Source organism: Lutra lutra, chromosome 1 (genome assembly GCF_902655055.1).
Source record: "Lutra lutra chromosome 1, mLutLut1.2, whole genome shotgun sequence".
NCBI lineage: Eukaryota > Metazoa > Chordata > Mammalia > Carnivora > Mustelidae > Lutra > Lutra lutra.
This window is the reverse complement of record NC_062278.1, coordinates 54576319-54648407: the sequence shown is the minus strand read 5'-3', so window position 1 is coordinate 54648407 and position 72089 is coordinate 54576319.

Sequence of the window (72089 nt, the reverse complement as noted above, 5' to 3'; positions counted from 1 at the left end):
TCTCTCCTCTTTCATTCATGATTTTATTGATTTGGGTCCTCTCTCTTTTCTTTTTGATAAGTCTGGCCAGGGGTTTATCAATCTTATTAATTCTTTCAAAGAACCAGCTCCTAGTTTCGTTGATTTGTTCTATTGTTTTTTTGGTTTCTATTTCATTGATTTCTGCTCTGATCTTTATGATTTCTCTTCTCCTGCTGGGTTTCGACTTTCATTCTTGTTCTTTCTCCACCTCCTTCAGGTGTAGGGTTAGGTTGTGTACCTGAGACATTTCTTGTTGCTTGAGAAAGGCTTGTACCGCTATATATTTTCTCTCAGGACTGCCTTTGTTGTGTCCCACAGATTTTGAACCATTGTGTTTTCATTATCATTTGTTTCCATGAATTTTTTCAATTCTCCTTTAATTTCCTGGTTGACCCATTCATTCTTTAGAAGGATGCTGTTTAGTCTCCATGTATTTGGGTTCTTTCCAAATTTCCTCTTGTGATTGAGTTCTAGCTTCAGAGCATTGTGGTCTGAAAATATGCAGGGAATAATCCCAATCTTTTGATACTGGTTTAGACCTGATTTAAAACCGAGGATGTGATCTGTTCTGGAGAATGTTCCATGTGCACTAGAGAAGAATGTGTATTCTGTTGCTTTGGGATGAAATGTTCTGAATATATCTGTGATGTCCATCTGGTCCAGTGTGTCATTTAAGGCCTTGATTTCCTTGTTGATCCTTTGCTTGGATGATCTGTCCATTTCAGTGAGGGGAGTGTTAAAGTCCCCTACTATTATTGTATTATTGTTGATGTGTTTCTTTGATTTTGTTATTAGTTGGCTGCTCCCATGTTAGGGGCATAGATATTTAAAATTGTTAGATCTTCTTGTTGGACAGTTCCTTTGAGTATGATATAGTGTCCTTCCTCATCTCTTATTATAGTCTTTGGCTTAAAATCTAATTGATCTTATATAAGGATTGCCACTCCTGCTTTCTTCTGATGTCCATTAGCATCTTTTGGTAAATTCTTTTCCAACCCCCTCACGTTAAATCTGGAGGTGTCTTTGGGTTTAAAATGAGTTTCTTGTAGGCAACATATAGATAGGTTTTGTTTTTTTATTCATTCTGATACCCTGTGTCTTTTGATTGGGGCATTTAGCCCATTAACATTCAGGGTAAGTATTGAGAGATATGAATTTAGTGCCATTGTATTGCCTGTAAGGTGACTGTTATTGTATATTGTCTCTGTTCCTTTCTGATCTACTACTTTTAGGGTCTCTCTTTGCTTAGAGGACCCTTTTCAATATTTCCTGTAGAGCTGGTTTGGTGTTTGCAAATTCTTTCAGTTTTTGTTTGTCCTGGAAGCTTTTAATCTCTCCTTCTATTTTCTATCTATTTTCAATGATAGCCAAGCTGGATATAGTATTCTTGGCTGCATGTTTTTCTCATTTAGTGCTCTGAATATATCATGCCAGCTCTTACTGGCCTGCCAAGTCTCTGTGGATAAGTCTGCTGCCAATCTAATATTTTTACCATTGTATGTTACAGACATCTTTTCCCAGGCTGCTTTCAGGATTTTCTCTTTGTCACTAAGACTTGTAAATTTTACTATTAGGTGACGGGGTGTGGACCTATTCTTATTGATTTTGAGGGGGGTTCTCTGAACCTCCTGGATTTTGATGCTTGTTCCCTTTGCCATATTGGGGAAATTCTCTCCAATAATTCTCTCCAATATACCTTCTGCTCCCCTCTCCCTTTCTACTTCTTCTGGAATCCCAATTATTCTAATGTGGTTTCGTCTTATGGTGTCACTTATCTCTCGAATTCTCCCCTCGTGGTTCAGTAGCTGTTTGTCCCTCTTTTGCTCAGCTTCTTTATTCTCTGTCATTTGGTCTTCTATATCGCTAATTCTCTCTTCTGCCTCATTTATCCTAGCAGTGAGAGCCTCCATTTTTGATTGCACCTCATTAATAGCTTTTTTGATTTCAACTTGGTTAGATTTTAGTTCTTTTAATTCTCCAGAAAGGGCTTTTATATCTCCCAAGATGGTTTCTCTAATATCTTCCATGCCTTTTTCGAGCCCGTCCAGAACCTTGAGAATCGTCATTCTGAACTCTAGATCTGACATATTACCAATGTCTGTATTGATTAGGTCCCTAGCCTTTGGTACTACCACTTGTTCTTTTTTTTGTGGTGAATTTTTCCGCCTTGTCATTTTGTCCAGATAAGAGTATATGAAGGAGCAAGTAAAATACTAAAAGGTTGGCAACAACCCCAGGAAAATATGCTTTAGCCAAATCAGAAGAGATCCCAAGTCATGAGGGGGGAGAAAGGGGATAAAAAGTTTCAGAAAGAAAAAAAAAAAAAAGAAAGAAACAATTAAAAAAAGAAAACCAATAAAGAAAAAATATAAAAAGGAAAATATATATATATATATTAGATAAACTAGTTAAAAAACGTTAAAAAAGAAAAGGGTAAAACTTAAAAAAATTTAGAAGAAGAGAAAAAAAATTGAAAAAAAAAAAAATTAAATTAACTGCAAGGCTAAAGAATCATGGGGAGAAAGCCATGAGTTCCGTGCTTTGCTTTCTCCTCCTCTGGAATTCTGCTGCTCTCCTTGGTATTGAAACTGCACTCCTTGGTAGTTGAACTTGGTCCTGGCTGGGTTTCTTGTTGATCTTCTGGGGGAGGGGCCTGTTGTAGTGATTCTCAAGTGTCTTTGCCCCAGGCGGAGTTGCACCGCCCTTACCCGGGGCCGGGCTGAGTAATCCACTCGGGTTTGCTTTCGGGAGCTTTTGTTCCCTGAGCGCTTTCCGTAGAGTTCCGGAGGACAGGAATGAAGATGGCGGCCTCCCAGTCTCCAGCCCGGAGGAGCCAAGAGCCCGGGGCCCCACTCCGCAGTGCGCCCTCAGAGAACAGTGCCCAATTACTCCCGTCACCCTGCCTCCGGCCGCGCTCCGAGCTTACCGAGCCTGCAACCAGTTCAAGGTAACCCCGAGCTGTGAGCTCACTCCTCGGCTCTGTCTCTGTAGCTGGCTTCCCCATTCTAATACCTGTAATCTCTGCTCACTCAGACATCCCCGATCCTTCTGTGACCCTGCGGGACCTGATGCCTCGCTGACCCCACATGGGCTTCACCCCGGTTAAGCCTATGGAGCGATGTCCCTCAGCAGAACAGACTTTTAAAAGTCCTGATTTTGTGCTCCGTTGCTCTGCCACTTGCCGGGAGCCGGCCCCTCCCCCTGCGGCCTATCTTCCCGTCGCTTTGGATTCACTTCTCCGCCAGTCCTACCTTTCAGAAAGTTGTTGATATTCTGTTTCTAGAATTGCTATTCTTCTTCTCTTTGATCTCCCGTTGGATTTGTAGGTGTTTGCAATCTTTAGATAAGCTATCTAGCTGATATCCCCCTACCTGAAGTAGTCTCAGCCTGCTACTTCTCCGCCATCTTGACTCCTCCCCCGAGGATAGTTCTATTTTTAACTTTTTGAGGAACCTCTATACTGTTTTCCACAGTGGCTGCCCCAGTTTGCATACCCACCAACAGTGCAAGAAGGTTCATTTTTCTCCACATTCTCACCAACACCTGTTGCTTCTTGTGTTGTTGATTTCAGCCATTCTGAGAAGTGAGAGGTGATCTCTCATTGTAGTTTTGATTTGCATTTTCCTAATGGTTAGTGATGGTGAACATCTTTCATGTGTCTTGGTCATCTGTTTGTCTTCTTTAGAGAAATGACTATTTATGTCTTCTGCCCATTTTCAATTGTATTGTTAGTTTTTTTAGAGTGTTGAGTTATATAAGTTCTTTATATAGTTTTGATACTAGTACTTTATCTGTAATGTCACTTGCAAATATCTTCTCTCATTCTAATGGTTGTCTTATAGTTTTATTGATTTTTTCCTTTGCTGTGTAGAAGCTTTTTATTTTGATATAGTCCCAATAGTTTATTTTTGCTTTTGTTTCCCTTCCCTCAGGGGAGCTATCTAGAAAAAAATTGCTATGACCAATGTCAGACAATATTGCCTGTGGTCTCTTCTAGGATTTTTATGGCTTCAGATCTCACATTTGGGTCTTTAATCCATTTTGAATTTATTTTTGTGTATGGTGTAAGAAAGACATCCAGTTTCATTCTTTTGCATGTTGCTATCTAGTTTTCCCAACATCATTTGTTGAACAGACTTTTTCCCATTAGATGTTCTTTTCTGCTTTGTCAAAGCTTAATTGACCATATACTTGTGGGTTTTTTCTGGATTTTTCTATTCTGCTCTATTTGTCTAAGTATCTATTTTTGTACTAGTACTTACTGTTTTGATTATAATAGCTTTGCAATATAACTTGAAATCTGGAATTGTGATGCCTCCAGCTTTGCTTTTCTTTTTCAAGGTTACTTTGGCTACTCTGGGTCTTTGTGTTTCCATACAAATTTTGGGATTGTCTTTTCTAGCTCTGTGAAAAATGTTGTTGGCATTTTGATAAGAATTTTATTACATGTGTTGATTGTTTTGGGTAGTATAGACATTTTGACAATATTTGTTATTCCAATCCATGAACATAGAATTTCTTTCCATTTCTTTATGTCATCTTCAGTTTCTTTTATCAGTGTTTTATAGTTTTCAGAATACAGGTCTTTTACCTCTTTGGTCAGGTTTATTCCTAAGTATCTTTTTTGGGGGGGGGCATAATTGTAAATGGGATCATTTTCTTAATTTCTTTCTGCTGTTTCATTATTAGTGTATAGAAATGCAACAGGTTTCTGTATATTGATTTCATATCCTGTGACTTTACTAGATTAGTTTCTCAGTTCTTGCAAATTTTGGTAGAATCATTTAGGTTTTCTATATAGAGTATCATGTCATCTGCAAATAGTAAATAGTTTTATTTATTTCTTAGTGATATGGATTCCTTTTATTTCTTTTTGTCATCTGATTGCTGTGATTAGGTCTCCCAGTACTATGCTGAATTAAAGTGGTAAGAATGAACATCCTTATCTTGTTCCTGATCTGAGCGGAAAGGCTCTCAATTCCTCCCCATTTAGGATGATGTTAGCTGTGGGTTTTTCATACATCATCTTTATTAAGTTGAGTTATGTTTGATTCTGGATATATTTTGATGATCAGGCAAATAAGATATTTTGACATTTTTTTATGTGGAGTGTGAGAGAGAATTCAAATATAGCTCAGGTTTCTTATTTGATTAACTGAAAAAAAAGTCTACTTATTGGAGAAATGAGGTGCTATTACTGAGACTGAGAAAACTGAAGATAGCTGTTTTAGGAGTGAGGATGGGGACCATCCCAAATTTGGTTTTGAATATGTTAAACCTAGAATGCCAATTGGTCAGCAAGTGGAGACATACACTTCTGGGGTTCAGATATAAAATCTAAGTTGAACACAAAATGTTGCTGTGAAGTATAGATGGTATTTAAAGCCAAAGGAATAGGTGTAGATAAAGAAAAGAGGAGGTCAGAGGATTGAGTGCAGGAGCATCCAAAGTTAAGAGGTCAGGGTCATACAGGATACAGGGAAAGAGGGTGAGAAGTAATGGCTGGTGAGGGAGAAGTAAATCTAAGAGAATACGGTATCACAGAAGCCCAGACAGGAAAGTTTCTTGGAGAGTGAGAGAGTGATGTACCATGTGTAGATCTACCAAGGTTGTAGTTAGATCACACAGGCTAAGACCATAAAACAGATCATGGGATACAGCCCCATGCAGATCATCAGCAAGTTTGAGGAGTGCAACTTAGGTGCAGTGATGGAGGCCACTGTTACTAGGATATGTTTAGGAGGAAGTGGGGACATTCTACAGTATAACTGTCCTGCAGTCTTCAAAAATGGCAAGATCATGAAAGACTGAGATTAATGTAGATTAAAGGAATATGATAAGTATATGCAGAAGTTAATGCTGGACCAGAATTTTTTAGTTTCTTTTGCTATAAAGGACAACTGGTGAAATTTGAACAAAATCTCTAGATTAGATCATAATAACTTTATCAATATCATCTTCATGATTTTAATAATTGTATTGTGGTCTGAAAAGAAGATCTTCTTTTGTAATAAGTACATGTTGAAGTAATTATGATTAAAATGGTATTATATCAGAAACTTACTCTTAAGTGGTTCAGAGAGAGGGAGAAGGAAATTTAAAGTAATAAAATATTAATATTTGATTAATATGAGTAATGGGTATGAGGCACCATTTGTCTTATTTTTGAAACTTTTCTATAGGCCTATAATTAATTCAAAATAAATAGTTAAAATTTTGACAAGTAAAAGAAAGAAAGTGATAGGAGGAGGAGGAGGCAGAAAACCAGCAGACTGACATGGGTATATCTCTTTTTCATTTTCATAACTTTCAAACAAGACTATGGTGTAATACATTAAGCATTTTCTTAGTTCTAAAAGAAAGTTGAGAAGAGAACACAGGAGAGAAAAATCATCACAGGAAGAAATCAAGAATATTTCCCAGAACTAATGACATGTGTTCTGACTGACAGTACACAGTAATTTCCAATGCAATGAAAATATTAAGCATATCGTTTAAAAATTTCAGAATACTGGTGTCAGAAAGAAGATTTAAATAGCTTTTCTAGTGGGGATGAAAATAGAATTTGTATAAATTTTAAGAATGTGAACAAAGTTGGGGAACTTGGGTAGCTCAGTCTCTTAAGCTCTACCTTTGGCTCACATGATCCCAGGGTCCTGGGATCGAGCCCTGCATTGGGCTCCTTGCTCAGTGGGGAGCCTGCTTCTCCATCTCCCTCTGCTGCTCCCCCTCCTTGTGCTTTCTCTTGCTCTCTCTCCAGCTCTCTGTCAAATAAATAAATCTTAAAAAAAAAAAAAAAGAATGTGAACAAAGTTAACTTTGTAACAATAATGCTAGAAGCAAGGACACATTGTTATGATTCTTTGGAAAATTTTGAGGGGAAATTAATTCAATTTAGAATTCTAATCCCAGATAAATCATCAATTAAGTATAAAGATAAAATATTTTTGGGTATATAAGCTTGTTTTAAAAAACACTTTCTATTTTGTCTTTAGGAAGTTATTAGAAGATGTGCTATATCAAAACTGAAACATAGACCAAAAACAAAACAAAAAAAGGAAGACATCCAAATCAAGAAATGAGGTGAACAGATCCACAGAAGATGGCGTCCAGCAAGGTCACACAGTCTGAATTAAAACAGGTCAGACGGTCCTGCAGATATTTCTTCAAGTGGAGAAAATTGATCGAGTACCTAATGTAGATGTTTATTTTGAGAGAATATTTAAGCCTTGGGGCAAGTATGAGGCTAAGTTAGTGACTATTCCATTAAAATCTAAAAAGAAAAAACATGACAATTATAAAAAGAAACATAGGATGTTTCATGGCTCAAATACAAATAGTATTTTATAAGTACTAAATACTGACTTAATCGCAAATTATCACACAACTATATTTAAAGGATAAGAGTATTAAAGGTATGTATTTCTGTTGCTGTGTATGAATTACACAAACTTATTATTTCTGCATAATTTACCCAATTTCTCTATAAAACATTACCACAACCCTCATTTATCACATAGTTCCCATTGGTCAGAAATCAGGGCACAAGTGAGCTAGGTCCTCTGCATGCTGGATTCTCATCTGGAGGCTTGACTGTGAAAGGATCCCCATCTAAGCTCCTTCAGATTGTTGCCAAAATTCATTTTCCTACAGTTGCAGAATTCATGGTAGATTGGTGCATAACAGAGAGAGAGAGCAGGATTGAGAGAGATCGAGAGAGAGGGATGCTTCTAGTCACATACCTCTAGACCTTCTTTTAAGATTTTCCTGATTAGGTAAGGCCCACACAGGATAAATCTCCCTTTCAAATAACTGAAAGACAACTGAATAGAAAGTTTAAGTACAAAAAAAGGAAAAAATCCCTGCACTTTTGCCATATAATGTAACATAAAAGCAGGAGTGATATTCTATAATTTTTGCCATATTCAATTAATTAAAAGCAAATTGCACATCCCTTCTAAACACAAACTCAAAAGAAAGTGGGTCACACAAAAATGTGGACATTAGGAGGAAAGAGTCATGGATGCCAAGTTAGAATTTCTCTTTCACAGTAGTAATTTCCAAAACTAAAAAATCAGGAAATAGTAATATGTGTGCATGTGTGTTTTTCAATATGGAGGCAAAATCTAAAGAAAGAGCTAACATATATCAAAACAGTTATCACTTTAGAGTAGTACATGGGGCAGAGGTAATTTATTTTTAATTATCTAGCTCTTTAAATTGTGTGTATGCACATATTATTATATTTTAATTAGATTTTATTTTTATCAAATAATTGTAATATGGCTCTTGTATAGAAGATGCTTAAAACTTTTCTTCTGTAATAAAAAGAATGGAAGCAGAAAATTTGTGCTGGAAAGCAATTCCTGAGAAAAGATCTGGGAGTTTTTGTTGACTGTAGCTAAAAATAAGTCAATAATGAGATATTGTTGCTATAAAAAAATCAAAAGCAATCTCAGGCTTCCATTCATAGAAATATGATGAATAAACAGGAAACATAATTGTCCTACATTATGCTGCATTGAAAGTTCCATATTTGAAGTTGTGTTCATTTCTGGGCTCTTAATTTAATTCTATTTTTCTACTGTTATAACATCATGGTTTATTTTTATTGTAGAATCAATACACGGTCTCTATGGAAAACTTTAGAAAAAGTAAAAATCTGTAATACCAATACTTGAAAATATATCATAAACATTTTGGGGCTGATCTTTTTAGCTTTTTTCTCTGCTTGTATACATATCAAGTACATGTCATACTATGTACGTACTTTGGATACTGCTCTTTAACTTAATAGATTATTAGAATACTTCTGTTTTTGGCCAAAATAAGGAAGCAAAGACTAAATATATTTTCATTTCTAAAACACCTAAAATCCAGATAATATACATACATAATTTACCCAATTTCTCTATAAAACATTACCACAACCCTCATTTATCACATAGTTTCATGGTTTTGACATCAGAGAAGAAGGGACAGTGACCCATGAGAGAAAGAAAATAAACAAGGCAAGCCCTCTGATTGCTTATCTTACGGGCTCGAGAACGTTCAAAGCCACAGGGCAGGAAAGAGAAACCAAGGCAGAATGTGGCAGCTGTCTGAGTTAAAGTGGTGGTGCTGGGCAGCCAGTACAGCTGGAGTTTGCAGGGCAGCATTCTAGAGAAGAGTTCTAGGAAAAAAGAGAGCTGCACAGAGGAGAACTCCAGTGATCTTCAGAGGGCCTCCTTCTAGAATGTTCAGCTGACTACTGATCAGGGCTTGTGTGTAAGAAAGCTATTTGAGGTCAGGGAAAGAAAAACTTATGCCAACAAGTTCTGCACATTAAATGAAATGGACAAATTCCTTGAAAGACAGTAAGAATTGAAGCTCATTATATAAGGAATAGATAGATGTCTTAGGAAATAGTTCTTAGATGTGTTAAATTTTTGGTTAAAAACCTTTTGGGCCACATTAAGCTCTAGGTTTGTAGATGGCCATGTTCTCCTTTGATCTCTTCATATCGCCTTCTCTTTGTGCATCTCTTTGTGTTCAGAATTTCCCTTCTTATAAGGACATAAGTCATATTGGATTAACCACTCCCATTACCTGACTTTAACTTGATTATCTCTGCAAAGACCTTATTTCCAAAAAGTCACATTCTGAGATACTGGCCGTTAGGACTGAAACATATGAATTGTGGGGGAGCACAATTTAATATTTTATATTTAAAATATATTTAAAATATATTTATAAATATATTTTATATATTTATAAATATATTTTATAATATAAATATATAAAATATTAAAATTATATAAAATATAAATATTTTATATTTAATATTTTATTTTCTTTATTTTTTAAAATATTTTATTTATTTATTGACAGAGATCACAAGTAGGAAGAGAGGCAGGCAGAGAGAGAGAGAGAGAAAGAGAGAGGAGGAAGCAGGCTCCCTGCTGAGCAGAGAGCCCTATGTGGGGCTTGATCCCAGGACTCTGGGATCATGACCTGAGCCGAAGGCAGAGGCTTTAACCCACTGAGCCACCCAGGTGCCCCTAACATTTAATATTTTAAAAACCATTCAATTTTACACTTCAAATGGGTGAACTGTATGGCATGTGAATTATATCTCAATAAATGCCATAAAAAAGAGAAAAAGAAAAAGAAAAAATGTAGAACAAACCTTTAAAAAAAACCCAAAAAGATAACCAATTTTAAAAAAAAAATTTTAACAGATATCTCACCAAAGAAGACTTAATAACTACAGGTAAGCCCATGAAAAATTCTCAACATCATTAATCCTTAGGGAAACCCAAATCAAATTCATTGATACCATTGTATGCCAAGTAAAATTGCTAAATTTAAAAATTGACTATACCAAGTAATAGCAAAGATAAGAGCAACTGGGAATCTTATAGACCACTTACCAGAGATCAAAATTTCACAGCAACTTTGGAAAAAAGTTTGTCAATTTCTTATGAAGTAGAACATATAATAGTATTCCTAAATATTATCCAATGTTTTATAATAGAGGGTCTGGCTGGCCTTTGCCCCCAGGCTTTTGGAAAAGAGTCTCTAAATCTTTAGCATTTAATAGGAGTGACTGTGTTATTCATGATGGGCCTCTAGGACCACACGCTTTGAGATTGTGCTAATGAGGTGACTCATTCTGGGTCCCTAGATGATTTCTGGATGGAGGCTAATCATGCTAGAAAGATCAACTAAGTGATTAGAGCATTAGAGTTTTAGATCCATATGATATCAGTCCAAACTGGTAACCTCCAGGGAGTGGAGGGAGGCCAAAGATTGAATTCAATCCTGGAGCCAATGATTTAATCAGTCATGCTTAAGTAATGAACCCCCACTGAAACTCTAGATGCTTGAAGCTCAGATGTGTTCTCTAGATTAGCAAAACACATCAATGTCCTGGACTGGTGATGCATCCTGAGGGCATGGAAGCTTCACATTTGGGACCCTTCTGTACCTGGCCCCAGGTGTCTCTTCTGTCTCTTGGTTTTGACTTGTGTCCTTTTTCAATGATAATTGTATTATAAATATAGGAATTTCCCGAGTTCTGTGAGTCATTCTAAAAAATTACCATGAGAGGTTAATGGGAACCCTGAATTTGTAGTCAGTTGGTTAAAAATGGGGGTGGTCTGGGAACCCTGGGAACCTGTGAAGTTTGATCTGAGTTTGGGTAGTGTCAAAATTGCATTTTATTTAAGAAAATTGAAAACACATCCATGTAAGACGATAGGAATGTTTATAGCAGCCATATATAAAATGGCCCCAAACTGGAAGTAACTCAAATATCCATCTAAAATTGGAAAGCATAAATAGGTAGTGGTATATCTATTCAATACAATATTACTGATAAGAAGAAAGGGATTAATTATTGATAATAGGAAACAAATTAATAAATCTCAAAGGCATTATACTAAATAAAATAAACCAGATGCCTAAGATTAATATTGTTTGACTCCATTTATATGAACTCCTGACAGAAAGTAGATCATTAGTAGCCAGGAGATAAGAATGGAGGGAAGGTATTTGTCTATAAAGAGGAGAGGAAACTTTTTGGAGTGATGGAAATATTTTACATCATGATTGTAGTGGTAGCTATATGATTTTATACAGTATTTTGGTCCCAGTGTCACATGGTATGCAATAATCAACTCTAGTCAAATTGTAGATACAAATCTGTCTCAACCTACAATGGAGTTATATCCCGATAAACCCACTGTAAGTTGGAAATTTAGTAAGTCAAAAATGCATTTAATATACTTAACCTGCTAAACATCATAGCTTTGCCTAGCCCTCTTTAAATGTTCGCAGAACAATTATGTTAGCCTATAATTGGACAAAATTTTCTAACACAAAGTCTTTTTTATAATAAAGTGTTGAATATCTCATATGATTCACTTAATATTGTTGCGAAAGTGAAAAATAGAATAGTTGTATGAATTCAGAATGGTTATGTCAGTTGTTTACCCTTGTGATGATGGGGTTAACTGGGAGCTGCCACTGCCCAGCATCACGAGAGAACATCATACCACACATCACTAGCCCAGGAAAAATCAAAATTAAAGATTAGAAGTATGTTTTCTATTGAATGTGTAATCACATTCATTTGATTGTAAAATCAAAAAGTGTGAAGTGGAGAATGCCTGTATAACTCCAAATGGTAGTATTCAATTTTCTTCTTTCTTTGGAGGTTATGTCTATATGTTCATTATATGAAAATTAAACTATATTAAACTGTACCCTTATAATTTGTCTAATTTGTGGTATATATATTTTTTACTTCAATAAAGTATTTTATGTTTTAAAAATGTTGTTTGTAACTTAATAGGGTTTTAAAGTTTTCTTTTTATAGTTCTTATATATTTCTTCTTGTTTATTTCTAATCATTTACTTTATTTGCTGATTTTTTAAAATTTTATTTGACAGACAGAGATCAAAAATAGGCAGAGAGGGGGCACCTGGGTGGCTCAGTGGGTTAAAGCCTCTGCCTTCAGCTCAGGTCATGATCTCAGGGTCCTGGGATCGAGCCCTGCATCGGGTTCTCTGCTCAGCAGGGAGCCTGCTTCCCTCTCTCTCTCTCTCTGCCTGCCTCTCTGCCTACTTGTGATCTCTGTCTGTCAAATAAATAAATAAAAAATCTTTAAAAAAAAATAGGCAGAGAGGCAGGCAGAGAGAGAGGGGGGAGCAGGCTCCCTGCTGAGGAGAGAGCCCCGATGTGGGGCTCGATCCAGGACCTTAGGATCATGACCCAAGCCAAAGGCAGAGGCTTTAACCTACTGAGCCACCCAGGTGCCCCTATTTGCTGATATTTTTAATAGGATGTTCTTTTTTTGAAGATTTATTTATTTATTTGAGAAAGAGAAATTGTGAACAGGGGCAGAAGGAGAAGAAAAGAATCTCAAGCAGACCCGGTGCTGTGCATGGAGCCCAAGGTGGGGCTCAGTCTCAGGATCCTGAGATCATGACCTGAGCCAAAATAGAGAGTTTGACACTTAACTGACTGAACCACCCAGGTGCCTCTAGAATGTTCTTCATTATAATTTTCTAATCTATATTTGACATTTATGAAAACTATTGGATTTAAACAGAGTAATTTTATAAACTATTTTCCTGAATTGTCTATTTCTAATCTTATCTAATAGACTTTTTTGGTATGTTGCCACATAGGCTGTCAAATTGATGGTAAATAACGATAATTTTGTTGGCTTTTCCCTAACGTTTATGATTCTTCTTTTACTATCTCAAAGTTTTAGGAATATGATAAATGATAGTGGTGATTTCATATATTGTATTCCTTATTTGAATGAGAATTTTTTTCAATATTCAACTCTGAAATATGATTCTGGCTAGTTTCAAATGTATATTTTTCAAGTTAAAGAATGTTCTTTTTGGGGTGCCTGAGAGGCTCAGTGGGTTAAAGCCTCTGCCTTCGGCTCAGGTCATGATCCCAGCCTGGGATTGAGCCCCGCATCGGGCTCTTTGCTCAGTGGGGAGCCTGCTTCCTCCTCTCTCTCTCTGCCTGCCTCTCTACTTGTGATCTCTGTCTGTCAAATAAATAAATAAAATCTTTAAAAAAAAAAAGAATGCTCTTTTTTCCCCCTATCTTGCTATGATTATAAAATCAGAAATATATACTGAAATTTTATCCAATGCTTTATGGCATTTATTGTAAAATCTTTTTTTTTTCTTCTTTTGGTCAAGTATGTGTTATATTACTTTAGTTGATTTCTTAGTTATCTTTCTCTATGTTCCTGAATAAATCCCATTTTCTATTAATTTATCAATATTCTATAAGATTGAATTTGGCAATTTATTGTTTAGTATGTAAACATCTTTATTTTGTAGTCTGCTTTTTTTGTGATTTCTTAATCAGGTTCAGGATACAAGACAATTCATTAGTCATAAAAAGCAGTAAGACTTTTATTTATTCTCAGTGTTCTGGTAACATAGATAATATTTAATGTTTAAGGATTTGGAAGTTTTTCCATGAAAGCTCTAGAACTCAAACTCAACTGATAAGATGAGAGGTTTAGAAATTATGTTTCCTTGGGGAACCAGTTCCATCATCGCTGATTCTGGGAGACCAGAACCCAGTGGATTAAATTAACCAGGTGTTCTACTTCACTGGTTAAGTTAAGAGAGGTTGAATGATAGAACTAGTAATCTCCTTTTTCATTTATCTCATTCAAAAATCTTCTTTACTAACAGCTTTACTATTCATGGGGCTACAAAGAACCCCTTTTTCTCAGGACTTCATCCTCCAGGGCCACCACAGGACCTGGGTCATTGTTACCACATGGGTAGTTCACAGACATAGTCCCCAAAGAGAAACCAAAATGCTCAAGGTAGCAAATGTTCTACTAGCAAGGAGGATATAAACCTTGAACCATAGAATTAAGTCATAGGTCCTTGGAGCCAAGGAAAGAACTCATCTGTGTGCTAAGGTTGAAGATACACTAGTACAGATGGGAAATGGGAAAAACAGAACTTCAACATAGATTCAAAAGAGAAAAAATAAAACAAGAGATCAACAAAATCCCATTCAGATCATATCTTACAAATGTAAAGTGCTTTATTTTTTTATTTTTTTATTTTTTTTTTTCAGTGTTCTAAGATTCATTGTTTATGCACCACACCCAGTGCTCCATGCAGTATGTGCCCTCCATAATACCCATCACCGGGTTCGTCCATGCCTCCACCTCTTCCCCTCCAAAACCCTAAGTTTGTTTCTCATAGTCCAGTCTCTCATGCTTCATCTCCCTCTCCAATTTACCCCACTTCACTTTTCTTTTCCTCCTCTTAACATCCTCCATGTTATTCCTTATGCTCCACAAGCAAGTGAAACCATATGATAATTGACTTTCTCTGCTTGACTTATTTCACTCAGCATAATCTCCTCTAGTCCCATCCATATTGATACAGAAGTTGGGTATTTATCTTTTCTGATGGCTGCGTAATATTCCATTGTATATATGGACCATATCTTCTTTATTCATTCATCTGTTGGAGGGCATCTTGGCTTTTTCCACACTTTGGTGATTGTGGCCATTGCTGCTATGAACATTAGGGTCCAGATAGCCTTTCTTTTCACTACATCTGTATCTTTGGGACAAATACCCAGTAGTACAATTTCAGGGTCATAGGGTAGCTCTACTTTTCATTTTTTGAGGAATCTCCACACTGTTTTCCCAAGTGGCTGCACCAACTTGCATTCCCACCAACAGTGTAAGAGGGTTCCCCTTTCTCCACATCCTTTCCAGCATTGGTCAACTAATCTTTGACAAAGCAGGAAAAATATCCAGTGTAAACTCTTCTAAATTGAATTTATAGTACATTTGATTCCCAATAGATCGCATTTTTGGCCATAACAGCCATGTAAAATAGTAACTACACCATTCAAATCCTGGAAAGTATTCAGGAATGGTGACAGCAAACCATGAACACACAGAATCTAGAGGCTGATAGGACATGCTTCTTTATTTTCCATTTGCATTAACAGAAGTCCATTCAGCATTGTCTTAGATGAGACACTGGGAAGTTCTTTCTTACCTGGTTTCCCTTTCTCCTCCTTTTTCCACCTACTTTGCTTGCAACTTCTAGGCCTCCTTCCATTTCAGCCCCTAATATCACACACCATGGAGTCTCCCAAACCTTTTGCTTGAGCCCTGTGACGGTCAAATCCTCACTCTATTCTCAAGGGCTCCATTTTCAGTGCTGGGTGCATATAAAATAAATTTTTATTTTTCTAAATCTAATTGCCTTTCGTGGCATAACTTAGTTTGTGTTATTATGCAAAAGGATCTTCTCTTCACCAGGGATGAGGATAGACAAATAGGAAGGCTGCCTCTTCCTGCAACAATTACATTCTAATTCCTTGCCCTACTTTAAACTCTTTGAACTTCCTTTTCTGAAGGCTTGCTACTTTGAATTCTTTCACATGCAGTGCCTATGAGGCAAATACATTAAATAGAATGACAAAGACAGATGAAAAGAAAAAGAAGACATCGGCACTCATATATCTGGGCAGAGTAGGCAGAGCTCACCTTAAAGTTAACTTGTCATCCACAACTTCAATAGCAATGAAAAAAGGACTATCACCATTTTTACCCATCCCCATGACAGTTGTTAAATAGAAGCCTAAAATGAAAGAGAAGGAATATAAGCCATAGCAGTGACATATTTTCTTGGCTGGGCAAGAAAAAAAAACAGAAACTAAATATTTTGTATGTATAAATAGTTTGAGAGTAATACCACATATTACTAAGAAACTCTCTATTGGGATCATAACTTAAGTAGTGGAAGAAAAATTAAAACAACCTATTGCTTGGGGCACCTGGGTGGTTCAGTGGGTTAAAGCCTCTGCCTTCGGCTCAGGTCATGGGATCGAGCCCCGCATCAGGCTCTCTGCTCAGCAGGGAGCCTGCTTCCTCCTCTCTCTCTCTGCCTGCCTCTCTGCCTACTTGTAATCTCTGCCTGCCAAATAAATAAATAAATAATCTTAAAAAAAAAAAAACCTATTGCTAATAATTTGTCTTTGAGTTTCCAGCATTACATGCTTCTCATGCAGAGACACTTCACAATCTATCTAATGCTTATGATCATTGATAAGAAGATAAAAAACACCAAAAAAAAAAAAACCCCACAAGTACAATTTATTTGTTTTCTTTTTCTTTTTTTTTTAACAAGTAAAATTTAATGTAAAAAACTGGTCAAGAAATTTGATGACCTTTCACTTTGTAAATCCTTTTCCTCTGAGTGCCTCAGGCTTAATACTAGGTATTAACATGAAGGTAGAATAGAATAAAATCCGAGTCCATTTCATGGCCAGACTACCAGTACAATAAAATTTAATGGCTATTTTTAAAGGTTTTGGTATGAGTCATTTTTGAAAAATATATTTCAATTTATTTTTCAAGCTTATGTCTAAAAGACAGAAAGAAAACTCACTCCTTCCTCAAAAGTCAAAGAAAGTAGTTTATTAGGCAGCATACTTGTCATTTGACAAAAAAAAATAAAAGAAAAAAAAAAAACCTTCAGATTTCTACCAGAGTCAAGATAGAAAAGATCAATTCAGGCTTTTAAAGAAGCAATGACTCAGAAAACCAATCACATCAGGACAGGGCCTGCTGTTTAAACTGGTTAGATTTTACAAGGTGCTATTAGGTATACTTAAGGTTGATTGGCCTATAAATTGAAAAAAAAATACTTTTTGGTATCTCAACAAAGGGAGAGATTTCTGTGAGTTCTAGAAGGCTCTCTAGGACAAGGTAATGAGGGAATTGTACTTCAGTTCTATTTCTTCATCTCCTTTTCTACTCCCAGGTTTAATTCTTTGCTAAGTCTCCTTTTTCACCTCAGGAAAGATAATTGGATTTATCACCACTAATTCTAGTTTTTAAAAGACTTATAAAGCAATAATAAGCAGTTTTATTTTGCTGAAGAGTATATGAAATGTTTCTTTCACTCAGTTAAATGTTCTCCCTTCCAGAATATATGTGGGAATATAAAACTGAAATCAGGCATTAACTCTGAGTGCTTGTAGTATAAATATAGTGAAAATGTATATGTTAGCCTAAACAAGGACTCAGAGCAAAGGGGTCTTTAGTCAAAGAAACAGTAAGATGTATGAGGAGCAGGGGGAGGTCAAAGCTCAAACTTTGAAATCAGAAAGGCCTATGTTCAGATTTTCATTCTACGACTAGTAGCCTGTTTCTTCATCTGAGAAATACAGATAATAATGCAAACATTATAAGATTGGTCAGAAAAACTGATGAACTAACAAATGTGAAATGCTTAGCCAACTGCTTGGCACATAGGAGTTTCAGTAAATGCTATTAGGAGGAAAGCAAGTTGCGTAAGACTATGGTTTCTTTCACATGGATGGGGCAGGTGTCAACTACTGATGGCAGGTTCTTTCAAGGTCCATCCCACATTGTTTTCAGCATTGAACAACCCAAGGGACAAACTCCCTTTTTCGCTGGACCTCAGACTCCTCTCAGATCTCAACCTGCACGGAGCCCATCCCCCACAGAGATGGCAGGCTAAGCTTCCACCAGCCTCAGGAACCAGGCACCAGACTCCAGACTCTGCTATCCTCAAGCCTTGGACCCCTCCTCGGACACTCACAGCAAAGGCTTTTTTCAGCAGTCATATTAGAAAACCAACTTTATATTTTCTTCATGTCAGGTCAACACCCAGACACGTTTTTGTCTGATTTAGATCTCTGTGCCTGCATACATCTTTTCATCTCAGTATTCTCACACACAGCCCTTCATGCCTTTCATTCTAGTACTCCCTTCCGACTACTTCCATTGCATGAACCGAAGGCACATACATTCCTGTTTCCCTTTTCACTACCATTTATGGATTCCTGAACTCTCTTCCATATTTATTGAAAAATATGAATCTTGGCTTAGGATGGCCTCCATATATTATCATGAGATGTGAGTGTCAAGAAAAACAAGTAAGCTGGCTTCTAAGGATTGCACCATCCTGAATACTTCCAATTTCCATGTCAGTGACCAATCTGATGACCTAGAGTTACTATTTCTTGAACTCTTCCATTCCGTTCAACCTTATCCATGCCTGCATACTAACTGGAATCCAGATTTTCTCATTACCCTTTCCTACCACTCTTCTTATTATACAAAGTTGCCCATCCTCAAAAGTATGATTGATTAACTAAATGAGAGGATGTATGTTAAGCAACTAGTTCTGTGTTTTGGTATGTTAAACAGCAACTAATAAGAGGTAACTATCTATCCTCCAGTCTCAATGTTAATAGGCAAATTTATACAATATTGCTCTTTTCATTCCACCACACAACTTTAAAAAATATATGGTGAAATGACACTACTCAGAGTGTCATAAAATGTGTAGGAAATTGTAAATTTGCCATTAGAGATAGCATATATGCACAAAGCAAAACAATTGTTAACTATTTACATACATAGAGCATGTGTCTATGTTGCTTTTTCTTTGTGAAAGAAGCTTCCTTATTTTTCAAAATAATCTGGTTATGCAATGGTTTCAAGGAAGACATGTATTATTACCTTCAACAACTATTTATTATTGTTTCTGTTTATTATTTTATTTTATTTATTATTATAGGTATTTATTATTATTGTTATTGTTTATAGCAAGAGTCATACATGGAGATTGACCAAAGTATTTGGATTGTAATTTATATTTGTTTGTGAAGAAAAATTTATTTAGGGATGCCTGGGTGGCTCAGTTGGTTAAGCATTTGCCTTCAGCTCAGGTCATGATCCTAGGGTCTTGGAATCAAGTCCCACATCAGGCTCTCTGCTCAGTGGGGAGTCTGCTCCCTCTGCCTGCTGCTCTCCCTGCTTGTACTCTCTCTCTCTGACAAATAAATAAAATCTTAAAAAAAAAAAAACCACACCTTATTTATAGATTTTATTTCAAAATATCTATATGGGTCATCTAGAACAGCTCTGTGCTACAAAGTAGAGACAAGATGGTCTTTAAAATTGAAGGTCTATATCAATAGCAGGAATCCATTTCCCCTCAAAATGTTTCTGTAAAAGACTACAAAAAATACTAGTAGAAAGGAAAATACCTAATTTCTTCTCTCTGATGTAATATAAAAAGCATGAAGATGACTCTTAATATCACCACAGGAGAGTTCCCATCATGTCTCTTGTGGGAAGATGAATGTCAGTTCTACTCACCCTTGAATTATATTATTTTTGGCTCCCTTCATTAATCAACACTGAAATACTTATTGATGTGGTATTATAAAAGAAAATGGTTAAACTAGGGAAAATATTAGCAAAGTGGAAATTCCCAACACGTTACAATATGTTTAAATGCCTCGCTGGAGACGTTATCTGAAGTTCGTGTTATTATGATTTGCTTTTATGTGCTTGTTTTCTCTTCATCCCCTATGGACCAATTGACATTTTGCAGTCATTGAAAGGCCTTGCTCCTGCTCATACTTAAAGCATAAGAAGAAAACAAAGAGCAATTCACAACTCTTCTTGCCTTTTCTACCTAACAGAGGTATTTTCTTCTTTCCAGAGAACTGGTTTCCACTTGCTAACTTTTTACCTAAATGACATGCTGTCTTTGATCTCTGGATAGCAAGGTTCATATTCAGTAGGATGAGGAACTAAATCCTCACAACTGACTCCTAAGGAATGAACTGAGGAATATCGTTGATGTTGTCAGATATGCCATATTCCCAATTTCTTTATTCCTTTGTACAAATTTTCTACTCTCTTCAATGACCTCTAAAACTTGTTCAAATGTAGAACATTCTTTATATGTATATTCTGAAACGTTTGGTTTGCTTTATGGCTATTGTAATACTGCACATTGACAAATCCAATAAAAGTCAAATATGTGATATCTCTTATCATTTAACAATAGTGAAACAAGTAATGACCACTAAATTTTAATTATTGTTATAAACAATAAATTATTGTTCTATATTCTACCTAGGTAGTTTAACACTTGTTGGGAAATATTAAAGTTTCTATCATAATATTCTTAACTTTTCATGCATATGAACAGTAATAAAATATTCAGTGGACACACATGCAAATAAAGATCTTGGCTTTTTTTTTTTTTTTCACTGTTCCCATCTTCCTGTAGTACCTAAGAAAGTGAGGTAACCTATCTGAATTTAGTTTCTCATAGGTAATGCATGAAGAAAAATTCTGTGTCTGTCTCAAAAGGATTAAATGAAGATTGGAGAATATATATAAAGTTTTCTCCAATACCTAGAAGTCATTGAGTAAAATTTTCTTACTTTTCTTCTCCTTTAGCTCAGATTTTTTGAAAAAGAACAATTTGATCAAACTAAGAATTAACATAGGAATTATGTAAATACGTAGTGAAAAACAATTAGATGAAAGATTATTTTTTACAATGTTAGCTACTTTTTATTCATCATGCTTCTAATATGTACGTACATCTTTGCACTGACACTCCCACCAGATGGCAATGTTAAGACTTACGTTGCTATTTGATTAATTATAGATATGCATATATATTGGAGAAATGATCAGTGAACCAACTAAGTTATTTGTTAATAACATTTATTTCAACTCCCTTTTTCCTTGTTGAATTCATACATGTGTATGTCATTTTTTAAATTAAGTTTTGCATTACTTTCAAAGAATGTGATGGTTGTTATACTAAGAAAATCACTTCTTATTATTGTTACTGGTGTTAGGAAAGCTTCTTTTGAACTAACTCTTTTTTTTTTCTTTTTTTTTTTTAAAGATTTTATTTATTTATTTGACAGAGAGAAATCACAAGTAGGCAGAGAGGCAGGCAGAGAGAGAGGAGGAAGCAGGCTCCCTGCTGAGCAGAAAGCCCGATGCGGGGCTCGAACCCAGGACCTGGGATCATGACCTGAGCCGAAGGCAGCGGCTTAACCCACTGAGCCACCCATGCGCCCCTGAACTAACTCTTAAAAGCATTATGAAGTGGGCACCTGGGTGGCTCAGTGGGTTGGGCCTCTGCCTTTGGCTCAGGTCATGATTTCTCTTTGCTCGATGGGGAGCCTGTTTCCCCCTCTCACTGCCTGCCTCTCTGCCTACTTGTGACCTCGCTCTCTGTCAAATAAATAAATAAAATCTTTTTTTAAAAAAAAAGCATTATGAAGTAGTATAAAATAAGACTTACCTACTGTCTTCTAATACTTAATAAAATCAAAACACAGAAGCCAGTTAGACATTGCTCATTAAGAGTACCCGAAGCGGGGCACCTGGGTGGCTCAGTGGGTTAAGCCACTGCCTTCGGCTCAGGTCATGATCTCAGGGTCTTGGGATCGAGTCCCGCATCGGGCTCTCTGCTCGGCAGGGAGCCTGCTTCCCTCTCTCTCTCTGTCTGTCTACTTGTGATCTCTCTCTCTGTCAAATAAATAAAATCTTTAAAAAAAAAAAAAAAAAGAGTACCCGAAGCAGGAAAAATATGAAAAAAATTCTCCATGAGCCTTCTACTTAAAGGCTTGACTATTATTGGGAAAGTGGAATAAAAGGGGGAAGGAGGATTACTTATATTACACAAAACAAAAGCCAAGAAAGTTTTTCAAAAAAAGGAAAGCAGAGAGAATTAGATGTTTAAGTAGTTGCACTCTCTTGCTACCCAGTCTACTTTGGTCAGAAGAAATATTACTCAAATAAAAATTACGTAGATTTTGTTTCTTTCTTTGTTGTTTTGGGATTTTTGCTGTTGTTATTGCTTGTATTTAGTAAACGACTGTTCTCTAGATAAGATTAAGATTCACACCATTCTTTCTCCAAATGTGTGTTTGCAGACTGAGGTTGTCAGACAAACTATGTTATTAATGACAAGGTAAATTAGAAATTTAGAGTAAGCATTCTTGGCAATTTGGCAAGGTAGTTTTGTCTATTATATCTGAGAGTGAAAAAAAATGAAGTTTATGTTTTCTTTTCTCTTTTCTCATTTCATTTTTCTAGCAATTCGTTTTTAATGTGTTTTATGAAAATATGACTCCAGAATGAATTGGGAGATGGTGGTGGCCTTTCCCTACAGGTAGTTTATACCTTACACAGCTATCTTTAAATGATTCCAGATCTTTCTTCTTTACACAGCTATGAACATGAGGCACAAATTCTTTCTCTTGGATTCCACAATCTTTCTTTCCACACCAATTCCAATGATATTGGAAAGAAAAGCAGTGGGATTCTATTTTATACTGACATCATACAGCTTACAGTGAGGTTTTATATTAGCCTATGCCTTTTTCATTTCCTACTCACTGAAAATCAGGCTTCCTTGATCTTAAAAGAAGACCAAAGTCACATTGAATTATAATGTAATAAACTTGAGATGTAACCATCTAGAAGCCTTTATTGAGCCTCTACTCAATATTCCACAATGCTCAGTATGCAAAAGACTTGAAAACTCTGGAACAAAGATAAATCCACTGGAAATAATTATTAAACAATATAGTTGCCAAAGTGCTAACTTTTATGCTGTTCATTCTGAGTAGTGTAGGAATTCAAAAGAGGAAATCAGTTTCTTCACCTGAATAATGAGGTAATAACCTCTACTTCACATGAGCATGAGTTAATGTATATGACATCCAGTCCAATGACTTGCGCACAGTTTCTTTTTTTGTTGTTGTTTTGTTGTTGTTGTTGTTTTTAAAGATTTTATTTATTTGTTTGAAAGAGAGAGAGACACAGAAGGAACAGAAGCAGGGGGAATGGGAGAGGGAGAAGGAGGCTTCCGGCAGAGCAGGGAGCCCGAGGCAGGTCTCAATCCCAGGACCCTGGGATCATGACCTGAGTCCAAGGCAGATGCTTAACAACTTAGCCATCCAGGTGCCCCTCTTTATTTTATTTTTAAAAAAGCACTCTTTGAAAGGACGAATAGAATTCATACAGAAAAGAAAGGAAAATTTTGTATAAGAGATTTTGCATTGGTAACATGCAAGATACCTCATATTGATTGATACTGTGATAATTCCTGCAGAAAGAACAGAGAGGAACAAAAGCAGCTTTGGAGAGAGTTCCAGAAACAGTATTTTGTTTACTGTGATCTGTAAGCTCTGGTCTCCACTACTAAATTCACATCCACTTCTATGATCAATGCAGGTTTCAATATGCCCCTACTTTTGTAATAAAGCTTTTAGTTTGTGACATAGAATAAGACCAGGCAATGATTCTGATCCTGGCTCTCCTTGAATAAGAAAGGGTAATGATGTTTTTTTTCAAAAATAAAACTACTGATGTAAGTGATGACACAAGTAACCTAATCACTTGTTTCCTTCCAGTTAGTTTAACCAAAGTGGAAACTATGAAATAGGGCACAAATAGCAATTATTTCCTGTCTTTCAGCCTCCCCCCGGCCTTCTGCCTGTAAGTCAGCAAAGTTCTAAGACGTTCTAAACTTTCATCTTTTTCCTCGCTTTGTAACTTGAGCTTGATTGCTCCCTCTCTGCTGTGGGAGAAAACCATATTCTATAATCTTAAAAACAGAAGTTCTAAAAGTTCCATTTTATTTTACAGTGATTTGAATAATGAAAAGGTCTCATTTATTTCCATTTCTTCTTCCTTTCCATTTTTTCTCTGGTAGAGAGCTCACCTTTGTACCAGAGCTTATTTCCCACGGGTACATCAGTCAGGTCTTGGCTCCATGGGAGAGCACTTCCTTTTTTTTTTTTCAAATTATTTTGAGATTTTATTTCACTCTCCATCTTTAAATTATTCTGTTAGTATCAGAATATATAAATAACTTATATGAGTCAAAAGCTAAAACCAAATAATCAATCCCATCAAAATTTGATCAAAAGATATAAACAGACGTGTCCCAAAGAAGCTATCCAGATGGTCAACAGACACATGAAAAGATGGTCACCACCACTCATCATCAGGAAAATACAAACCACATCCACACTGAGATACCATCTCACACTCCTCAAAATAAATAAAATAGAGCAGGAAACAACAGATGTTGGTGAGGATGCAGAGAAGAGGGAACACCCTTCACTCTTGGTGGGATTGCAAACTGTGGCAGCCACTATGGAAAACAATATGGAGGCTCCTCAAAAATTACTAATAGTACTACCGCACAACCCAGTAATTGCATTATTATGCATTTACCCAAAAATACAGAAATAGTAAATCAAAGTGTTATATACGTGCCTATGTCAATAGGAGCATCATCTTTTGGTGGAGATTTTTTTTTTTTTCTAACTGCAATAGCCAAGAGAGCATTTCCTTTTAAAAGCTGTCAGGAGTTTCCCCTACAGACAGATGCTTGTAATTGGATCTCTTTACTTCAACAATAGTGATTCCAAATGGTTGTTTCCAGAGGAAGCAAACATTTCTGGTTCCAAAATGGTGTGGTAACAGAACCCTCCCTTCAACTGCTCTTAAGTGAGAGGACTACATGGTTTGAACTTCCTGACTGATCAGGTATTACGAGAAGACTTTCGGTGTTAGGCAGTTTCTGTTGTGGGAGTGTGCAGTAGTCCCCTCCTTATCTGCTGGGGATGTATTCTAAGAGCCCTAATGGATCCCTGAAACAGCCCATAGTATTGTGTCCTACATATACAGTTCTTTCCTATACAAGCATACCTATGATTAAAGCTTAGTTTAGTTTATAAATTAGAAACAGTAAGAGATTGATAACAATAACTAATAATAAAATAGAACAATAATAATATAGTGCAATTAAAGTAGTGGGATGTGGTATCTCTTTCTCTCTTAAAATATCATATTATACTCACCCTTCTTTTTCTTGTGTGAAGTGAGATGATAAAATGCCTACTTGTTGAGATGAAGGGAGGTGCTTGACACATAGGCCCTATGACCTAGTGTTAGGCTACAATTGTCCTTCTGACCCAGGACAGAAGGAGGATCATGGGCTTCCAGACTGAGGTTGATTTTGGGTAACTGCACAACCATGGGTAAGGGGAGACTACTGTAGTTGGTGCTCTTGCTCTGTAGAGATCTGTGTGAGAAAACTACGAACTGTGCTTTTCTCTCAGCACTACATTGACGGTTAACTGTCAGTCTTGTGCATCCATAGCTAAATAAATCAATTCATAAAATTCAAATCCTATAGTTTACCACATGGAACTCTGAGGAACATTAGATAAAGTTATCAAATACACACAGTAAAGCAAAGGCAGTATGGAGGCAGAGAGCAAAGCTCTAGCATACTTTGATATCAACTCTTGTTGTCTCCTAAAAGACTTCATAGAAAACACTCTTCCCAAAAGAGTCTCATTTAATGCTTGCAAGAAGCCTGTGAAGTTGGAAAAGCAGGTATTGTACCCTTATTTTACAGCTGAACACACAGGCTCTAAGAGGTTGGGTGACTGACTAGTCATGGAGCCAGGACATGAAGAACATCTGCAAATATCCATTCTGAACCTCTTTCCTAGACACCAGGCTACCTCACCACAAAAGAACCACAAGAGGAATGAGCAGTGAAAAAAGGCATGACAAAAACAACAACAATAATGAAGCCACATATAGTTTTTTTTTTTGCATTAAATTTGGTGGTCTAAAACTTCAGATTCTCTTCTAAAATCCGTATTCCAGAAATCCACCATGTTTTATTGTTTATGACCATACTAATTTGATGCTTACAAAACCAGACCCCAAGACAAGGTTTTGTGTGCAAGTGGTTTATTTGAGAGGGAAGTTTGGTGAGAAAGTACAGAAGTGAGACAGAGAAGAGAAGAGGCCCAATAAAGAGTACATGAATGAGGTTATCTATTATCTACATGAGGACCCCATGGGGAAGCCCTTGAGGAGAGTATAAAGAACAAAACAGAAGTGTCTCACTAAAGAAAAGGAAGCTGGGTTGTTTCACACCAACTCTTGTCTCGTTGACTGAGAGTTTCTCTCAGATGCCCTGCCATTGCTGGGCTTACTCCACTTTGTATGGACCAAGAAGGCTCAGGGAAGAGAGAAACTCCTCATACAGAGAGAGACAGAGAAAGTTATGGTGAATGGGGCAGCTCCAGAGAGATGAGGGGATATCAGACAGGGTACCAACCGTATCTGCTAAAATCACCTGGAAAGGAGTTGACACTACAGGGTGTTTTTATAACTGTGCACACCACAGACAGAGTCCAACAGTGAGGCAGAGAAGTTGAGTTTTTTTCCCTTGCTTAAATATTAGTCACTGGAATACACGCTTAGTATGTGTGTGTGTGTGTGTTTGTGTGTGTGTGTGTATTTCTGAGTATATAAATGTGTGTTTATGTGTTTGGATATGTCTATCATTCCTTCAGTCAGATTTCATCCTACCACATTGTTTCAGTGCAGAATTTCTTCATTTACAGGCCAAAGTTTACCTACTAAGTGGTCAAATTTTATTCTCTGATTTAAAACTAAAAAATTCTAAATAATTATTGATGACTCCAGTAAAAATATTGGACAAATTGCTTGAAAAATTATCACAAAATGAAATATAAATAGCTAACAGGCATGAAAAAAAGATTAACTTCACCAATAATCAAAAACATAAATTTACCAAAAACTGACACCCAATTAAAATATGGAGTGATTAAAAATATAGTCTTTAAGGTTTTTTTTTAAGATTTTATTTACTTATTTATTTGACAGACAGAGATCACAAGTAGGCAGAGAGGCAGGTAGAGAGAGAGGGAGAAGCAGGCTCCTCACTGAGCAGAGAGCCCTATGTGGGCTTGATCCCAGGACCCTGAAATCACGACCTGAGTCAAATGCAGAGGCTTAATCCACTGAGCCACCCAGGGGCCTCAAGGTTTGTTGTTTTGTTTTGTTTTGTTTTTAATGACAGAGAATTTCTTACTTTTCTAACTTTTAAGTTCTAATGTTGAATTTTTAAACAGGTTCAAAATTGTAGATGAAATTTCATATATATACATGGGCTTGGAAGTGGTTACACTTTGGAGTACTGTTTCTAATTTTCCTCTCTTCTCTGTTCATTTCCCATATTTCCACATTTTTTTTCTTTTTTTAAATTTAATTTAATTTTATTTTTTTCAATGTTCCGAAATTCATTTTTTATGCACCACACCCAGTGCTCCATGCAATACATGCCCTCCATAATACCCACCACCAGCTTCACCCAACCCACCGCCTCCCTCCCCTCCAAATCCCTCAGTTTGTTTCTCAGAGTCCCTCTCTGATTTTCCCCAATTCACTTCTCTTCTCCATTTCCCAATATCCTCTGTGTTTCCACATTTCTTATAATGATGATGTATTATTTTTATACTTAGAAGAAAGTCAATAAAAATTAATAATACTTTATATGTGTCAAACTTTCTTGCACCATCTTTAGCCATTTTACTTTACAAATGGTAAAGTAGTTGGGATTTGGGAAATAATTCCATATTCATTATGTTTGCCCTACCACATTCTTATAAACTTGATCTTTTCTTTTTTTTTTTTCCAGGCCAAAAAAGGAAAAAAAAAAAAGTGTTCTGTTCAGTATTTCTCCTGAAGAAGTTTGTTTTCTCTGTTCTTGGACTTTTTCTAAAGCTATTAAGATGTTTTGCAGGTTTTTAATCACATATAAATATAGAGTTAAAAGAATGCACTCACTATAGCTTTATAAAATAATTGTTTTTTGTTTTTATGTTCATTTGTCTACATTTTTCTTCTCTATATAAGAATGAACTAACCATAATGTAATCTATTATTATCTTTCCATAAACCACAAAACATCTTAACTTAGTAATTCGATACTTAAATAAAATGGTCTAAAGCAGTGTACTATGATGTTAAGTGTAATGAACTTGACATTCAGGAACTCGGTTTCCAGTGAAAGCTGCATTAACTCAAATGAATGGGATCAGTAGATATCTAATAGCTTACCTCTGACTGTAATGCTATACAATGCACTCAACACAAGTGTTTTCCTAAGTGCTTCTAACTTCAAGGACATCGAGGAGACAAAGCAGAAGTTTCCATAAATTATGTAGGTCACAAATTGTGGTAATGCCAACTTGTAAAATGCTTAGAACTCATGAAATACATAAATGCTACTATATTAGACAAGCAGTGATCATGAGAGCTCACCATACCCTCAGACTCATTTCTGGTAAAAGCAACTGCAGACCATTCTTTTATACCTGGGTCTCCATGTTTTATAGCACGTGACACAATCACCACGGTCTCAACTAGGAGCTGAGACCAGTGTCTGAATGATAGGTGGCCATTTTTAGATGCTGATGCAAGTCCTCCTAAGGGGATGATTAATTAATCAAAACATTTTTTCTTTTATAGTTTTTGGAAGACACACATGAACAAATCTGGAGGCCTATGGAAGGCAAAGAAACTGAAAAACACACAAGAAAACGAGAGTACACAGAGGCTACGAGGCAGTAAAAGCCACGATCAAGCAGAAGCTGTAGATGCAAGGAAGATCCACACCAAGAGAGACAAGCAGAGATGAGAAAAACTAAGTGTTCAGAACAGCAGGCTCTTGGGCCACTAGAGCTGCTGCCATGGACAGAATCAGATACAGCTTTTCTCTGAGACCCGAGGACTTAGATGCTGAGATAAACATTCTTGAGTAATTGATAAACCAACCCTTGTCCCCACAAGTAACCTGAAAAAGCAGCTGTTTCTTGCAATGAAGGAGTACTTAACTAATTTCAGCACAGAGGTATAGAACTATCAGAGATGATAAAGGGACAAGACATAAGCCACAGCAATTTCATCAGATCTATGAAGAAACGCACAAATATATCTGATTTTATTTTATCTAACATAAATACATACTCATGCTAAAATTCAAGAGAAGTCCATTTTAATACTGCTGTTTAAACATGAACACTGCACTTATTTATAGACTTGAAGCTGGAAATTTGGAGATTTAAGGGGGTGGAGGGGGTGGCATCTGATTACATTCTATTTGGACATCAGAACAAACAAGTGCAAAAGAAAATATGCCTCTATTAATAGAACCACAACTTAAAAATATGAATTATATTCTAAAAGTTTATAAGATCAAGTTGTCTGCAGTTAGATACAAAGGTCTGTTTCTAAACTTTCGTTTGTTTTGTTTTTAATATATGTTATTTTTCTCACTATATAGGTGCAGTTTCTGTGTGACTTTTGGTGTGTGTGATCTGGTTTCCGTAGGCACATCTCTTAAGTTTTATTTCTTCTATACTCACAGTTCTTTCATTTCCATTATAGCCAAATTGAGTTCTAACTATGTATCTCAATCTCTAGTTTAACTTCTTCTTTCATTTTTTCTTTATCTTTATCTGTGTCTCTTAGATGGCCTTTTTTTTTTTTTTTACAAATAAAGCACAAGGAATCAGAGAGAGAGACTAAACAGAATGTTATGTTTTACATTTCATTCTTAACTTTGATATCCACATAGCAAAAAGTCATAATATTGATATTGACTTATATTAAGGGAGAGGTTTAGAGCTCACTTTCATGTGTGTACAATGGTGCACATATATAAAGTCAGCTTGAGGTTTTAAAATAAAGACTAATAGAAAAATGTCATATTAACAATGATTGCTTTGCTTCTGAAATATGATAAGAAGCAAAGATGAGGTATTAGTTTTAAACTTTAGGATGCATTTAATGCTATAGAAATAATTTTAGTTTTTCCTTTTCTTTCTCACAAATGCTATGAAATACAGGATATCACTGGCTTAAAATTAGGAAATGAGCTCTGTGAGGTCACTGAGGAAAACAACGGGATGAGCTAGGAATAAAATCACATACTGCCTCATATCTTCTTCCTTCCTCCCCTCCTTCCTTTATGACTACTAATATAATATTTTTTCTTTATCTCTAGGAGAAGTACTGTTTTTGCTATTAAAAAAATAATGAATCCAGACTGAGAGAAGGCTGTTTTAACTGTAGCTCTTTATTATGATGTAATAAAAAATAGCAGTTTTTCTGTGTGACAAGAATTAATTGATTACAGTGGTAACATTACTTTGTGTATATGAATTTGGAAAATGTCTTTTGGTTGACTTCTACGAAGTGTTGCTTTTAATTTTGACTCATAATCATACAGGAAGGAACCTCTGATCTAACCCACATTCTAATGCAATCATCTCTCAGAGGCCAATACTAAGAAAAAAAGAAACAAATATTTTTGAAGTCCTAAAATATACCAAATATTTCCTCAAATTATTTCTTATTTATCTCATTCATGCTATGATAAAACTATTTTTTATCTAATTCTCAAAAAAACCGTGTTAGAGATTAAGTTACTCTCACCAGTCTGTGGGATTTGTAATGGCCTCTGTTCACAGGAGTTTCTACTAGAATATGATACATTCTTACAAATCACAGAACAGAGTCTACGAATGAATTTTTTTTTTAAATTTATTTGACAGAGAGAGATCACAGTAGACAGAGAGGCAGGCAGAGAGAGAGAGGGAAGCAGGCTCCCCGCTGAGCAGAGAGCCCAATGCGGGACTCGATCCCAGGACCCTGAGATCATGACCTGAGCCGAAGGCAGCGGCTTAACCCACTGAGCCACCCAGGCGCCCCTACGAATGAATTTTAATTGGTAAGTGTTTCCAGGCCTACTCTGCCAACTTAAAATCATACAGAGACAATTTAAAACTGAGGCTTGAACAATTGCTTTGTTTGGGACACACAAGAGACATGATTTGAAATGTTTTCTATGTTTGTCAAAACCATCTGAAGAATATTTCAAAGTCATCTCTAAAAGAAAAGAGAGGTTTTGTTTGTTTGAATTTTTTTTTGTAAATTAAAGCAATTTATATATATCTTTTTCTTTTTTTTTTCCACTTTGACTATAATCTATAAAGCGTTTTAAATCCCTGGCTAGATATTTTAAACCTATGAGCATCGTTGCATGAGATTACTACATTTAAGTCAATACAATTGACATGGCCTCCCTTACTGTTCACTCAAGTCAGAGGTCATGAATTGATAATACTTGTAGCATTTGATAGCAAATGTAAGAAAAAATGGACTGGTCATAAACTTTATTTTAAAACAAAGTAAGTACTCTTGTTTATGTCCTCAAACTGAAATAAATCTCACGTGCTTTTAATCTTTTTCTTTCACCATGTTAGTTTGCATAACTTAGCATTATACTTCCAAAGATTTATTTTTTATTGTTATGCTTTATTTGCTTATTATTTTCCACAACTGTTTATAGAACAATGAGGAATAATCAAATCAAAGTCAGAGATGAAGCTTCAGATGCTTTTAATTCTCTTCTTCCCAACTGAAACATGATGTTTTGAGGAAGCAGCCCAGAAATGCACAAGTTCCTTTGAGTAGCTGACTTAGAAACTGATCCTAAGGACAGACACAATGTATACAAGAGTGAAGAAAGAAGGGCACATATGCTCTTGGGAGATAGATCTTCATCCCCCATCTTCTCTAGACCTTTTTAAAAAGATAAGCAATGTAAGGTTGTCAAAGGTTGAACCTTTCAACAAGATTCAAATCATAATTGAGCAACTTCTATGTGCTAAGTACCATCAAGAAGACACTGGGGATACAATGATGTTTTAGTCTGTTCAGGCTGCTATAAGAAAATACTACAGACTGGTTGGCTTATAAGCAATAGAATTTATTTCTTATAGTACTGAGGCTGGAAAGTCCACAACTGTGCTGGCAGATTTGTGTCCTTTAGTGGAAGGGGTGAGCAAGCTCTCTAGATCCTCTTTTATTAGGGCATTAATTTCTTTCCTGAGAGCTCCACCCTCATGACCTAACCACATCTCAAAGGTTCCACCTCTTAATACTATCACACTGGACATTAGGATCTCAACATATAAAATTTGGGGCATACAAGCATTCAGACCACAGCAAATGATGAGTAAAAAACAGAGAATATTTTTCTTTCACAGACTTTACAACCTAAAAGGAATGGCAAATAATAATACAAATAAATTTAAAAATTCAAATGAATAAATGAAACAAAGTAAGGGTGTGTGGTATCATGAATGGACTTATTTAGGAAGGTCAAGGAAGTCTTCCATGAAGAAAATGGTATTACATTGAAATTGAAGAAAAGTTAAATAGTTAAAAAAAAAAAAAAGAAAGATTCTTGCCACATTGTAGAAAAAATATATATCCATGGTGAGAGAAAGCAAAATAAAGGAAAGGTATGTGAAGAAGATCTGCATGCCTAGAGAACAGAACAGAGGAAGTGTGTGATGTGAAGTAAGACTAGAAAAGTAGATGGGGCCATCACCATGCAGGACCTTACAAGCTGTGAGGACAAGTTTTGTCTTTATCCTAAAAGCAATGGAAATCTTTGTTTATGTGATATGATTAAATATACTTTTTAAAAAAAGAGATCACTTACTAAAATCTCAAAACTAAATTAAAGATGATCTACGATAGTAAAAGGTATGCTAGGTGAGAGGTGATTGTAATTGAGGGAGGAATTCATTATGGTAGCTTTAACTGTAGGAGGTAATGGTAGAGACAGAGAGAATACATTAAGAAGGTAATATCTGATGTAACTTTGTGGTGGTTGGATAAGAAATCTGAGGAAGAGGGACCTGTTAGGATGGTCAGACTGACTCCTGGCCGGGCTTGTGCGATAGGTTGCATGGTAAAGCCAGTCACTGAGGTGAGAGTTGCGGGAAGAGGAACTGGGGGTAAGTTTGAAGTGACTTACAGAGATATTCAAGAGAAGATTTTAATAGGCTTTAGCATGGGGCACCTGGGTGGTGCACTTGGTTAAGCGAAACCAAGACTTTCAGCTCAGGTCCTGATCTCAGGTCCTGATCTCAGGGTGGTGAGATCAAGCCCCAAGTCAGGCTCTGTGCTCAGCATGGAGTCTGCTTGAGACTCTCTCCCCTTCTATTTCTGCCCCTCATACTTATACTCTCAGTCTCTCACAAATGAAAAATCTCTTAAAAAAAAAAAAAAAAGATAGGCTTTAGCTTTGTGAATCTGGAGTTTGGAAGAGGAGACTTTGATAGAAATATAAATGTGTCAGTTATCTGAATAGAGATGTTCATTAAGTCTATATGTGTGAGAGAAAGTACTCAGGGAGTAAGGAGAGAGAAGAGGAGCAAACATAGTCTTAGAAGGTAAACATACATTCAAACTTAGAGAAGAACTTGAGAGTGAGAACTCAAGCAAGTCACTTCATTCTTTCTTTCCTTTGTAGTTCTATCCTTTTTGAACTTTATTTACCTGATTTGAAAATGGGTATCGGAATATCTTCCAAGGGTGGTTGTCAGATCAAATTAACATGTGAAGTAGCTTCCCTGGGCCTTGCAAGTAAATACCAAAATAGTTGAAGTTTAATAAACAATAGAAATGTTGATGCAGATGATAATGATTGGTGGTGGTAGTAGTGATTTTATTTCCACCGATCAGATAGTTATCCAGTAAAGCAAAAAAACTTTGCTTAAAATGTTAGTCCTTTGAACTAAAATCTTTATAGACATTTCATCAATTTTTTTCTTCAACAATGGAAACTGAAAATAATGTAACCTTTCATCGATGACTCAGGATCATAATTTGAACATCGGTTATTTTTAATGAGCTCTCATCTTTTCAAAGGTCATTTAGGAGTATAAACCTTAACATCAATTAGGGCCAAATTCCAACACTGATTGATGTGTTGTATTTGATGTTTATAGAGCTCTGCCATGATCACCCCTAAGATTTTGTTTTTAGTCTTCTTGAAATCAGATAACTCAGTTAGTTAGAATTGTGACTAAAATAGATATAGATAAAGTACAACTTAATGGACTCTAAATAAAAGGTACAGGTTTTGTGACATTTATTGGGATGGATGAGAAATCATAATTGCCTCCTTTCTGATGGCTATCTTTCAAATGGTTGAGATTGTTAGATGGTATACATGTTGTAGGCTTGTGTATTAATTCGTATGTGTGTGTGTGTGTGTGTGTGTGTATAATATTCAATCTTAACCAAATTCTCTTTACATAGAATTATATAGAGATACATATTTACATATAGTTGTATATTTATTTCATTTATACTTTGGTTAATTTTTCATATCCTAGGAGAAATACAATTCAACTCTCTGTGTATATTATCTCAGTTATACAGTCAAGAACACATGAAACGTTTTATAGAGAAACACGAAATATGTCTATGCATACTTTTCTCAATGAAGTAAAATAAAAATATAGACAGAGATGGAAAATATGGAGTGTGGAGCGGTATCCATTCCAATATTAAAAACAATTTGCTGATATAATGCTGTTTAGATATATTAAGATTATGTGTGGGGAGAAAATGAGTATGTGTGTTTTAAGTGGGCAGAAAGAGAAGCAAAAAATTACACACACACACACACACACACAGATATATATATTCATCAAAATGACAATAGCAGTTACCCAAGGGTGACAGGATTTCAGGCACAATATTTTTATATTTATTCAAATTATTTAAGATGGAGTGTACTGTTTATGTCCTCAGAAAAATTGAATTATTAAGCAAAACAAAATTTTAGAAGTGGAGAATCCTCAAGGCCTTAGTGAGCCAGTTTATATTTAGAAATTAATAATAAAATACTCATTATTTTGTTTATTAAATACTGCTGCTCATATTTTGTGTACTTATTTTTTATTATAATATTTTTCAGAATAAAACATACAGAAGGTTTTGAATTAAATAGTTTGGAAAAAAATGAAAATCAATGTTCCATTGCTTTACTCTGTCATGGCAAGATGCAACTACTTTCAACTCTTTTAGTTGTTTCTACTATTATTTACCTCTAGATCTCTAAATAATATGTTTCTACTTTATTACTTTATTTACCATATTGACTTCTTCTCAAGATAGATGGGAATTTAATTCACTCAAAGTATCCCATGTTTTCTCTTTCATGTAGTCAATATAGTTAAAATAAAAGCTTTTTTCCCTATTTGTTCCTTTTATGAATTTAAGTAATATATTTACATCTGTATTCCTTGTTGTATAAACCTAATTCTTCACATAATTAGATACAGTGATGAACACTCTTATACCCTTTCTTTTCTCTTTCCTACATTCTATGTCCTATTTTCTCACTTTCACAATGTCACATTTGAAAAGATTTAAATACTGTTGCATATCCACATTCATTCTTTCTTGTGCTTTGTTTATAGACTAATTCTTAAAGACAGAAATCAATGAAAACTTTTTAAATTTTTAGTATTAGTTACCTTGCTTCATAACAAATTACCACAAATTTAGTGGGTTGAAGTAATACACATTGTTTTCTTACAGTTTCTGTGCATCAAGAGTCTGGGCACAGATTAGCTGGGTTCTTTGTTTCAGAGTCTCTCACATGGCTACAATCAAGGCATTCACCAGGGCATTAGTCTTCTATCAAACCTCAGGTGGAGGAAAATCAGTTTCCAAGCTCCCATGGTTGTTGGTAGAATTCAGTACCTTGCAGGTTGTGGGATGTCTTATCCGTTTCTTGCTACAAATTGGCCAAAGGTTGCCCTTAGTTCCTCACCATATGGGTCTTTCTGGAGAGCAGCTCATATCACGGCAGCTCACTATATTAAAGCTGAGAAGGGAAAAGAGTCAGCAAGACAGACACTACAGTTTTATGCAATGTAATCATGGAAATGGCATCTCATTGCTTTTGTCATCTTTTATTAGTTAAAAGCAAGTTACAGTTTTCATTTCAAGGGGATTGGGATTACACAATATCACGAGTAGCAGGAAGCAAAGATAATTGTGAGACTTCTTACAGTTTTTCCACCACAAGCTATACAATCACTATTCTTTGCAGAGCCACTAATATACTTTTGTTATGTCCCCTTTTTAAATAATTTTTCCCAAAGTTTCTCATTTTCCCCTTTTTTGTACTATCTTTATCATAGACTCATTATTCTCCCCAAAATTTGATATCCAATCAGATATTAGACTGGGTTCCCACGCCCCCCCAGCCAGATCATCCTCCTAAAGACTACTACTTCCTGCACCTATTTGCACTAGTTAAGCTCTGAGTTTGCTACAGCATACTAGAACTTGTATGCACAGTTTTCCCATGTTAGTTCCATCTTTAATTTTTGCCGCAAGACCTCATCAATCTGGATATGTTTAGTCAATAAGTGTTGATTGGATGGCTACCGTGTGACAGGCATGGTCTTAGATTTTGGGTACTCAGTGATGGAAAAAAGTAACAATCCTGTACTTGTGGTATTTATACTGCAGTAGAAGGTGAAAGAAAATATACAAAGTAAATGAGAAGAGTGTGTAGTTTGATATTAATAGATATTTAGAAGGAAAATGAAGAAGTAGAAGAAGAAAAGAAGGCTAGGAATTGCCTGTGAAAATGAAAGTGTTAGAAAGGTAGAGAGTTAAATTTTAAACAGAGTAGGGAAGATCTCACTGAGAAGGCAATAGTTGAGCAAAGACTTGAACAAGGTAAGAAAATGAGCCATGTAGGTATCTAGCAAAGAGCTTTCCAGGCAAAGTTAATCACGTTGCAAAGGGTTCTTTACATGGAGGCAAAGGTGCTTTGTACCATGTCACACTGCCCTCTCATCAAAACTATAGGATCAGGAATTATTGCCTAAAGTGTACAGTAAGTGTCTTTGCAGAAAAACTCTGCAAAATGGAGATAGTCTATGCTAAAATGGGCCTGACCCTAGATCTGGCCCAGTCAGATCTTTTCCAAGGAAGTCTGACCATAGCACACACAGAGAAGATCAAAGACAGTAGGAGAGCTAAGACGGACCCAGAAAAGGCCATGAGGCAACAGCACTCTTTGATAAAGCAGAAGCCACACAACAGAGACATGCGAAGTTGAAAAATAATCAGAACAGAAGGGAATCAGAGACAGCAGGAATCTGAAACCAGAAAATGCTGAACTCCCACGTTACTGATGGTAGAGTGTCTAGGGTAGCATTCACAAATGTCCATATCACCCTGATTTCTGATGGATGTATTTCCTCTATTCCTTGTGGTCTTCTACCATAAAATCCCATTTCCCGATGTAACTAAAGCTATGCCTATGCCTTACAAAGAACCACTAACCACAAAACAATTATTTTTGCTTTTCTTAATTAGCTTGATTTTTTTTTAATTTAACTATCAGTTTTTCTTTCATTCAAATTAAAGAAAAAAACAAACAACAGAAGGTAGGTTTGGAATATGTATATTTTCAGCAGCATCTAAAGTCAGCCCATCCTATACCTGTCCACTTGCTTTTTTCATATTGGGGATATCTGAAAGGTGTTTTCTCCTCACCCCACCAAAGGACTTATAGAGTCCCTATGTCAAAGTGCATTTTAGTGTTTTTCAGACTGATTTCTGAGGTTCTTGTCTACTCCTGTACCTGTACTTGTGATGAACATTGTAGGTGTATGGTCTCCGTATGTTTGTTTCCACTAGACTATTCGGAAACACGTTTCCCACCCTCTTTTACATAATTACTACCTAGAATTTCAATCCATTAGAGCAACTGTGGGAGGTAACCGCACCATCACCTTGGGTGATTGTCAGTTTAAACTTTTTCATTCTCCATTAGCACCTCAAGGCGTAGAGATAGTGAATTTTCTTCTCTAGGAGACTAATGTATTTATAATATCTTGCAATACAAATTAGACCAGTGAGGGCATGACTGTTGCACTTTAAATAGTTCGTTAGGAGCAATTACCGATAGCTGGCTCAGAAGCAATGCTTAACGCTCGTGCATTTAAATTGCTCCCTGTTCCAGTGGGATAAGTAAAATAAAACATCATTTCTTTTGCTGTTTTCTTGTAAATTTTTACCTTTCGTGTTACAATAGTTGGGGAACGAGTGCCCCTAATAAAACGTGCATAAGTGTGGTAATTTAGCAGAAGCATGCACATTAGTCACTGGAGTCGACTTTTAGTAGTCCCCATTTTTCCTCGTGAAAAGAACTGAATAAAATTATGATAACAGAATGTAACTCATACCACAATCATTTTGCAAAGCTCAGCCTCTGCAGCACAAAAAGTCTGTGGAATTTTTAAAATCACGCTTAAGCAATGCGGTATTTATTTTGGGGGTATCTCATCCATGGTTTCTTTTTTTAAAATCTGGGTGATTAGAAAGCATTTTTGTACTCATAAATTCCTCCATCTGTTAGTATTGTATTGTTAAACTTTCTCTGCTGCTACTTTAGTCTAAACTAGCACAAGGTGGAAAAAAAATGCAATAAATTTTAGTTGATGATAAAAAGACTTTACTAGTTACTAATCCAACCTTTTGGATTAGTACTCCATTGGATTAATCCAATACTCTCCAGAGTATTGCCTTAAATCAGCATTTCCGTATTTATAGAATTTCAGTTGTTTTAGACAACTTCCTTGACATCCTATCAACTCACTAGGAGAGCAATTACTGCTTGACAGGGGAGAAATTCTGTCAGGAGCAAAGCTAAGATCCCTAGGATATAAACCATATTTTCATGTAAATATATGTGATGAGGGTAATAGGCAAAAGAAAAAGGGAATGGAAGGTGGGTCCATCTAAATGAAGCTGAGTGCTTCAGACTGGTAGATCAACACATAACAATACCTGCACCTGTTGCACCAGTTGATTAGCTCCCGGCCATAACGCAGCCAAAGTTGCGGGTTTGATATTTGTGTGGGTCACTTAAGTTTTGCACAATAATGAAAAACATGTCATGGACACTTCTCTAACTTCAACAAACCATAGTATAAGCATGAAAGCATGAGGTGATCGGGCAAAAAGGTTTGATGCCCCACAGAATTATTTAATCCCAAGAGTTGGATGACAACTCAGCACTGGTCCCATTGAGAGAGGACAGTAGACTTTCGTTCCTCTGGAAACATACAGTTAATATTAGAATATCCACATTCTGCTGACTACTTACCATAGCTGGCACTTAACTGCCTGTTCATTAAAGAAATATCTGATTCTGTGGGCTCATATGAAACAGTTATTATACTATTCCACAGATACCTACAGAAATTAAGACAGCTATGAAGGCCAAAAACAGAGATGAGGGTTCTGGGTAGGAGAAGGCAGAGAAAGCTTTCCAGAATTTTACCTGATTAGACTTGCACTTGCTCTATCTGAGCAACATTGAGAGAGAAGCCAAGTGAAAGGGACAATGTGAACAAAAGCACAGAATAGAAATTGCTCTAACATTTTAGAATTGCATAGTCTTGTTACTGAGAAGGATGAAAACTTTCCTCTCTATTGTACCTCCCATAGTATCTTAAGTACTTCACACTATTTTTCAGGGAATCAGGAAACACATAGAAAAAAACATATATTTGAAGCTAAAATTACAAATATTTCTGCCCTTAAGAAGTCTTTGGTATATATCTGTATAGAGATTTATAGTCTAAAAAATGTTTAGTTTGTGGGCACTACCCACGCTCACCACAACTTTAAATACATACTTCACATTACCTTGTGTACCCACATTTGTTGTAACAGAATAAACTTTCTCCTAAACTTTACCAACCCGTGCTAATACTGCTGGTGTTCAGGGCAATGATGTCTTTTTTAGATTTAATGGAGCTCATAGAAAGATCACTCTGCCTAAGTGAATTCAACCATTTGCAGAGAAAATATTTGAGTAACTGGGAAAAATTTTAACAGTGCTTGGAGGAAATAGAATTTTGTTTAATAGCATTATTGAAATAAGAGCAACCAGGAAATAATAAGAAATGAGAACTGCTAAATGAATTGAAAGAAGATCGGTAATTAGCAAAGTAGGGATTTTTTTTTTAAGTGCAGAAAATGGCTGGTTAAAAGGAAGAAAACAAAGTCCTATCTTTTATAATGTTGATACTCAGAATGTATATAATTCTGATTTTTACCACATCACAAAACTTCAAGAAATATTAGGAAGTGGTCAGTATTATTCTAAGTTTATGAAGTAACCATTTAGCAATACAAATCTTGCAAGGTCAACCCCAGTTGTGAGATGAAAATGGAAACCAGAATTGCATACTCAAATTTACCCTGGATTTTCTTGTAGTTACTTTTTTCTTAACCCACCCCCCACCATAAGAGACTCTTAATCTCACAAAACAAACTGAGGATAAGGAGAGGGTGGCTGGGTTATGGACATGGGGGAGGGTATGAGATATGGTGAGTGCTGTGAAATGTGTAAGTTTGATAATTCACAGACCTGTATTCCTGGGGCAAATAATACATTATATGTTAATAAAAAAAGAAAAAAAAAAAACAGCACCCACCTAACAAATAAGAAATGTAGTTTGTTAAGAGAGAGCGTGGGAATAATTGTGCTCCCTTCTTCACTAATTGTATTTTTCCAGTTATATAATTAACATATAACATGGTAATAGTTAAAAATGTATAACATAATGATCTGATATATGTATATAATGGGAAATGATTACCGCTTTAAGTTTAGACAATATTTATTACCTGATATGGTTCTAATTTTTTGTGTGTATGATGAGAACTTCTAAGATTTACTCCCACCAACTTTCCAGTATACAGTACTATAGTTAACTGTGCTATATCCTACATCCCCAGAACTTACTTATCTTATAACTGTACCTTGTAACTTATACTTTTTGACTATTTTCTCCCATACCCTATCTCCTGCCTCTGACAACCACCAATCTGTTCTCTGTTTCTAAGAGTTTATTTGTTTTAGATTCCACATATAGATAAGAATTATTTGCCTTTTTGTGTCTTATTTATTTCACTTAGCATAATGTCCTCAGAGTCCATCCATGTTGTTGCAAATGATAGGATTTCCTTCTCCTTTACGTTTGAATTACATTCCATTGTATGTAAGTACCACATTTTCCTTATCCATTCATCCATCCATGGACTCTCAAGTTGTTTCCATGTCTTGGAAAATAATGCTGCAATGAATATGGGAGTGCAGTTACATGTTTGAGAGAGAGAGAACTTGTTCCATTTTCTTCTAGGAGTTTTATGGTTTCAGGTCTTATAATTATTTTTAATTCATTCTGAGTTGATTTTTGTATATAGTATAAGATTAGGACCCAGTCTCATTCTTCTGCATGTGGTTGTCCAGTTCTAACGCTATTTACTTAAGAGTATCCTTTCCCCATTGCATCTGTTTTGCGACTCTCTCATAATTAGTTAGCTATGTGTGTGGATTTTATTTAGAAACTCTCTATCCTGTTTTATTGATCTATTTGTCTTTTTATGCCAAGGACATACTGTTTTAATTACTATCACTTTGTAATATACTTTAAAATGGGGAAATGTGATAGCTACAGCTTTATTCCTCTTTCATGGTTATATTGCTATATTGTGTAATTATATAGTAGAATTAATGAGAATAAATTTGAATTTATGACTTTTGCTTTTAATATAATACATGGCACCTGAGATCCTCAATTCTCCCTTCAGGAAATGAGTAACCTAATTGAAGCAGAGACTCTTGGATTTGTCAGCATTTCTATATAGCAGATTTGCTGGAAATGTAAATTAATACTTGGGATATTATTAGGCAAATGACTGCTGCCATCCTCTATCAAGATTACTCTGATTTTTAATATTTGATTTTTGAGTGTGTCTATTTTAAAATATTATAATTTACACAAAACCATAGCACATTTTAAAGATGAAAAGTTATGTTTTTCTCATCTTTGAAATTGCCTAATATCGTATATCATTTATCATATATTACACACATTATCTTATTTGATTGCAATAACCCTTGCAAAACACCTTACATTAGATTTTTTATTTTAATCAATAAGAGATTGGAAAAAAACTTGTTAAAGGACACCCAACAGGCTAGTGATATACCCCAGATTCAAAACCAGCTATACTGGAAAAAAGATCCCAATTTTATTCACTACAGCACAACAGATTTTTAAAAGTGAAAAGTATGATGTGGCTATGTTTGAGAATCATATTGTCTCCACCCCCCCCCCCGGATGAAATAAGAAATATCTTTCTTTTTTTAAAATTTAAATTCAATTATCCAAATTATAGTATATCATTAGTTTCAGATATAGAGTTCAGTAAATTTATCAGTTGTGTATAACACACAGTGCCCATCAAGTCATGCACCTGCCTTAATGCCCATCACCCAGATACCCCATCTCCACTCTCACCTCACCTCCAGCAACTCTCAGTTTGTTTCCTATAGTTAAGGGTCTCTCATGGTTTGTCTCCCTCTCTGATTTCTTTCCATTCTGTTTTTCCTTCCCTTCCCCTATGATCCTCTGTCTTGTTTCTTATATTCCACATGAGTGAAACTATATGATAATTGTATTTCTCTGATTGACTTATTTCTCTCAGCACAGTACTCTTCCTTTCCATCCAGATCAATGTAAATGGTAAGCATTCATCCTTTCTGATGGCTGAGTAATATTCCTGTGTGTGTGTGTGTGTGTGTGTGTGTGTGTGTGTGTCTGTATTCTTTATCCATACATCTGTTGATGGACATCTGGGCTCCTCCCATAGTTTGACTATCGTTGCTTTATAAACACTGGGGTGCAGGTGTCTCTTCAAATCATTATATTTGTATCTTTGGGGTAAATACCTAGGAGTGCAATTGGTGGGTCATAGGATAGCTCTATCTCTAACTTCTTGAGGAAACTCCATGCTGTTTTCCAGATTGGTTGTACCAGCTTGCATTTCCCGAGTTGTTAATTTTAGCCATTCTTACTGGGGTAAGGTGATATCTCATTGTCAAGTGAGATGGAGCATTTATTCATGTATCTATTGGCCATTTTTATGTCTTCTTTGGAGAAATGTCTGTTCATGTCTTCTGCCTGTTTCTTGACTGGATTGTTTGTTTTTTGGGTGTTGAGCTTGATATGTTCTTTATAGATCTTTTCCCATTCTGTCAGTTGTCTTTTGGTTTTGTTAACTGCTTCCTTTGCTGTGCAAAGGTTTTTATCTTGATGAAGTCCCAATAGCTCATTTTTGCTGTTTCCCTTGCCTTTGGAGATGTGTCTAGCAAGAAGTTGCTGTGGCCAAGGTCACAGAGGTTGTTGTGTGTGTTCTTCTCTAGGGTTTTGATGGATTCCTGTCTCACATTTAGGTCTTCCATCAATTTTGAGTTTATCTTTGTGTCTGGTATAAGGAAATGGTCCAGTTTCGTTCTTCCACATGTGGCTGTCCAATTTTCCCAACACTATTTGTTTAAGAGACTGTCCCTTTTCCCATTGGATATTCTTTCCTGCTTTTTTGAAGATTAGTTGATCAAAGAGTTGAGGGTCCATTTCTGGGTTCTCTATTATGTTCCATTGATCCTTGTATCTGTTTTTGTGCCAGTACCATACCATCTTGATGATTACAGCTTTGTAACAGAGCTTGAAGTCCAGCATTGCAATACACCAGCTTTGGTTTTCTTTTTCAACACTCCTCTGGATATTTGGGATCTTTTCTGGTTCCATATAAATTTTAGGATTATTTGTTCCATTTCTGCAAAAAAAAAGTTGATGGATGATATTTTGGTAGGGATTGCATTGAATGTGTAGATTGTTCTGGGTAGCATAGACATTTTAAGAATATTTATTCTTTCAATCCATGAGCATGGAATATTTTTCCATTTCTTTGAGTCTTCCTCCATTTCTTTATAAGTGTTCTATAGTTTTCTGAGTACATATCCTTTGCCTCTTTGGTTAGGTTTATTCCTAGTTGTCTAATGTGTTTTGGTGCAATTATACATGGGGTCAATTCCTTAATTACTCTTTCTTCTGTCTCATTGTTAGTGTATAGAAATGCGACTGATTTCTGTGCACTGATTTTATATCCCTCCATATTGCTTAATTCCTGTATGAGTTCTAGCAATCTTTTGGAGTTTCCACATAAAGTATCATGTCATCTGCGAAGAGTGAGAGTTTGACTTCTTCTTTGCCAGTTTGAACATCTTTTATTTTTTTGTTGTTGTCTGATTGCCAAGGCTAAGACTTCTAATACAATGTTGAGCAACACTGGTCAGAGTGGGCATCCTTGTCATGTTCCTGACCTTAGGGGAAAAGCTCTCAATTTTTCATCATTGAGAATGATATTCACTATGGACTTTTCATATATAACTTTTATGATATTGAATTAGGGAATCATATTGTCTTAATGAGAATTTAGTTGGAAAGAATTTACTTACAACTTTAGTAGGGGGAGACACAAACATTTTCAGTTAGATTAATTACAAAAAAAAAACGGTAGATGGAAAATAAAGCTAGGAAAGTAGAGGGCAGAAGACCAAGGGACCAGAAGCATTAATATTTGACAAAATTGAGGTGTTTCGTGGTCATCTCTTAAAGATTTGGGTTTCATTTTGTCACAGTTGCTCCTTGCCCTTAGCCTTCACATTCCAAAACTGAAAGTGGTTTTTCATAGGTATTGTTTTTGATTCTGCTCTGTTTTTTGTATTACTCAAAAGCACATGTGGGGTGGAAAACCTTTATGTTCTGTAACTGAAGACTGTAAATGATGACTGGTTACTAGGAGAAAGGAAATAACAAATTTTAATTGTATGAACACAATGAGGGGCTCTACAGAAAAGAAATGAAAACCCAAAGATGCAGTCAGATTCAAGGGTTTTAAACCATTTTAACAAAGGAAAATAAATTATTGCAAAGTGACATTTACTCCTCCCTTGTGGCTACTAGTGGAGTAAATTGTGAGGAGGTAAACACATGGGAAGATAAGAGTTACTCGGTAAAGTTTATTCATGCAGATTCCTCTTGATACCTTCTTCAACTCTGGTGACAAGTGCTGTCCTCATTCTGGTACAGTTGCTACTGGGGGGGAAAATATCTTACAAGAGGAATTTATGCCCCAATTTTAAGCAGATAAGGGGAGGACGGAGAGCTACTCCTGTGTCTGTTTTTTCTCAGTTACCTTCAACTCAAAATAATCCTTATGATAAAGTGGCATGTTAGGTTGGCATATTTTGATCCCTTTTATACCTAAGCTTCCACATGAAATTCAGAAATAGTAATATTTTCTTATAAACTACTTTGTCCCCTAATATCAAACTCAGATGACATTCTTATTTCAAGCCTGACTCTGAAACATTCACTTCCGGGAGTTTTATTATGTTGTTTGGTTTAGAAGTCTTTTAAATCCTGGATTGATGGAAAAATTTAAATGCGATAATGAATATATATTCTAAAAATAAGAACATTATAGTAGAAGGCAAGATTCAGAAATTGTGTTTTAATCTGTGACCTAGTGCAATTTATTTCTTGTATTTCTCATATGAAATCATTTATTGGAGCTGCCTCATTGTATGTTCTTCCTGTGTCTTCTTTGATCCTTATTTTTTTTTTCATTTTATTTTTCTGTTTTATTTCCCTTTCACCTCCCCACCCCAGGGTCAATTATTGATTCCTCTCTATAACATTCATCTCCCTTAGTGGACTAACTTTGTTTTACTTCTTTATCCTTCTTCTCTAGGCTATTTCTATAGGGCCTGGAAGATGAAAATGGTTGTTAAAGATGAGTGTTTGCAATCCATTTTGTGATAAGCAACAATAATTTGAATTTCAATTACACAAAATGTTATCCCCTCATAAAAGAATTCAGTTTTCTCAATAATAGTCCTGTATTACAGAAAGATCATTCCCTTATTATTATTGATTGCTATATTTGATTTTTGCCGATAAAATTGTGAAAATTAGTTTTCTCTCTTGTTATAAAGTATTTACACAATATCCTTGAATTTGTCTTTTAGAGTGCAAAGTCTAAAATATTCATATCTGTTCCCTCATTAAAAAAACCTTTGCCCACGCCTTGTCTAAAGATTGTATTCACTCAATAGATGTCTTCTGTTTGGCTTTTATAATTCAGAATGTTTATAAACAACAACCGCAGTAACTTGTATTACTCTCTTTCTTTCCTGAACGTAAGCAGAAACTATAATTTGGCATGCTTTTTAGCATTAAGATATTTGTGTGCTATATTGTATGTGAGTGTGAGTATGTGTGTGTGTGTCTATTGAACTGGATATCATCTTAGCTGTAAACAGAGTTCAGGTTTAGAAAAGGCAGGTAATTATTCATAATCTTATTTTATTTACCATGAAAGATAACATTTTGATGCTAATGAAAATGCTGATCAACGAATACTCTATAAATAAATGATTACATGAAATGGAGAATTTGAGAGTCAACATTAAGTCATATACAAAATAAACACATTTAATGATCATGCATATTTTACTTCAAAATGAAAGTTCTCATCTTTAGTTCCCTAGAGACTCAGGAATTCTTAGTGAAATGAGAAGAACTGTAAGTGAGAGCTTCAGTAAGAAGCCCGTGGTGAGACTGTCTCAGTCTCTTACCCATCCAATGACCAAGGCAAATTGATCCATCCTGCTGAGCCTCCTCTCCCATGTGACTCAAAGTGGATGATCTGTAAGATTTCATCAAGTTCTGATAATCTGCAGCTACTACTATGGCCAGCTTTCCCCACCAGCAAGTTGTGTTTCTGGTAATCGACATTACTGTTTAAACGAACACAAGTCAGATACCCCTTCTGAAAAATACCAGTCTTGCTGAATATTAACTTCTTTTTATGAGCTGGATGTGCTTCTTGGGCTTGCCAGGATTCTCGCTTAATCCACAACATGAAGTAGCTACTGTTGCTTATTTTTTTTTTTTTTAAGATGAAAGGAGGCTCAAAAGAGGTTAAAGTGATTTGCCTGTAGTTAGAAAACTTGGAAGAGTCAAAACTGGAATTTAAATACTATTTTATTTCAAAACCTAAATTACTGACAATGAAACCATATAGTTGCATGCTTTAGTGACCCCCTCCTGAAAATCTTTTCGTTTCCTAAACGTGAAGAAATTGCCTTTGAAAGGCAAAACCTTTCAGTCGGTCCTCCCTAAGCCTTCAACACTCAACTAACCATTTGACATGAATTAGGAAAGGTAGAAAAGCAGAAAGAGTATCAGAAGGGAAGTGCTGTCCTGAAAGAGCTAGATGAACACCCCGCAAATGTGAACTTTAGCTTGCTTATTCTGTTGCCTAAAACAGACCTGACTTCCTGCTTTATCTGCTATAGCAAAATACTGTGGACTAGAAGACTTCAACAAACATTTATTTTTCACAGTTTTGGAAGCTGCAAAGTCCAAGATCAAGCTGCTGGCAGATTGGGTGTCTAGTGATGCTCTCAGTTTACAGATCTCATTATGATTTCGCACATACTTGGAGAGACACAGAGACAGCTTTCCTGTCTCTTACTCTTTTTATAAATGTCACTAACCCCATAATGAGGAACCCACCTACATGACTCAATCAAATCCTAATAATCTCCCAAAGTCCCCCTTTCCAAACAATATCAAATTGGGGCGTAGGGTTTCAACATATAAATGTTGAAGGAACACAAACATTCAATACAAAGCATTCTGTTTTATAATTTTATTGGAATATCTTTACTAAAAGTTCACTTATTCCATGCCCTTTTGAAAGAACACTCTACCCTTAAAGATCAAGAAAGCACAGAGTTGAACTAGAAAATGTGATTTGAAATTCCATTTAAACACATAGCATACCATGTAGCTCTAGGTCCTATCCTCAGTGAATGTCATGATTACTGCAAAGACTCTTAGTATTTTTTTTCCTTCTTTTTAGGTGAAATCCAACCATCAAATTTAGATATTTGATGACCTCCCACTTTTTAGCTTATTCCAGAACAAATCAAAGAATTTTTATGTGGGCGTGTATATACCTTTGAATTACATTAAAATTTTTTTCCCATTTTTTCTATCTCAGTTAACTCATGAAACTGAAATTATTCTCTTTTTAGTTCCCAATAAAATGATATGAATAAGTGTTCTTAGTGTGTGTAGTGGGAGGGTAGTAATGAGGGAGGCAGGAGGGAGGCCAGATCCAATGTGATGGTACTTATAGTAACAAAACAACATATACTGCAATGAGGGTTCTGTACCAGAAACACATATATGGATTTATTTTTATATAAATGCAGATGTCAATTTACATTGGTTTAAAAAAAAAATCAATATACCATACAATACCCTCTTCTAAAATGTATTTCTTAGATCATCACAAAAATAATGAAAACCTTTATTTTTTTTTTTTCTTAGAGCTGTTGGGTTAATGAACCCAGCCAGTTACAGTGATCTTGGTGTTTTTCTCCTCTCCACTGAGCACAGTTTACTTGAGGCCTTATCTGAGGCAGAGTTTGCCAACACAACTGAGCAAGTCTAGTGTAGAGAACTTTAATGTGGTTGGACAATATCCAGCACCAAACAAGAATCTGTGTCAGGCTCTAAAACTGGTCATATTTTCTTCCTCATAACCCTTTCTTTGTTCCTGCAGTCATTCCGTCTTTGTCTCCTTGAGTCCTCAGATTGTCACGATTTTCAGAAAAGTTCAGTGATTCCTCTGCTTAGGTGACATGCCTGGTGCTGATTCCCAGCCCTTCTTGAATTCAAGGACATCCTAGGGCAAGACTTTTCACTTGCCTGCCTGCTTCCTCATGTGAAACATGGGGGTTTTCTAATTCTGTGCCAGTTCACGAGTAGGCTGATGATCTGTGTGAGATCAATTATCTTTGTGGGAAGGGAGACCTACAAATGCCAAGTTGTACTAAATTGGTGAATAACATCAGGCTGCTAGGTCAAGAGTTAAAGAAAGCCGTCAAACCTACCTAATGAATTTGTTACATATTTTCAGAGCTTGAATCAACTCAGGGAAACCGAAGTCAGATTAATTTAATCAACATCATCGTCATCACCATCAACGAAGTACTAACTATATTCCAGTGACTATGCTAAAGAGGTTTATATGAATTAATTTCTTAAAACTTATACTAACCTATGAGTATGAGGTAGGTGTTGCTGTTATCTTCAGTTAACTACTGAGGTAGTTCACAGGCTTAAGAACATCGATGGATAAACGGTGGCATAAAAAATAGAAACTAGGAACTTTCTGGTTCTAGAACAACTACTGTATTTCTTATATTGCTTGTAATGTAGTCCATTTGACTTCCAGTAATAACAGAACTTCCTGCTAAGAACATTTAGAGGTTCAGAGTGAGCTCTGAAGAATGCCTGCATGTCTCTGCCAGTTACTAACTGTGCACTATAGGGCAAGTTACATTACCTAACCTGTGAAATGGGCTCAGTAAGTGTCCTTCACCCTAGGGCTGCTTTGAGATTATCCATGTGGAGCATGTAAATGAGAGCTCAGTACTTAGTAAGCATTCAAGACATTTTAGGTACTATTATCACTTATTTAATGACAGTATCTTTTCTAATAATCACATTACCTCTTTCAGCCAGAAAGCAGGTGTACAAGTAAACACTAATTCACAGGTCTTGTTTGACCTATTGATTCCCACTTGCTGATACAATCAAAATAAGATAGTAATAAGGCAAAATAGCCTCTTACACAGATCTGGCTTGGTTGTAAGATTTAAACATCAGTTGCTACTTCCATCCCAAGCCGTGCTGAATGAGCTAATAATTTATTTGGGAGCATTTTAGAAGAAATTATAAAGTAGAATGAGGTATTGGCTCCATTAGGCACATTAAGGATTTGGTTTCTGCATGATCAGTGGGTAGGAAAGACCTGGAATTATTTCAAACTATCCTTATATTTTATAATTGTATATCTCTTCCTTCTGTATAACCAGATAACAACTACCAAAACCTCTAATTAACCAAAGAATAGACATAAGAAATCGTGTATATTCACATTTGTTTCTACATAGTCCATAGAAGCCACAGGCTGTTTCATAACCTTGGAGAGAATATTGGAAATATCCTGGGCTAGTGTATTTAAAGCTAATGCCCCTAAACTCAGACCCCCTGAGGACACAGGTTCAAATTAGCCTTGAGTTCAAATTCCAGTCCTGCCATCTACTAGAAGGATGACCCTAGATATGTCAATCAAACTTCTATTTCTTCACTGGAAATATAGAAACTTCCTCATGAATAGCTGTGGCCTTTAAGAGAATCTGTATAGATAGATTATATATTATGGCATACCGTGTTCTCAATAAGTTTCAGCCAATGCAATTTTGTGAGTATTCTTACTGCTTCATTCCACTCAGAATGGAATATTACTGTAATTTTAGTCTATATTTAGATTCTGCATGGTTTTAAAAAGGTTAAAAAGGAAAGCAAACCATGTTCTATGAAAGTTAAACTACTTAAGGAGAATAAGAAGATCTGCCTTTTTTTTTTTTTTGCAAAAATCTTATATTCCCCTAAATTTCAGGTAATAAAAGCCACAAATTTTTTGCTAAGTTTTTTAATCATACAAAATTATCCAACCATCAAGTAAGACTTACAAAGTGGCTGCATGGATGTGACATCATGCTGGGTGCTATAATACAAAAATTAATGTTGATATTGTGTATAAGCAGCGTTTTTAAAAGTCTTAAATATGGTTATAACCTAATTACTCTCAATTTTTGACTCTTTTTACAAGAATAAGGGACTTGAGGTTTAATTTCAATGGATAGGATTCAAATTGCTAGCCAGAAGGCAACTAAAGGCTTCAGATACCCAAGTCCAATTCCAGATTTTAGTCCATGCTCAGGAATATCAGATATTTTATGTGCCTCCTACCTAAGTCGATGGGTTTAGATGTTGAATAAGAGAACCGATATGGGAAAGGCATTCAAATCCAGCTCTTCTTGAAGTTTTTCATAAATGTTCCATTCTTCTATGAAAACTATCCCCTAAGTTTATAGAAGCAAATTACATTTGACCTCTCTCTCTTGGCACTTACAAAAAAACAGGGCTCTGAAAATGCAAAACACTATACAAATATATCAGGATCCACGATCCTTCCAATTTTCATTTCTCTCTTGCAGGGAGCATAACCTTATAGGAAAGCCTATAAGCCTGGCCATCAGCATCAGGAAGATGGGTCTTAAATCCCAAACCCATCACCTTCAAGTTGTATGGCTCTGGAAGTTAGATAAGCTTTTTTACTTTATCACTAGCCTCTATACTTCACTTGCTATTTCTAAAATAGGGATGACAGTAATGCCAAAGTCATCAGTCTTTTTAAGGTTATTATAATAGCAGAAATTAAAAACAAAAAATTTGTGTCAAGTGCATTTCAAATCTGTTAGCAATACAAGAATCTGTATAATCCCACTATATCCAGGAAGATTTATACAGGGCATGTTTCAGTCATTGTACACACTGTTTATAGCTAGAGTTTCTGAGATAAGTGATTCTCAAGCTAGACTACACATCAGAATCCCAGGAAAACATTAAATACACTGATTCCCAGGCCCCATCCCTAAATAATCAAGCTGTGATCTCTGGAAATGGGACCCTTGGCAGTCACTGACACTTTATTAGAAGTAAAAAATCCATCTTTCATGTTACTCTCTGAATTCTATAGTCTCTTCTTCTCTTATCTCATTGATCATTCCATTCTGAAGTTGAAGGTATTGCTTTTCTTTATTGCATGATTAATAACTGCTTGGAAGTTGCATACATGTGGATGTGTTACGAAGGAATATAGATTTGATTACATTTGCAGATTTCAACATTTCAAACATGACTTCTAACAGGAAATCTTCACAAAAACTCAAATTTTGTCTCTACCAGCGTTCAATTTTTCCTTTTCCTCTGAACCTTTGTAAAAGTCATGATTTTATCTGATCCTTCTGCTTATAATCTAAATATTCACCATTCCTAAACTTTTGCTTTCCTTCTGCAAAGCAGAATAACTTATAGTATTTGCAGCATTGCCCAAGTGCAGTTAGACACTCCTGCATTAGCCTAAACAAATATATATTAATTTTGTTTCGTGCAGTGGTTTGTGACTACTTGCGAGTTTCCACCAGTGCTTCTCTGGTTAAATAAGTATTAATTCTTATTTCTGGATTTGGTTCATAGGTAGGAGGACAAGGATAATTCACTGACACACATCCAGACACAGGAGGATGAAACACCATCCATGAGTCTTAAACTCAGGGGAAATATCTATGTTCACGAATGAGATGGCATCTAATAATTTTGTTTACTGACACTATCTTCAGGGGTTTAGATCATGTTAAACTAGGCTTGGAATAAATTACATGTACTAACTCTCTTACTATTATCTAAAATTTTACGTAAAAATTTATTCCTTTACTAAATGAATTGCCCAGTGAAAAATAAAAAATGCTGAGACATGGAAAAAATGAAGTTTCTTTTAACTATACAGGATAAAAGAAGTATAGACATTAAGTACTTCTGCCTCCACCACACCCAAGGTGACTGCTCATTTAATAGGGTTCATAATGACAAAATTCATTCTGCTTTGAATAGGTGCCTTTACTTAATGAAAAGGAAGAAAAACATATAGAAGTAAAAATGCCAGAGAATATACTGTGATTTTGTTGTTTTTGTGCAAAAAGTACAGGGAGAAGTAATATATAGGGAAACTGTTATGTAGATCTGAGGACATTTCCCATCTTCACAATACAGACACAACCTAATTTAAGGAATTTGTAGTTCACTTCCTAACTAACACACCAGAGTTGCATAGCTTTGAGAGCTCTGATCAGGTTCCATTATATTTGTCATCTGCAATCTGTATTTTTTTTAATAATGCAATTTATTCATTTTCTTAGGTTAAACTGTTTTTCTGGAAGCATTTAAGAAGAAGTGCCTTCATCTGAGAGGTATAAATAAGCTTTATAATGTGAGAATCCCAAGTCATCCTAAACAAGTCCTCTTCTATATTTCTCATTTTTCCATATCTAACTCATCACTAACGTTTGTTTCTGTACAATGTAGACATTTCTCCAGTCTGTTCTATCTATACTTCCATCCTCACTACAATTGTAATCAGGCTACTAAGGCTTCTAGACTGGACTGCTGCAAACACCCCATGAGTGGGCTACCAACATCCATCCTTATCCCCTCTCGTGCATTTTCCTACTGCATCTAGTGAGAGAGAGCTATGCAATCATTTTCAACACAAATCTGATTTTGTGTTGAATCCCATCTCATCCCAGCCTTGAAACCCTTTCATCTCCCACCCATTCTTTCATAATTGTCCTGACCTCCCCCATCTTGCTTTGATCTCCAGCCTATTGTGCTGCTTGGTTAGCTCCCTCACCACCACTAACCACAATTGGGATTCAAAGGATAAAACCCTCTCATCTCCTCCGTCTCCTATTTTACCCCTATTCATCCTTCAGATTCCAGATTAATTGTCACTTCTCTAGGGAAGTCTTTCCCGATCTCTCTGCATAGGTTAATTTCCCTATGACTTTGTCTCAGAGCACCATATATCTTAGCACTTAACGCAATCACAATTTTACAATGACTGCTAATTATTTGATTAGTATCTCTCCCATTAGACTGTGTTTATTCACCATTATAGCTTTAGTGCCTTGTACAATCTAGCTCTCAATAAAACACCCAATAAAGTAAATATTAATTGAATGAAATAATGAATCAAACATCTCTATTCCCCTATATATGAAACATTAAAAAGAAATTCCACAATTAAGGTACACTTACCCTTATGTATTGCAGTAAATGTTAATGAAAAAATGTCCTCTGACAGGCAACTACTACATGGATTACAGTAATCTATCACTTCCTGTCTAATAGGAAACTGTGGTTCTTATGAAGAAAGTAAACACAATTATGAAGCATGGCATAATGCCAAATAGGTTATAATCAAAAAGCTCTGAGGGTAATAGAATTCCTAAGTTCCAGGGTTGGCCAAACCAGTTTCCAAGTATATATCTTATATTTGAAACAAAATGCTTAACATTTGACCTTCAATATGTGTGAAATAATTCAGGAGTCTCATGTATCAAAGGTTAATGATGTACTTTCCCAATTAGTTTTCTTTTATGGATGCCAAACCACTACTAAGACATTAACTTTGAAAATATTTTTAAATAAATTAAGATTTTTTATTTCAATTTTCTAGAGGTTTGGAGGGCTCTCCATATCATTAGCCACTTCCAGGGTGTTTAGCCACAAACACTATGCCTAAATTCCTAAGAGTGGAATAATGGAAATATCACAAATTCCGAGTTTTTATTTTAACTTAGAACCCTGGTACCTGTATTTATATCACAATCATAATTTAGAAAAAGTTATTTTCATATCTCCACCCTTCACTTGCCTCATCAATAAAATGATATAGGACTAAATTTAATACTATGCACAAAAGACCTTTCTTGGTGTGAAGGGAAGGGTGTCCAATAATGCTAGTTCCTGTCCCCTTATTCTTCTTCCTTTAGTCTCATCATTTGGATTATTCAAGACATTTGAAAAGTATGGAAATCTATGTGCCAATTTGTATATGTTTAGTTTCGAATCACATCACATTTCATCTGTCCAGGAGATGGATGTAAAAGATCTTGCAACTAAATATTGGAATGAAATTTTCATTCTGATAAGTAGATCTATTTATAGAAAGATAGCAATCAAGAGCACACATGAAAACTGAAAGATAGAAAGACCTTTGAAAAGGAAGAGGAAGAGGTACATGTAACCTGTGTCATTTTCAGATTGAGGTTCTCTGACATGTGGTTTGCCTGAAGGAAATAATAAGTGATACCAAAGAATTTAACATAACCTCTTTTACATCTAAATTCTTCTCTCAGGGACCACCTTGGTGTCAAAATCTGAATCACACACCCAACTTCTCTGTAAAGAGTGATTTTGAAACCAACAGCTAATTTCCGCCCCTCAGCAAGGGAAGATTCCCCTTGGCCGTGTAATGTACATTAGAAAGAGCAATTGTTTCCTCTCTCTCTCTCTCTCTCTCTGCAGTATCATAGTATCTTTTTAAACATAGTTAAAAATCACTTAAACTTTCTTGCTCAATACTTTTCTTTTGCAAATTGAAGTGAGAATCTGAGGGTTTAAATCTATAAAGAAGGCTTTTCTTGGGTGTTTTATCTCAGCCTTCCAATCAAGTTTCTATGATTAGACTTAAATACAATTTTAATATTGAAGTATCCATTATGTTGGTCCTTTTGTAAAATAAAACAAAACAAACAGAAACTTAGATAGCTTGCAAGTAGAAGTACAGGTTTGAAACAAATCCAAAATAATGACTGAATAAAACCTCAGTTGGAATATAAATTGAATCACTGACATTTGGCAGAGCCATCAGCTAACTTAGCCTGAGGTGATGAATAGCACCTCTCAAAATGAAATACTCTGGCTTAGATCCCATTACAAATAAAAATACAACTCTCTGTAAATAATGACTTTATTCCATGGAAGCGATAGTTGCACAAGAAAATGGTTTCATTATTACCATATATTACTCCAATGATACCCAGCAACATTGCTTAGGAGTAAAGAATATGGACCCTAACTTCTGTTTGCCTGAGTTGAAACGCTGACTCCATCAATTACTAACTGCGATCCTGGACAAGTTATATAATCTCTCTCTGCTTCAGGTTTCTCATCTGCAAGATAATAACATCTTGTAAGACAGTTAAAAGTTTAACCGACAAAGCATATATATGTATATCAGTAAGAAGTGCCAGCTAGAATTTGGTCTTGAAGTCTGAAACATAAATAAATGTTTACCATACAAAACCAGCATATGATCAATTAACACCTGCACTCGACAAGTTAGAAGGTCACTTTGAGGAGTTCCCATAGGATGGTGCACCATCCCATTGGGCTAGAATCGTGAAAGACTAATTGGATGATAGTTTCCAAATCTGCAACTGCCCATGTGGCCAGGTGGAACGGGTTCCACACTCACTAGATTTAAACTCCCAAGATTACTTTTCCTGGGGTATGCTAAAGGCACAGTTTTGTTTAGCATAAATCTAAGAAACAAATCATTAGGACAGTGCATCATAGATTTGCATAGCTGAAATGCTATGGAAAAACACTGTCCTTTTTGCAATTCCATGCCCATACACTTAGGAAAAAGCAGGTGTTGTGGAAAGGAGAATTCTCCTTGATGTCTTCTTCTAGGGCAACAGATGGAGTCAGTGATATGCTCCTCAAAAGATGAGACTAGGGGGCACCTGGGTGGCTCAGTGGGTTAAGCCGCTGCCTTCGGCTCAGGTCATGATCTCAGAGTCCTGGGATCGAGCCCCGCATCGGGCTCTCTGCTCGGCAGGGAGCCTGCTTCCTCCTCTCTCTCTGCCTGCCTCTCTGACTGCTTGTGATCTCTCTGTCAAATAAATAAATAAAATCTTTAAAAAAAAAAAAAGATGAGAATAGAAAGTTCTTCTTTTCTAAGAGTTTAGGTTGAGAGATCTTGGGGTCTTCTGGTACAATGTAAATGTATTTTTTCCAAAGCAAAAACCAGTTGAGAGCAGTGTAATATTGATGCTGAAGAGAAAGCAGAGATTCAGAACCGATGACACTGCCTTGGAAAACTCAGACTAATTCCTTAATAGAATTATATCCCATGCAATATGGGGGACATATTTCAAAAAATAAATTATTTGTTGTTTTTCATCATTAACCCGAAATTCAAGCTGATGTACTAGATTAAATTCAGTGTACCCAGTTAAATCTGAGTTTCAAATAAACAGTAAATAATTGTTTGGTGTAGGTATGTCCCATGCAACAGTTGGGACATGTTTATATAAAATAAATTGTTTGTTCTTTTTCATCATTAATTTGAAATTAAAATTTAATTAGGTGTGCTATATTTCTTCTGGCAACTCTATGTTTTCTCTGTACATCCTCCTTTAATCCAAATTTATAAAATGTAGAAGAATTTGTCATTTTTTTCCAGATCAAGTAGATAATAAATGATCAACTTTGAATTCAAACACTGGTTTATTTTACTTCAGAGTGTGTGCTGGGGGAGATAGTGGGTTTGGATTGCTTTAGGAGGTAGATTAGGAATATAGAAGGGGAAACAGGTAAGTGCCAGGACAGAATCCACCTACTTCACCATTTTGATACAGGTTCTGGTCTTGCACTCCAAGCTCTCTCCTTTCTTAAATTCAGCATCACTCTTCACTCAATCTGTTCTATAAGTTTGGTTAAATGGAAAAGAATGGACAAATATTTCTACTCTTATAAACACATAAACAGGGATGCCTGGTTGGCTCAGTCAGTTAAGTGTCTGCCCTCAGCTCAGATCATGATCTCAGGACTCTGGGATCAAGTTCCACATCAGGCTCCTTGCTCAGCAGGGAAACTGCTTCTCCCTCTCCCTCTGACAGCCACTCTCCCTGCTTGCACTCTCTCTCTCTCTCTCTGTCAAATAAATAAAATCTTAAAATACAAAACAAAAACCTTAAATAGCATACCAATTTTCTTGAATCAAAATTCAGGGCATACACTCTGAAAATAATCTGATAAATGAACAAAATATTTTTAAAAAATGATGGTCAGAAAAATCTGAGCTGAGGGGGAGCCTGGGTGGTTCAGTCGGTTTGGTATCTGCCTTTGGCTCAGGTCATGATCTCAGGGTCCTAGAGTAGAACCCCACTTCGGGGTCCCTGATCAGGGAGCAACCTGTTTCTCCCTATCTCTCAGCAGCTCACCTTGCTTGTGCTCTCTCACTCACTCTCTTTCTCTAATAAATAAATAAAATCTTTAAAGAAAAGAAAAATCTGAGCTGAATAGTCACTCAACTCCAATTCCTTTATGAGCCCACAAGAAAATACATTCCTTCATTTGGTGGTATAACTGTTTTCCTTATATGAGTTCCACTCACTAGCGTTAATGTAATTTCTTATTTGTGTTTAGTGGTTTGCATTTTCTACCTATCAGTATCAGAATCCTTAGACTAGATTAAAAGCTTCTCTAAAGAGAGATTTATAAAACATGTAAGAATTATTGATAATAATAAAATACCCCCCATTTAAATTCATTTCAAATATATTTCTATCAGTTCCCACAACTAATTCAAATAATTGGCGTAGAGCACTGGAGTTACAGAGAAATCTAAACTGGAGCTTCATGTGATAGTCTTTCTTTTTGTATATAAGCCCAAAGTACACACGGGTTGATTCTTGGTTTTGGTTTCCTGAGTGGACATGATCTTCTGCACACACCTCTCAGTCTCTCCCTTGACACCTCTCATAACAAATGATCTACCTTGGTTGGTTGTTGAATATGGGCTGGATGTTGGTTGAATTGGTTGGATGTTGAATATGTGTTACTGCAGGAAATTCTATCCCACTAATTAATGCAATCCAGCCGAGAAAGAGATTAATAATCTAACAATATAACTTGAATAGAATAGATACCAAAGTATTATATAAAATATACTCATTAATAAATATATCTTTATTAATAGATTTTTTTAAAAAAACTAATGTTTGTTTCTGATACTATTGTGCTTACTGTTGATTTGTTTAAAAAAAACTGCTTAAAAATCTGAGGGTTTTGTTTTGTTTTTTTTTAAAAGTATGGTTTGTGACTCATTAGCAAGGGGAGAAAGCCACTCAGAATAGAAAAGGTGAACATGCGTTGTACACAAAAATACCATATAAAATACTATGATTTTATACTCTTTAAGTACATGGATGAGAGTCAAAAACATTTGAAATTCATTGTATTTTTCTAGCTTGGCAAAACAATAAATAATTAAAAAATTAAAAATGTTCCCTTGTGTAAGTGTCCTCTTAGAATCTTGCCTAAAGGGAAACATTAGCCTAACTTATTAGAAAATCAGAGTTATTGATATCTTTAATAATTAAAGGTAACTTTTATTATCCTTTTATCACTTCCATGGAAGACAGATTTAAACAAGCTATTTATATCATAACTGTGGCTGCCTCAATCTTTTTTTTTGGGGGGGGGGCCTGAGAATTTTTATTTCTTTTTTTTTTAATTAATTTTATTTTTTATAAACATATAATATATTTTTATCCCCAGGGGTACAGGTCTGTGAATCACCAGGTTTACACACTTCACAGCACTCACCAGAGCACACACACTCCCCAGTGTCCATAATCCGACCCCCCTCCCAACCGCCCTCCCCCCATCAACCCTCAGTTTGTTTTGTGAGATTAAGAGTCACTTATGGTTTGTCTCCCTCCCAATTCCATCTTGTTTCATTTACTCTTCTCCTACCCCCTTAACCCCCCATGTTGCATCTCCTCTCCCTCATATCAGGGAGATCATATGATAGTTGTCTTTCTCCGACTGACTTATTTCGCTAAGCATGATACCCTCTAGTTCCATCCACGTCGTCGCAAATGTCAAGATTTCATTTCTTTTGATGGCTGCATAGTATTCCATTGTGTATATATACCACATCTTCTTTATCCATTCGTCTGTTGATGGACATCTAGGTTCTTTCCATAGTTTGGCTATTGTAGACATTGCTGCTATAAACATTCGGGTGCACGTGCCCCTTCGGATCACTACGTTTGTATCTTTAGGGTAAATACCCAGCAGTGCAATTGCTGGGTCATAGGGTAGTTCTATTTTTAACATTTTGAGGAACCTCCATGCTGTTTTCCAGAGTGGTTGCACCAGCTTGCATTCCCACCAACAGTGTAGGAGGGTTCCCCTTTCTCCGCATCCTCGCCAGCATCTGTCATTTCCTGACTTGTTAATTTTAGCCATTCTGACTGGTATGAGGTGATATCTCATTGTGGTTTTGATTTGTATTTCCCTGATGCCAAGTGATGTGGAGCACTTTTTCATGTGTCTGTTGGCCATCTGTTGGCAGAAATGTCTGTTCATGTCTTCTGCCCATTTCTATTTTGGATTATTTGTTCTCTGGGTGTTGAGTTTGCTAAGTTCTTTATAGATTTTGGACACTAGCCCTTTATCTGATATGTCATTTGCAAATATCTTCTCCCATTCTGTGAGTTGTCTTTTGGTTTTATTAACTGTTTCCTTTGCTGTGCAAAAGCTTTTGATCTTGATAAAATCCCAATAGTTCATTTTTGCCCTGGCTTCCCTTGCCTTTGGCGAAGTTCCTAGGAAGATGTTGCTGCGGCTGAGGTCGAAGAGGTTGCTGCCTGTGTTCTCCTCAAGGATTTTGATGGATTCCTTTCTCACATTGAGATCCTTCATCCATTTTGAGTCTATTTTTGTGTGTGGTGTAAGGAAATGATCCAATTTCATTTTTCTGCATGTGGCTGTCCAATTTCCCCAACACCATTTATTGAAGAGGCTGTCTTTTTTCCATTGGACATTCTTTCCTGCTTTGTTGAAGATTAGTTGACCATAGATTTGAGGGTCTATTTCTGGGCTCTCTATTCTGTTCCATTGATCTATGTGTCTGTTTTTGTGCCAGGACCATGCTGTCTTGATGATGACAGCTTTGTAATAGAGCTTGAAGTCCAGAATTGTGATGCCACCAACTTTGGCTTTCTTTTTCAATATTCCTTTGGCTATTTGAGGTCTTTTCTGGTTCCATATAAATTTTAGGATTATTTGTTGCATTTCTTTGAAAAAAATGGATGGTACTTTGATAGGAATTGCATTAAATGTGTAGATTGCTTTAGGTAGCATAGACATTTTCACAATATTTATTCTTCCAATCCAGGAGCATGGAACATTTTTCCATTTCTTTGTGTCTTCCTCAATTTCTTTCATGAGTACTTTATAGTTTTCTGTGTATAGATTCTTAGTCTCTTTGGTTAGGTTTATTCCTAGGTATCTTATAGTTTTGGGTGCAATTGTAAATGGGATAGACGCCTTAATTTCTCTTTCTTCTCTTTCTTGTTGTTGGTGTAGAGAAATGCAACTGATTTCTGTGCATTGATTTTATATCCTGACACTTTACTGAATTCCTGTACAAGTTCTAGCAGTTTTGGAGTGGAGTCTTTTGGGTTTTCCACATATAGTATCATATCATCTGCGAAGAGTGATAGTTTGACTTCTTCTTTGCAGATTTGGATGCCTTTAATTTCCTTTTGTTGTCTGATTGCTGAGGCTAGGACTTCTAGTACTATGTTGAATAGCAGTGGTGATAACGGACATCCCTGCCGTGTTCCTGACCTTAGCAAAAAAGCTTTCAGTTTTTCTCCATTGAGAATGATATCTGCCGTGGGTTTTTCATATATGGCTTTGATAATATTGAGGTATGTGCCCTCTATCCCTACACTTTGCAGAGTTTTGATCAGGAAGGGATGCTGTACTTTGTCAAATGCTTTTTCAGTATCTATGGAGAGTATCATATGGTTCTTGTTCTTTCTTTTATTAATGTGTTGTATCACATTGATTGATTTGCGGATGTTGAACCAACCTTGCAGCCCTGGAATAAATCCCACTTGGTCGTGGTGAATAATCCTTTTAATGTACTGTTGAATCCTATTGGCTAGTATTTTGGCGAGAATTTTTGCATCTGTGTTCATCAAGGATATTGGTCTGTAGTTCTCTTTTTTGATGGGATCCTTGTCTGGTTTTGGGATCAAGGTGATGCTGGCTTCATCAAATGAGTTTGGAAGTTTTCCTTCCATTTCTATTTTTTGGAACAGTTTCAGGAGAATAGGAATTAGTTCTTCTTTAAATGTTTGGTAGAGGGGCACCTGGGTGGCTCAGTGGGTTAAGCCGCTGCCTTCGGCTCAGGTCATGATCTCAGAGTCCTGGGATCGAGCCCCGCATCGGGCTTTCTGCTCAGCGGGGAGCCTGCTTCCTCCTCTCTCTCTGCCTGCCTCTCTGCCTGCTTGTGATCTCTCTCTGTCAAATAAATAAATAAAATCTTAAAAAAAAAAAATGTTTGGTAGAATTCCCCTGGGAAGCCATCTTGCCCTGCGCTTTAGTTTGTTTGGAGATTTTTGATGACTGTTTCAATCTCCTTACTGGTTATGGGTCTGTTCAGGCTTTCTATTTCTTCCTGGTTCAGTTGTGGTAGTTTATATGTCCCTAGGAATGCATCCATTTCTTCCAGATTGTCAAATTTGTTGGCGTAGAGTTGCTCATAGTATGTTCTTATAATTGTCTGTATTTCTTTGGTGTTCGTTGTGATCTCTCCTCTTTCATTCATGATTTTATTGATTTGGGTCCTCTCTCTTTTCTTTTTGATAAGTCTGGCCAGGGGTTTATCAATCTTATTAATTCTTTCAAAGAACCAGCTCCTAGTTTCGTTGATTTGTTCTATTGTTTTTTTGGTTTCTATTTCATTGATTTCTGCTCTGATCTTTATGATTTCTCTTCTCCTGCTGGGTTTCGGCTTTCATTCTTGTTCTTTCTCCACCTCCTTTAGGTGTAGGGTTAGGTTGTGTACCTGAGACCTTTCTTGTTCCTTGAGAAAGGCTTGTACTGCTATATATTTTCTCTCAGGACTGCCTTTGTTGTGTCCCACAGATTTTGAACCATTGTGTTTTCATTATCATTTGTTTCCTTGAATTTTTTCAATTCTTCTTTAATTTCCTGGTTGACCCATTCATTCTTTAGAAGGATGCTGTTTAGCCTCCATGTATTTGGGTTCTTTCCAAATTTCCTCTTGTGATTGAGTTCTAGCTTCAGAGCATTGTGGTCTGAAAATATGCAGGGAATGATTCCAATCTTTTGATAACAGTTGAGACCTGATTTAGGACTGAGAATGTGATCTATTCTGGAGAATGTTCCATGTGCACTAGAGAAGAGTGTGTATTCTGTTGCTTTGGGATGAAATGTTCTGAATATATCTGTGATGTCCATCTGGTCCAGTGTGTCATTTAAGGCCTTGATTTCCTTGTTGATCCTTTGCTTGGATGATCTGTCCATTTCAGTGAGGGGAGTGTTAAAGTCCCCTACTATTATTGTATTATTGTCGATGTGTTTCTCTGATTGTGTTATTAATTGGTTTATATAGTTGGCTGCTCCCACGTTAGGGGCATAGATATTTAAAATTGTTAGATCTTCTTGTTGGACAGTTCCTTTGAGTATGATATAGTGTCCTTCCTCATCTCTTATTATAGTCTTTGGCTTAAAATCTAATTGATCTGATATAAGGATTGCCACTCCTGCTTTCTTCTGATGTCCATTAGCAAGGTAAATTCTTTTCCACCCCCTCACTTTAAATCTGGAGGTGTCTTCGGGTTTAAGATGAGTTTCTTGTAGGCAACATATAGATGGTTTTGTTTTTTTATCCATTCTGATACCCTGTGCCTTTTGATTGGGGCATTTAGCCCATTAACATTCAGGGTAAGTATTGAGAGATATGAATTTAGTGCCATTGTATTGCCTGTAAGGTGACTGTTATTGTATATTGTTTCTGTTTCTTTCTGATCTACTACTTTTAGGGTCTCTCTTTGCTTAGAGGACCCCTTTCAATATTTCCTGTAGAGCTGGTTTGGTATTTGCAAATTCTTTCAGTTTTTGTTTGTCCTGGAAGCTTTTAATCTCTCCTTCTATTTTCAATGATAGCCTAGCTGGATATAGTATTCTTGGCTGCATGTTTTTCTCATTTAGTGCTCTGAATATATCATGCCAGCTCTTTCTGGCCTGCCAGGTCTCTGTGGATAAGTCTGCTGCCAATCTAATATTTTTACCATTGTATGTTACAGACTTCTTTTCCCGGGCTGCTTTCAGGATCTTCTCTTTGTCACTAAGACTTGTAAATTTTACTATTAGGTGACGGGGTGTGGACCTATTCTTATTGATCTTGACGGGACTTCTCTGAACCTCCTGGATTTTGATGCTTGTTCCCTTTGCCATATTGGGGAAATTCTCTCCAATAATTCTCTCCAATATACCTTCTGCTCCCCTCTCTGTTTCCTCTTCTTCTGGAATCCCAATTATTCTAATGTTGTTTCATCTTATGGTGTCACTTATCTCTCAAATTCTCCCCTCGTGGTCCAGTAGCTGTTTGTCCCTCTTTTGCTCAGCTTCTTTATTCTCTGTCATTTGGTCTTCTATATCACTAATTTTTTCTTCTGCCTCATTTATCCTAGCAGTGAGAGCCTCCATTTTTTATTGCACCTCATTAATAGCTTTTTTTGATTTCAACTTGGTTCGATTTTAGTTCTTTTATTTCTCCAGAAAGGGTTTTTATATCTCCGAGAGGGTTTCTCTAATATGTTCCATGCCTTTTTCGAGCCCGGCTAGAACCTTGAGAATCGTCATTCTGAACTCTAGATCTGACATATTACCAATGTCTGTATTGATTAGGTCCCTAGCCTTTGGTACTGCCTCTTGTTCTTTTTTTTGTGGTGAATTTTTCCGCCTTGTCATTTTGTCCAGATAAGAGTATATGAAGGAGCAAGTAAAATACTAAAAGGGTGGCAACAACCCCAGGAAAATATGCTTTAGCCAAATCAGAAGATATCCCAAATCGTGAGGGGGGAGAAAGGGTATAAAAAGAGGTTCAGAAAGAAAAAAAAAGGAAAAAAAAAAAGAAAAAAAAAGAAAAAAAAAGAAACAATTAAAAAAAGAAAACCGGGGCGCCTGGGTGGCTCAGTGGGTTAAGCCGCTGCCTTCGGCTCAGGTCATGATCCCAGGTCCTGGGTTCAAGCCCCACATCGGGCTTTCTGCTCAGCAGGGAGCCTTCTTCCTCCTCTCTCTCTGCCTGCCTCTCTGCCTACTTGTGATTTCTCTCTGTCAAATAAATAAATAAAATCTTAAAAAAAAATAAAAAAATAAAAAAATTAAAAAAGAAAACCAATAAAGAAAAAATATAAAAAGGAAAAAAATAGGGGTGCCTGGGTGGCTCAGTGGGTTAAGCCGCTGCCTTCGCCTCAGGTCATGATCTCAGGGTCCTGGGATCGAGTCCCGCATCGGGCTCTCTGCTCAGCAAGAAGCCTGCTTCCCTCTTTCTCTCTGCCTGCCTCTCTGTCTACTTTTGACCTCTTTCTGTCAAATAAATAAATAAAATCTTTAAAAAAAAAAAAGGAAAAAAATATATATATATTAGATAAACTAGTTAGAAAACATTAAAAAAGAAAGGGTAAAAGTTAAAAAAAATTAGCAGAAGAAGAAAAAAAAAATTGAAAAACAAAAGAAAAAAAAATTAACTGCAAGGCTAAAGAATCATGGGGAGAAAGCCATGAGTTCTGTGCTTTGCTTTCTCCTTCTCTGGAATTCCGATGCTCTCCTTGGTATTGAAACTGTACTCCTTGGTAGGTGAACTTGGTCTTGGCTGGGTTTCTTGTTGCTCTTCTGGGGGAGGGGCCTGTTGTAGCGATTCTCAAGTGTCTTTGCCCCAGGCGGAGTTGTACCGCCCTTACCCGGGGCCGGTCTGAGTAATCCGCTCGGGTTTGTTTTCGGGAGCTTTTGTTCCCTGATTGCTTTCCGTAGAGTTCCGGAGGATGGGAATGAAGATGGCGGCCTCCCGGTCTCTGGCTGCCTCAATCTTAAACACTTCGAGATCCTTTAAAATACAGAGTTTGTCCCCCTACCCCCAATGCTAATATCCTTTCCATTTCTGGAGTTGCAGAATGGCCAGACTGTGTCTCTCTTCAGCATCTGCCATGAAGCTCTATTCCAGCCTGGGACTTTACTCTGTGATCTTTCAGTACAGCCTCCTAATAAACGCCACATTTTTCCAACCTCCCTTAATCTCTCCCCCAACTACTCTCTCTTTCTCCCCCTCCCCCTCTCCTCTTTCTTTTATGTGAATGCTAAAGTACTACATAGTGGTTTATGTCACTTGATTGTTCCAAAAGATCTCCAAGGTAGAAAAGAATGATGGAGAGAACTCTGATTCCACCAGATGCCTGCCGTATGCTAAGCACTGGTTGAGATGTTATCAAGTATAATCCTCACAGTGTGTTTGTGAAGAAAGATGTAATTGCTTGCCTATTACTAAATTATCACACTGAGGCCCAGAGTGGTCCACTGGGTAGGGGACGAACAGACAGACCAATGAGGATGCATAGAAGGAAGATCGTTTGTAGGCGTCATGAGAGAAAAGCAGGGGAAGCATGACCTGACTTCCAGCTGGGTGCTTGCTCCCTCCCCCTAAATACTCACAGACTTTTGCACCTTTCTGGAGAAATGATAGGAGAGTTAGGCAAAGTGGCTCTGTGATGAGCATTTCCTTCTAATTCAGTGGCTTCCAACAGCATTTTTATAGCGTATCTGCTGCTTTAGCAGCTTAGAAATGTGAGAGTGATATGTATTGTTTTCCTAATCTAATAACAGCGACGATAATAATAGAATATCTGGTTTGTTTGTTTCTCATCATTTTTGTGTATTTATTTGTTTTCATTTTGATGAGGATAGGAGGCTAGATAATAGAGCTCTCAGTTTTTGAGCCATTTCTGTAGTAACAGCAAAAATTGATTTGTCCCATCATTACCCCAAAGTGCCAAGTTTTAAAGTTATAAATTATTCTAATCTCGACAGTATTCAACTTCTAATTGGGTCTGAACTGGATGAGATTGTCAGATTCTAAGATTCGAGTCGCAAGCTGCTGTGATGAGGAGAGTAAAAAACATGTAAAATAAATGATCTGCCCAAAGGATTCACATTTATGATTAATTATTGATCTCTTGAAGGGCTTTCTACAAGTAGAAAAGTTTGTGCATTAAACCTTATTCTAGAACATGATCTAAGCATCTTTACTTACAATTTTAACATTGTACCATTACCTATTTTATTTTGTAAAGACTTTATTTATTTATTTGAGAGAGAGGGTAAGAGAGAACATGAGTTGGGGGCGGGGGAGAGGGAGAAGCAGGCTCCTCGGTGAACAGGGAACCTTATGCAGGACTGGATCCCAAAACTCTAGTATCCTGACCTGAGCCGAAGGCAGACACTTAACTGACACAGTCACCTATGAGCCCTATTATATTTTATTTTAAAGATTTTATTTATTTATTTGAGAAAGTACGAGCAGGGGCAGGGGCAGAAGGAGAGGGAGAAGAAGACTACCCAGTGAGGAGGGAGCCCAAAGGGATGCAACCTGGTGTTCAATTCCAGGACCCTGGTTCATGACCTGACCCAAATGCTTAACAACCAACTGAGCCACCCAGGCATCCCCTACATCGCCAATTTTAAAGACTTGTTTGGGAAGAGGACTCTAGTGCCATTGGCTCTCATTTTGTGTGACTTCCTTGCTGCCTTTGACATTATTGACAACGTGTTCTTCAAATTCTCTTTCTCCAGGTATTTGACACTTTATTTTTCTGATATACCTTCTTACCTTTTTGATAAGTTCTCCTTAATTGGATTTTCTTCCTTCTACCTTCCTGCGCTGGGGTAGTCGTTGCTCCTCTGTTCATTTTACTGTATTTTCACACTTTCAGAAAATTAACCTCCTTCTATGTCACTTTTCTCACAATTTTTTCTCTGAATGACTCCTGGCAAAACAGTCATTAATGCAGATTCGTTCCATCCTCAGTTTTACCTTAAAAGTGTGTTTTTTTTTTTCCTATTTCACAATACTTCACTGCAAGTGTGCATAACCATTTTTTTTTGAATTGTGAAAAATTTTAAATATTTTCTCCATACTTTGAAATATATTCCCAAGGGCTATCTCGTTTTATCCATGGCTTTATGCACCCCCTGACTCTAAGCTATGTGCTCTCAGAGCAGAAATACCATCGGAAAGGCTCTGTCTTAAACTAACTTTGTCTCCTGCATCCCAAGTCCAGGCAAACCTCTGTCTGGTCAGGATTTTACTTGGTAATTCTGGCAAATAACTGACACTCAACCTGTTTATAGCCAAATATATAACCTTTCCTTCCAAACTGACTCCATTTTCTCTGGCAATGGTATTATGATACTCTCAGTAACACAAGTTTAAGATTTCAGCACTCTTTTCAATTTTTCCTTTAATCTGTGCATACAAAAATTAAATTGTATTATTATATTCTACTTCTCTCTCTTATTCCTTCGTCGTCTAGCATGTTCCATAGTACATGCAAGGATCTTTAACCTTCATGGAGTCATGGACTGTCTTGGTCATTGGAAGCCCATGTACCTCTTCCCAGAGGATCTGTATTGTAGTACATACATTTTTAAGGGGGTTCAAATTCCCCACCCCAATAAAATGCCTTTACCAGCCAGTTTCCTTTCCTCCAAGCCTTCCAAATTGCTGTCAGATTTATCTTCCTGAAATACAGTCTTTATCAGGAACACCTAGGTGGCTCAGTCGTTAAGCATCTGGCACAGGTCTTGGGATCGAGCCCTGAGGCGGGCTTCCTGCTCAGTGGGAAGCCTGCTCTCCTTCTCCCACTCTCCCTGTTTGTGTTCCCTCTCTTGCTGTCTCTCTCTATCAAATAAATGAATAAAATCTTTAAAGAAAAATACAGTCTTTATCAAGCCATTAGCCACCTCAACAGTTTTATACTATATGGAGTATAAACCAATTACAGCATAAAATGGAAGAGTTGAATGTTGTTTTAATATGTATTATGGGTTTATAGGGCACAACCACTTTATACACATTATTATAGTTAAGACTCACAATAAAATTACCTGATAATATCATCTTCTTTGATAAGAAGGAAAAAGAGACATACATGTATAGGAGAGCCGGACTACAACTCCAAGTGTCTCTTAACTCAAACCTTATGATTTTTCAATTAATCCAAGTTGGCTTCAGTTCCCATCTTGTCTAAAACCCAAACACCTTATTTTGCCTTCCATAAATGGCTTTTTCCCCAAAACTTTTTCCAACTTTGTATTTCATGACTATTTTCATGTTTCTGCTCCAGCTGGAGTTCTATATTGTTCTGCCCCAAACTTAACATGCATATGAGTTTCCATATGTTGCCTCCTCACCTAAGAAAGGGAAAAAACAATCAATGGCCCTTGCTCTTCCTATCCAACTCCTTATCATTTTTCAAGGCCCACTACAATTTGTGATTTCCTCTTCCATAGCTCCTGCTATGAGCTTCCAGTCAGTACTTTTAAACATACGCTTCATTTTCATTTCTTTTTCGTAATTTTTCTGCTATCATTTTGTACTATTATTAGCTTAGTGCTGTGTATAACCTCCCAACCCATTAAACTATAGGCAGTTGAGGGAGCCATATAATTTAATTTACAAACAGCAGGGGCTCCCTATATCTGTTGAATGAATGATTATGTACATATGCATAAGTGACCCATTTTCCTAGCATAAAACCCAGCCACAATTGTTTAATCTTTATTTTCTCTGAGCTGGTTCCTTTGTGAATTCTTTATGAAGTGCAATAACAAAGAATGTTGATTTTTTTTTTCTTTAAATGTTATTCAAGTATTCCCCTTACCCACACTGGAAACATATATTGAACCCTAAAGGGAGTCCTTCACTTAAAATGGTGAAAAAGGAAATTTCATTCAACTCTGTGGTTCTTAAATAGGCCATTAGGTTTTCCTTCTGTCAATACTTAAAATGTTCCTCAATCAGAATAAGAGACTGTTCCAGTTTCCCTTAAAAAACAAGAGAAATAGAACCTGTTCATTCTTAAAAATCTGTTAAATCACATGGTTTGTGTTAACTGGCTTGGGCATTGACATAGAATGTTGAGAACTAGGCCCAACATGCACACGGTACATCATCTGCATGATCCCAACTAGAATATTCTCTTTGGTTGATCTCTGGGTACCCAGGGAGTATGTATAATGCATTTTCAGGGAAGCAAGAAAAATTTGAAAATCTCTAGATGATACACAGTAGATCAAAGACAAGGCCCCATATGAAAAGATTACTTCTTTTCTCCCTATGTCAATACTATCTAGTTTGCTCTGTCCCTATATGTAAAGGAACTGGACTCCTAAAGAGATCTGAAACATGAATGATAAACATATTTATTCAGTCCTTTATTTATACCACCTTTTTCAGTAGAAGGAATGCTTAGGCAATTCATTCATTCTTTTAATAAATAGTTATTGACTTACTACTCTATGCTATAATCTCTGCCTTTTCTATCTATTCAGAATTTATCCTTCAGTAAGACATTGACCCTTTCTTCCCAAATTGCATTCACATCTAGAAATCACAGACAGCTATAGGCTCCCCTTTCAATCAACACTAGAATATGCATTTATTTCAGAAACTCAGCAGTATGTACATTTAAAAAGATTTTTGGTTGAAATAGTACATATATACAGAAAATATACCCCCCTATTAATTTTCAGAGAGGAAGCACATCCAAGAAATCATCAAGTTCAGGAAATCAAACAATACCATCACTTCTAAAACAGTCCTTGTAGTATCACTTACACTCCACCCTCTTTCTGCAAAGGTACAATCACTATCTTGACTTGCCTATTTTTTATATCTCTTGAAGTTTACCTGAAACTTTGTGTTTACATGAAACTCACCACCTTGTCATTTGCATCCTTAAGGCTATTAACCACATTTGTTTTAGTGTCTTTGATTGATAACTGCTATATCTAGCTCTCTAGTTGGGTCTTTCTATTGTTAACTTGTTTTATCTTGGTCATTTGATCCCAAGTCCTGGTATAGCTGATAATTTTTTTTTTTTTAAAGAGTTTATTTATTTATTTGACAGAGAGAGATCACAAGTAGACGGAGAGGCAGGCAGAGAGAGAGAGAGAGGGAAGCAGGCTTCTTGCTGAGCAGAGAGCCTGATGTGGGACTCGATCCCAGGACCCTGAGATCATGACCTGAGCCGAAGGCAGCGGCTTAACCCACTGAGCCACCCAGGCGCCCAGGCTGATAATTTTTTGTTTTGAATATCAAATGTTATATATGAAAAATACACAATATTTTTTGTATTTTGATGTTTGAATCTTTGGAAGATGTTACTTTCCTTCAGATTCAATTTCTTTTGCTTCTCGAATTTAATTGGAGACTGAGTTTTGATTTTCCTGAGGGCTAGTTTAATTCTGATTTACTGAAATACACATTTCTTCTCATGGATAGCAATAAAGTTCATTTTTCTCTAAGCAGTCAGGTATGCTCTTTTCATTGCATTATAAAAGTTACATGGACTCATATTCTGTTTGACAAATACCAGGAAACATAGCTGTAAGTGCCGTGTTCTACTGAAATCATTCTATTTCTTCTGCTTCCATCATTATTTGACTTTTGCTTTTCTTTATACATTTGTGATTTCGTTATGTTGTTACTTCTTATGTAAATTTCCTCAATTTTTTTTTGTGGAAGTAGATGGGGTAAAAATATCAAATAAATAAACACAACCATATGAGGTTTGAAAAATGTTCTGGGTATATTTCAAGGTTGTTCCACCAGATAATTTTAATTTCATTTTTGTTGGTGGTGTTCATCTGTTTGCTTAGCTTTGGTTTGTTTAGTTTGTTCAGTATTTCTTCTTAGGAATTTTGTAATAGCATCTGTGTTCGTTGGAAAACTGTCCTCTCCCACCCCCATAGTTTTGGTGGGTATGCTAGTTTCCTAGGACTGCCGTAACAAAGTACCACAGACTGGGTAGCTTAAGACAAGAAAGTTTTTTTCTGTCATTATTCAGGAGGACAGAAGTCCAAAATTAAGGGCTCAGCAGTGTTGGGACTTTCTTGTGGTCTCACAGGGAGAATCAATTCTGTGCCTTTCTCCTAGTGTCTAATGTTTGCTCGCAAATATTGGTTTGTAGATGCATCACTCTAATGTCTGTCTTCATTGGCACAGGGTGACCTCCCTGTGTTTCCACATTGTCTTCCCTTTGTGTGTGTCTGTCTCTCAGTGTCTCTCTCTTCTCAGAAGCATACCAGGCATATTGGATTAAGGGCACACCCTACTCTGGTATGACCACATCTTAACTAATTATGTCGATGATGACCCTATTTCTAAATAAAGCCACATTCTGAAGTTCCAGAAAGACATGAATTCTTGGGAGACACTATTCAACCCAGCACAGTGGTATGACCAACCACAACATTCAGCCTTTTGGTTATAGCATTAGCCAGTCAAATTCCTCCAGGATTTTACATATGAAAACAAGTAAGAGAGGATTTCTCTCCTTCTTCTTGGATCACCATAGGAGAAAATGCA